This window comes from Mobula hypostoma (assembly GCF_963921235.1).
Source record: "Mobula hypostoma chromosome 8 unlocalized genomic scaffold, sMobHyp1.1 SUPER_8_unloc_3, whole genome shotgun sequence".
In the NCBI taxonomy this organism is placed as follows: Eukaryota; Metazoa; Chordata; class Chondrichthyes; order Myliobatiformes; family Myliobatidae; genus Mobula; species Mobula hypostoma.
In genome coordinates, this window is record NW_026948126.1 from 230906 (window position 1) to 302994 (window position 72089).

At 45.4% G+C, this 72089-nt stretch overlaps 2 protein-coding genes across 8 annotated transcripts; one reads left to right on the forward strand and one right to left on the reverse strand.

Annotated features, from left to right (window-relative positions):
- Nucleotides 1-900: 900 nt before the first annotated feature.
- On the forward strand, nucleotides 901-44130 carry LOC134341188 (uncharacterized). 3 transcript variants are annotated; one of them, XM_063039004.1, is made up of 4 exons: nucleotides 906-1131; nucleotides 1564-1710; nucleotides 38819-38927; nucleotides 43585-44130. In XM_063039004.1, the coding sequence occupies exons 1-4, from the start codon at nucleotides 942-944 to the stop codon at nucleotides 43670-43672; spliced, it is 534 nt and encodes a 177-aa protein (XP_062895074.1). In that variant the 5' UTR covers nucleotides 906-941; the 3' UTR covers nucleotides 43673-44130. The 3 variants fall into 3 exon arrangements, with proteins under 3 accessions (XP_062895072.1, XP_062895074.1, XP_062895073.1); XM_063039002.1 differs by lacking the exons at nucleotides 38819-38927; nucleotides 43585-44130 and adding an exon at nucleotides 15555-22778 and having other exon boundaries at nucleotides 901-1131; XM_063039003.1 differs by lacking the exons at nucleotides 38819-38927; nucleotides 43585-44130 and adding an exon at nucleotides 15555-19245 and having other exon boundaries at nucleotides 915-1131.
- On the reverse strand, nucleotides 12075-57696 carry LOC134341187 (keratin-associated protein 9-1-like). 5 transcript variants are annotated; one of them, XR_010016724.1, is made up of 4 exons: nucleotides 52667-57696; nucleotides 44179-44303; nucleotides 13445-13533; nucleotides 12075-12404 (listed from the first exon to the last, which is right to left on the reverse strand). XR_010016724.1 is itself a non-coding variant. In XM_063039001.1 (3 exons), the coding sequence occupies exon 3, from the start codon at nucleotides 35150-35152 to the stop codon at nucleotides 33959-33961; it is 1194 nt and encodes a 397-aa protein (XP_062895071.1). In that variant the 5' UTR covers nucleotides 35153-37138; nucleotides 44179-44303; nucleotides 52798-57696; the 3' UTR covers nucleotides 33466-33958. The 5 variants fall into 5 exon arrangements, 3 of the variants coding, with proteins under 3 accessions (XP_062895071.1, XP_062895070.1, XP_062895069.1); XR_010016723.1 differs by lacking the exon at nucleotides 13445-13533 and having other exon boundaries at nucleotides 52667-57691; XM_063039001.1 differs by lacking the exons at nucleotides 12075-12404; nucleotides 13445-13533 and adding an exon at nucleotides 33466-37138 and having other exon boundaries at nucleotides 52798-57696.
- Between the last annotated feature and the right edge of the window lie 14393 nt (nucleotides 57697-72089).

Here is a 72089-nt window from a genome sequence, read left to right on the forward strand (position 1 = left end):
CTCCTCCCCTTCCCCCTTAACCCCTCCTCCATCCACCTTCTCTCTCCCCTCTTTCCCCTCACCCTCCTCCCTCCTTCCCCCTCCCCCTCTTCCCCCACCCTCACCCTCCTCCCCTTCCCCCCTCCTCCTCCCTCTCCTCCCCCTCACCCTCCTCCCTCTCCTCCTCTCCCCTCCACCCTCTCCCTCTCCTTCTCCTCCCCCTCTCCCCTCCCCTCCCCACCTCCTCATCCCCTGCCCTTCCCCTCTCCCCCTCCTCCTCTCCCTCCCCCTCACTCCCTCCTCCCTCTCCTCCTCTCCCACCTCTCCCCCTCCCCTCCCCTCCTCCCGCCACCCTCCTTCTCACCCTCCTCCCTCTCTCCCTCCTCCCCCTCACCGTCCTCCCTCTCCTCACCCACCTCTCCCCTCCACCCTCGCCCTCTCCCCTCCCTCTCCTTCCTCCCCTCTCTCTTCTTCCTCTCCCTCTCCCCCACTCCCCACCCCTCTCCCCCTCCACCCACCCTCACCCCTCTTCCTCTCCCTCACCCTCTCCCGCTCCCCACCCCTTCCACTCCCCCACCCTCTCCTCCTCTTTCCCTCCCTCTTCGACCTTTCCCCTCTCAGCCTTCTTTCCATCCCCTTCCCACTCTCTTCTCACCCCTCTCTCATTCCCCTCCCTCCCCTTAACTACCTTACCCTCCTTTTTCCCCTCCCCTTCCTTCCCACCTTCCACCTCTCCCCTCCCCACAACCCTTCTCCCCTCCCTCATCCCCTACCCCTTCTTTCCTTCCCCCGCTCTCTGTTTCCCCTTCCGTTCTTCTCCCCCCCCCCCATTTCGAATACGGGTTTTGATGACGCCAACACCTGTTCAGTCTGAGTGACAGGTGGACGATCCAATCGAGCTCAATGACGGGGAAACGCCTGTGTTTGTCGGTGCAGTGGTTCAGTTTGCGGAAGCTGAGAGGATGGAGCCGAGCGAGTCGCCTGTGTCCCTCGACTGGTCCTGGTTCTGGATCGTCCCGCTGTTAGGGGCCATTCTTTTGATCGCACTCTGCATCTGGTGTTGTTGTAAGAGTAGTTTCCGTCTCCAAGACATCCCCGGAGTTCGGTCCGTTCTATCTTACGGGACGCTCCCGCGGACTCTCCTTTGCCAAGGTGGGACACGACACTGAACTTGGGGTATCAGAGGAATGGAGGGAGATCTTACTGGAACATCTTAGACCCCGGCACAGGACAGGGGAGATGTGGAGATGTTTCTCCCAGCGGGATTGTCTCGATCCAAGGGACAGAATTATGGTATCGAAAGGGAGGGTATCATTTAATACTGAGGTTCGTGGAAAATTCCGGCAGAGGGCGGGGGATCGCGGGAATTCTCCCCCTGGACAATCGGGGGATCACTGGGACAGATGGAGATCTGTGGTGATGAGGTGAGGTGGCATTGTTTTGAGGGATTGACTGGGCGGCCGGTCAAGGGAAGGGAGAGGCACAGGAGGAGCTGAGCGGGGTCCGGTCAGGGTGGAGGGATTGTGATGGGGGAACTGTGGATGTGAAAGAAGGTGACGATGGACATGTTGTGTTTTGTACCAGTGAAGTGTTACGGTCAGGGGAAAGTCCACCACGAAATTGTGAAAAAACTGAACATGATTGAAGGACCAGGAGCTCCACTTGTTCTCTTTGTCTACAAAGTGTCCCGTGAAACTGAGGATCTCCGCAACGCTCTGCAGTGGATTGAAGGTAGGATATTTATTTGAGCCTCTGGAGATGTCAGTGTACTTTTACAGCTGTTGTAACAATCATGTACAAAGAACATTCCCAGTTCAGCGCTGGGATTACCCTGTTCTGTTCTGGGATTGTCTGCTCTTGGTGGGACTGAAGGCCCCATTGTTTCCGGGTAGTTATTCTAGATCTCCCAAGCCGTTGTTTATCCCTGAGCCAACATTACACTGAGTTATTGAACTGATGATCCGGGTCAGACATCTAGATTCAACTGGAAGGACCTTTACTGGAGGCACAGTCACACAGACCGAATGTCTCCATCTGTAATGGAAAGTCGTTTGAACACAGAACAGTACAGAACATGAACAGACCCCTCAGCTCATGATGTCTGGGTCATGTATGATGCAAATTAAACTCTCTGTATAAAACCTTGCCTCACCCACACATCCACTTTAAACTTTACCTCTCTCTCTTCAGCATGGTAGCATGGTGGTTACAATGTTTACAACACCAGTGAGCCAGATTCAATTCCACTGTCGTCTGTAGGGAGTTTGTACGTTCTCTCAGTGACCACATGGGTTTCCTCTGGGTGCTCTGCTTTCCTCCCACATTCTAAAGACATATGGGTCAGTAAACATTAGTAATTTGTGGAATCAGAATCAGAATCAAAACTTCAGAGTTCATTGTAAATTTATTATCATAGTACATACATGCTGCCATAGACAACCCTAACGCTGGTGGGAGTTGTGTACAGGCCACCTAACAGTAGTAGTGAGGTCGGGGATGGTATTAAACAGGAAATTAGAAATGTGTTCAATAAAGGAACAGCAGTTATAATGGGTGACTTCAACCTACATGTAGATTGGGTGAACCAAATTGGTAAAGGTGCTGAGGAAGAGGATTTCTTGGAATGTATGTGGGATGGTTTTTTGAACCAACATGTCGAGGAACCAACTAGAGAGCAGGCTATTCTAGATTGGGTTTTGAGCAATGAGGAAGGGTTAATTAGCAATCTTGTTGTGAGAGGCCCCTTGGGTAAGAGTGACCATAATATGGTGGAATTCTTCATTAAGATGGAGAGTGACATAGTTAATTCAGAAACAAAGGTTCTGAACTTAAAGAGGGGTAACTTTGAAGGTATGAGACGTGAATTAGCTAAGATAGACTGGCAAATGACACTTAAAGGATTGACGGTGGATATGCAATGGCAAGCATTTAAAGATTGCATGGATGAACTACAACAATTGTTCATCCCAGTTTGGCAAAAGAATAAATCAAGGAAGGTAGTGCACCCGTGGCTGACAAGAGAAATTAGGGATAGTATCAATTCCAAAGAAGAAACATACAAATTAGCCAGAAAAAGTGGCTCACCTGAGGACTGGGAGAAATTCAGAGTTCAGCAGAGGAGGACAAAGGGCTTAATTAGGAAGGGGAAAAAAGATTATGAGAGAAAACTGGCAGGGAACATAAAAACTGACTGTAAAAGCTTTTATAGATATGTAAAAAGGAAAAGACTGGCAAAGACAAATGTAGGTCCCCTACAGACAGAAACAGGTGAATTGATTATGGGGAGCAAGGACATGGCAGACCAATTGAATAATTACTTTGGTTCTGTCTTCACTAAGGAGGACATAAATAATCTTCCAGAAATAGTAGGGGACAGAGGGTCCAATGAGATGGAGGAACTGAGTGAAATACATGTTAGTAGGGAAGTGGTGTTAGGTAAATTGAAGGGATTAAAGGCAGATAAATCCCCAGGGCCAGACGGTCTGCATCCCAGAGTGCTTAAGGAAGTAGCCCAAGAAATAGTGGATGCATTAGTGATAATTTTTCAAAACTCGTTAGATTCTGGACTAGTTCCTGAGGATTGGAGTGTGGCTAATGTAACCCCACTTTTTAAAAAAGGAGGGAGAGAGAAGCCGGGGAATTATAGACCGGTTAGCCTAACGTCGGTGGTGGGGAAACTGCTGGAGTCAGTTATCAAAGATGTGATAACAGCACATTTGGAAAGCGGTGAAATCATCGGACAAAGTCAGCACGGATTTGTGAAAGGAAAATCATGTCTGACGAATCTCATAGAATTTTTTGAGGATGTAACTAGTAGAGTGGATAGGGGAGAACCAGTGGATGTGGTATATTTGGATTTTCAAAAGGCTTTTGACAAGGTCCCACACAGGAGATTAGTGTGCAAACTTAAAGCACATGGTATTGGGGGTAAGGTATTGATGTGGATAGAGAATTGGTTAGCAGACAGGAAGCAAAGAGTGGGAATAAACGGGACCTTTTCAGAATGGCAGGCAGTGACTAGTGGGGTACCGCAAGGCTCAGTGCTGGGACCCCAGTTGTTTGCAATATATGTTGTGACAAGAATACACATAGATTAAGATGTAGCTGGCCTGGGCTGGCACCAGTGGAATCAACAGTTGGTCTGCCACCTGTCTTCAGGAGAGAGAGAGATAAGGAAAACAATGGAGCAGCATTTGGAGATGTTAATGAAGGAAGGAGAGCTGTCAAGATCGGCTCCCCCTTTGAACCCTGAACTGTTTGAAGTGATGGACAGGCGATACCCCAGCAGGGGGATAAAAAGGGACAGGTTCGCTAAGGCAGGACACACACGACACCCGAGGTAACAAGACCCTGGAAGCGGTGCGTCTCTCACAAGTCGGTGGGAAGTATCGGGCCATAGACGCACAGGGTGAAAAGGCACGATCGGCGGGAACCTGGTGTGTGTCCACCCTTGCCTGGGTGCCGGGTTCACCGCAGGGAAACGATCGTATCTGGAAACGGAGGGGTCACGGTCGGTGACCTCAGATGACATCACAAAGGACTCGCCCGAAAGCTGACTGCGAAGGTCTGTGTGTGGAAGCCGTTTGAATATTCATTCGTTTTGCTCTCTCTCTCCTTCCCCCCACTGTCCATCTCCCACGGCGGCGATTACTGTGAACTGAACTGAACTAAATTGAACTGAACTTTGCGTCACTTTGAAACTGGTCATTTACCCCTAGACAACGATAGAGCTTGATTGATCCTGTTATCTTAATTCTGTGTACATGTATGTTTATCATTGCTGAACTGTTGCATTCATTATCCTTTTGATTAGAGTACTGTGTTGCTTGTTTCTTTAATAAAACTTTCTGAGTTCTAGTAATCCAGACTCCAACTGAGTGATCCATTTCTGCTGGTTTGGCAACCCAGTTACAGGGTACGTAACATAAGTGGGGTTCTCGTCCGCGATTTTGAATGCTAAATTTGGGACGGAGTAAATTGATTGGGTCAAAATTCCCGAAAGAAAGAAAAGACAAACAGCAGAAATGGAGGCTGAGGAATTTATAAAGGCGCCGACCTTGGAGGCATTAGAGGATGCCAGGAAATTGGAATTGGTAGCTGTGGCCAAACGGTTGAATCTTGCTAAGGGGAAGTCGACAATGAGGAGAGAGGAGATACACAGAGCTATTGTAGAGCACTATGTATCTAAAGGTGTGTTTCCCCAAGGTGAGCTGGGGGTGGTGTCTATTGAAAAACCTGCTGGAGACGCAGTACAGGTACAGCTTGAAAAACTGAGACTCGAGCACGAGTTCCGGGTACGGCAGTTAGAACACGAAGAGAAGCAGTTAGAAAGGCAGAAGAAAGAGAGACAGTTAGAAAGGCAGGAGAGAGAGAGAGAGCGAGAGGAGAAACAGAGGGAAAGGGAATTCGAGCTGGAGAAGTTAAAGATAAGGGCAGAGCAGAGGCCCATGCCGAACCAAGGTGGAGGGTTCCGGGCGACCCAGGAGGTTAGGCTGGTTCCCCCATTTGACGATACCGACGTGGATCGGTACTTTCTCCATTTCGAAAAAGTTGCTATAAGTCAGGACTGGCCGAGGGATAAGTGGGCTGTTTTGCTTCAGAGTGTATTGAAAGGGAAGGCCCAACAAGCTTGCTCAGCTTTGTCCGCAGAAGATGCCCAGAGGTATGAGGTGGTGAAAGAGGCCATCCTCAGGATTTATGAGTTGGTCCCGGAGGCATACCGGCAGAGGTTCCGGAATGCGAGGAAGCAGTGGGACTGCACGTATTTAGAGTTTGCCCGTGAGATGCAGACATATTGTGAGCATTGGTGTGCCTCAAAGGGGGTAGAGGGGGATTATGACAGACTGCTACAGCTGATCCTGATTGAGCAGTTTAAAGGTTGTGTCCCTGAGGGTATGAGACCCTACCTAGATGAGAAAGAGGCAGCCACGTTAGCCGCAACTGCTAAGTTAGTGGATGAGTACGCGTTGACGCATAAAATGAAGTTTGCCCCGAGTAAAGGCTACCAGAAGGGACGTCAGGACGGCGGGGAGAGTCTGCCAGAAAAGTCAGTAAGTAAGCCGGGGACTAGTGAGAAGGATAAGGTAGACCGGGAGCAGTCTGGTATTGAGCCGGCAAACCAACCTCCAGGAGAGGGGAGGTCGGATAAAGTTCAGGAAGGGCGCAAGAGGTTTATCTCGGCCGGATTGGTGTTGGTGAAGGAGGGGTTAAACCCAGTTCCAGTCCGGATCTGGAGAGACACGGGAGCTTGTCAGTCACTGATCTTGAGGAGTGTTTTAGACTTTAGTTCAGAGACCGAGACTGGGGAGGTCAGCGTGATCAAAGGCGTTGGAAAAGGGACAGAAGCCGTGCCTTTGCACCAGATACACTTACAAAGCAACCTGGTCTCTGGACTAGTCACGATCGGGGTGAGGCCCGAATTACCGATGAAAGGCATGGAAGTCTTGCTTGGTAATGACCTCACCGGGGGAATCGTGTTCCCAGCCGTGAGATTGACAAGTCAGCCTGCCAGCATTGAGGCCCCGCCCATGGACTCGCAGGTTTATCCCGTTTGCGCAGTAACTCGACGGATGTCGAGGAAGGCTGCAAAGGCTGAGATACAGCTAGCTGAGACGTTTCTGCCAGCCTTGTACGAGGAGGGGGTAGAAAGTGAAAAGGAGGAGCGTTGTGGAACAAGAAGAGGTGAGGGGGCTGAGGCAGACTTAGCATTAGCCAGGAAGGACTTTATACAGGCACAAGAGCGAGACGAGGAGCTGATGGGTTTGGCAGAGACAGCTCTCTCTGTACTAATGAGGAAATGGAGACCACGTACTGTGCCCGCAGATGAGGAGTGGGGAGTTGTACACCAGGTGGTAGAGCCGAAAATTTATAGGGGCGAGATTTTTAACCTGGCCCACAAAGTACCCCTCGGTGGACATTTTGGGGTGAGGAAGACAGTCGACAGAATTATGAAAGAGTTTTACTGGCCGAATATGAGGAAAGATATTATTGAATATTGTAGGCGATGTCATTTATGTCAGGTGGTAGGAAAGCCGAACCAGGTTCTGCCTAAAGCGCCCCTTCGACCGATACCCGCTTTCGGGGAACCTTTTTCCCGAGTAATTGTGGATTTTGTCGGTCCCCTGCCCAGAACTGCGAGTGGGCGGGAGTACGTGATGACTATCATGTGCGCCGTCACCAGGTTTCCGGAGGCGGTGCCCCTGGCCAGCGTCAGGGCTCCCGCAGTGGTAAAGGCACTTGTGAAATGTTTCGCTACGGTGGGGCTGCCCAGAGAAATCCAGTCAGATCAGGGGAGTGTCTTCACATCTCACACATTCCGACGGATGTTGGATGAGATGGGAGCAAAGCAGATTTTGGCCTCCGCATACCACCCTGAGTCACAAGGGGCGTTGGAACGATTCCACGCCACATTAAAGACCATGATTAAAATTTACTGTCAAGAAAACGCTAGGAGCTGGGATGATGCTTTGCCCCTCCTCTTATTTGCTGTGAGGGACACGGTTCAAGAGTCATTGGGGTTCAGCCCATTCGAGCTCGTCTTTGGTCATCGGCCCAGAGGATCCCTGACCTTACTAAAAGAGCAATGGTCCAGTCCGGCCGTCCAGGTTAATGTGATTGATTATGTTTTAAAATTTCGTGAGAGGCTTGAAAGGATCTGTGACCTTGCAAAAGAAAATCTGTGACACTCCCAGACTAAAATGAAAAAATGGTATGATAGGCGTGCCCGCGAAAAAGTGTTCCAAGTGGGCCATCGGGTCTTAGTTCTGTTCCCAGTGGTAGCCAACCCCTCCAGGCGAGATTCCACGTTTCCGTACAAGGTAATTAAAAAGATAGACCCTTTGAATTATGTTATCGAAACGCCGGACAGGCGTAAACCCACACAGTTGGTACACATTAACATGTTAAAAGCCTACCACGATCAGAAAGAAAACCCAGTTGGTGTTATCACGGAAATTAATGAGGCTGGGGTGTCGAATGAGATGGGGAAAACCCATCTCGAGAAGATGACTATGGTGCTGACCCGATTGGAGAACTCTATTGTTCTGGCTAAGTTTGCTGATAAGGTCTCTCACTTAACCTCCGAACAAAGCGGGCCATTGATAAAGCTAATTCACCGGCACGCAGATGTATGTCCCGATGCCCCGAGGCGATGCAAAGGGGCGGTGCATGATGTTGTGGTCACCTCAGACCGGCCTATTAAACAACACCCCTATAGGATGAACTTGGAGAAGGGCAAGCTAGTGGAGAAAGAAATTGAACACATGCCAGCCACAGATATTATTAGGCCATCCAAGTCGGAATGGGCCTCCCCCTGTGTGGTTGTCCCGAAAGCCGATGGGAGCATCCGATTCTGTACAGATTACCGAAAACCGATGCTTACCCCATCCTCAGGGTAGACGATTGCATCGATAAAGTGGGGAGAGCTACGTACATCACCAAGATCGATTTGCTGAAAGGGTACTGGTGTGTGCCTTTAACCGACCGGGCTAGAGAAATCTCGGCATTTGTCACTCCATCCGGGTTATGCGAGTATAATGTTCTACCTTTTGGCATGAAAAACGCCCCAGGGACCTTCCAGAGGATGATTAATTCAGTAATAAAGGGACTAAGGAACACAGAAGCATATATTGATGATTTGGTGGTCTGGAGTGACACGTGGGAGGAGCACATTGTAGCGGTAGAGGAGCTATTTAAACGGCTGTCCGAAGCCACCCTGACAGTGAACCTCGCAAAAAGTGAGTTCGGCCACGCGAAAGTCACTTATCTGGGACTTGTGGTAGGACAGGGGCAGCTGGCTCCGATGCAGGCTAAGGTGCGGGCTATCTCGGAGGTCCCCAACCCAACAGACAAGAGAGCCCTGAGAAGGTTCTTGGGGATGGTGGGATACTATAGGAAATTTTGCAAAAACTTTGCGGATATTTCCCTCCCTCTCACTAAGCTCTTGCCAAAGAATGCGAAGTTTGTGTGGAATGACCTTTGTCAACAAGCCTTCTGTGAAGGCGATTCTGTGTCATCATCCTGTGCTAAATGCGCCTGATTTTTCAAAACCCTTCTCGCTAGCAACAGATGCTGGCGATGAAGCTGCCAGGGTGGTGCTGTTGCTGACAGACAAAGAGGGGGTTGAGCACCCAGTCGCTTACTTTTCTAAGAAATTTAATACCCACCAGAGGAACTATTCCACTGTGGAAAAGGAGCTACTGGCCATCATACTGGCATTACAACATTTTGAAGTTTATATTTGCCCCGCACGGAAACCACTGGTAATTTACACCGACCACCACCCATTAGTGTTTTTGGCCACTATGAAAGATAAAAACAAAAGATTGCTAAGTTGGAGTCTGGTGCTACAGGAATTTGATATCAAAATTACACATATAAAAGGGATGGAAAATGTGATTGCTGACTGTCTGTCAAGGTGTTGACAACTTCAAATTCGCTGTATTAGCCAAATAGCTGATAAAGATGTATATTTGTGTGTATCAAATAATGTATTCATGTTTGTAATTTTTACCCCCGGTAAAAATCCTTAAAGGGGGGAAGTGTGACAAGAATACACATAGATTAAGATGTAGCTGGCCTGGGCTGGCACCAGTGGAATCAGCAGTTGGTCTGCCACCTGTCTTCAGGAGAGAGAGAGATAAGGAAAACAATGGAGCAGCATTTGGAGATGTTAATGAAGGAAGGAGAGCTGTCAAGATCGGCTCCACCTTTGAACCCTAAACTGTTTGAAGTGATGGACAGGCGATACCCCAGCAGGGGGATAAAAAGGGACAGGTTCGCTAAGGCAAGACACACACGACACCCCGAGGTAATGAGACCCTGGAAGCGGTGCGTCTCCCACAAGTCGATGGGAAGTACCGGGCCATAGACGCACAGGGTGGAAAGGCACGATCGGCGGGAACCTGGTGTGTGTCCACCCTTGCCTGGGTGCCAGGCTCACCGCAGGGAAATGATCGTATCTGGAAACGGAAGGGTCACGGTCGGTGACCTCAGATGACATCACAAAGGACTCGCCCGAAAGCTGACTGCGAAGGTCTGTCTGGAAGCCTTGAACATTCATTCGTTTTTTTGCTCTCTCTCTCCTTCCCCCCACTGTCCATTGCCACAGCAGCGATTACTGCGAACTGAACTGAACTGAACTTTGCGTCACTTTGAAACTGGTCATTTACCCCTAGACAACGATAGAGCTTGATTGATCCTGTTATCTTAATTCTGTGTACATGTGTGTTTATCATTGCTGAACTGTTGCATTCATCATCCTTTTGATTAGAGTACTGTGTTGCTTGTTTCTTTAATAAAACTTTCTGAGTTCTAGTAATCCAGACCCCAACTGAGTGATCCATTTCTGCTGGTTTGGCAACCCAGTTACGGGGTACGTAACAATGTTAATGACTTGGATGAGGGAATTAAATGCAGCATCTCCAAGTTTGTGGATGACACGAAGCTGGGCGGCAGTGTTAGCTGTGAGGAGGATGCTAAGAGGATGCAGGGTGACTTGGATAGGTTGGGTGAGTGGGCAAATTCATGGCAGATGCAATTTAATGTGGATAAATGTGAAGTTATGAACTTTGGTGGCAAAAATAGGAAAACAGATTATTATCTGAATGGTGGCTGATTAGGAAAAGGGGAAGTGCAACGAGACCTGGGTGTCATTATACACCAGTCATTGAAAGTGGGCATGCAGGTACAGCAGGCGGTGAAAAAGGCTAATGGTATGCTGGCACTTATAGCAAGAGGATTCGAGTACAGGAGCAGGGAGGTACTACTGCAGTTGTACAAGGCCTTGGTGAGACCACACCTGGAGTATTGTGTGCAGTTTTGGTCCCCTAATCTGAGGAAAGACATCCTTGCCATAGAGGGAGTACAAAGAAAGTTCACCAGATTGATTCCTGGGATGGCAGGACTTTAATATGAAGAAAGACTGGATGAACTAGGCTTGTACTCGTTGGAATTTAGAAGATTGAGTGGGGATCTGATTGAAACGTATAAAATCCTAAAGGGATTGGACAGGCTAGATGCAGGAAGATTGTTCCCGATGTTGGGGAAGTCCAGAATGAGGGGTCACGGTTTGAGGATAAAGGCGAAGCCTTTTAGGACTGAGATTAGGAAAAACTTCTTCACACAGAGAGTGGTGAATCTGTGGAATTCTCTGCCACAGGAAACAGTTGAGGCCAGTTCATTGGCTATATTTAAGAGGGAGTTAGATATGGCCCTTGTGGCTACGGGGATCAGGGGATATGGAGAGAAGGCTGGTGCAGGGTTCTGAGTTGGATGATCAGCCATGATTATAATAAATGGCGGTGCAGGCTTGAAGGGCCGAATGGCCTACTCCTGCACCTATTTTCTATGTTTCTATATTTCTATTCATTTCCTTGCAGGCAATCAGGTTTATTACCACTGATCTATGTTGTGAAATTTGTTTGCAGTACAGTGCGGGTACGGTCTCGACCTGAAATATTGACTGTACTCTTTTCCATGCATTTTGTCTGACCTGCTGAGTTCCTCCAGCATTTTGTGTGAGTTACTCACCTAATGTGCTTTCTTTCTGTTTTCTGCACCATTCTCTGTAAACTCCAGAGACTGCTGTACATGAAAATTCGAGGATATTTGCAGTTTCTGAGATACTCAAACCAACCTGACTGGCAATGACAATTATTTCACAGTCAAAGTCACTTTTCTTCCCCATTCTGATATATGGTCTGAACAACAACAAAAACTCTGTTTGCTTTTATGCATTGAGCTGCTGCCACAATTGACTGATTAGGTATTTGCATTAACAAGCCGGTGTATCTAATAAAGAGGTCACCAAGTCTACCTTCTGTGTGACCTTCTGTTACAGTCAAGTTGACTGTCCTTATCTGGTCTCCAGTCTCAGCGTAGTGTATCCACTTTGATAACAAATTTGCTGTGAACTTTGAATGTTCTTTCCAAATGTGAGTAAGTCCTGTGCTTAATATTCCAACAGCATCCATGCTGTTGATGTGAGGCTCACCAGCCTACAAATCCTGCATTATCCCTGCTCTTCTTACTGATCAAAGGGACAATGTTGGCCACCATCCATCCTAAAAGAAAGGATAAAAAGATTATTCATTATTATTCTTGTTATTTTTATATTTTATTGTCATACGTACCAAGGCACAGTGAAAAGCTGGTCTTGTGTACTGTACATACACATGAATTTATTATACAGTGCACTGACAGAGTACAGGATAAAAACAATAACAGAGTGCAGAATGAAGTGTCACAGCTCTGGAGTTCAGTGCAAAAGGTAACAATAATGTGCACGGTCATACTGAAGTAGATTGTGAGGTAAAGAGTCCAACGTCGTACCAGAGAACCATTTCAGTGACCAGATCAGAACCAGACAGCAAGCTAGAAGCTGTCCTTCAGCCTCGGACATGCTTTCAGGCTTTTGTATCTTCTGCCTGTTGGGAGAATGAGATCGTTGTCAAAGCCCCAGGAATTGTCTTTTCCTCGTCACGGTAACCTAGGATGGATCCCATCAGGTCCTTGGGATTTATCCACCTTAATGCTCTTCAAGACTCAGTACCATCTACTTCTTGATCTCAACATTCACTAACATATTAAAAATACCCCACACTGATTCACTGTTCCCCTCTTCCCTCTCCTCAGTGAATACTGATGTGAGATACTTCAGCAACAGTATTTGAATTCAACCATAAATTCACTCCTTTGTCCTTGAGTGGGTCCTATGTGCTGACTAGTTATTAACTCACTCTAAATGTGAATACTAATGTTTTCAGATTCTCTTTAATGCCACTTCCCAAAGACTTTGTACGTGTCCTTTTTGCACTTCCAATTCCTTGTTTAAATTCCCTCCTGCTTTCTTTATGTTCCAGAAAGGCCTTATCCAATTTCAGCTTCTGAAACGTGAAACATACTTCCCTTTTTGACTTAAATTTACAACAGCCAAGTTCCCTTACCATTAGTCTTTCTTCGGTACTGAAACACGCCTACCTCGAACTCTGATAAGCTGGTGTTTAAGTGACTCCCACATGTCAGATGTAGATTTATCCAATAGCAACTGTTCCAATTTACTCTCTGAGGCTCCTGCTAAATAATGCAATAATTTGCCTATCCCGGTTTAATACCTCCCCTTATTGATAACTATCTTTCAACTTTAGAGTTGAACCTTAACTTGAGGAGGGATTGATTCTTGGCCACCAGGAAGGACAGTGGAAGCAGACTGAACAAAACCTGACAATAACAAAGTGCAAATGTTGATCTCATGGAGGCAGAGGGAAGAGACAGTCCAAAGTCTAATGGGCTGGGTGATCAGACCCAAACTATTTGAGTGTCCAGGACATGTGGTAATAAGTGTACAAGCACAACAAAGTGACTTCAGCCTAATTTTTTTTTTACCATCAAAAATAAAGTACAAATAAACCACACAAAATATGACACAGCTAATCACAAAGATTTCCACAAAGATTCTGGGGCTCACAATTCTTAGTTGCTACTTGATATCATTGTTGGAGGAACTCTGATTTCCAACTCGTGAAACAACCCTGGGTCCAAGGCACCGATCGCAACCTCCAGGCCAAGTGGAAGTCCAAAGAAAATTCAAAGAACAAGTCAGTATATCAACAGGTCAATTGTGCAATATTTCTATTTTAATATCTGGGAATATATATGATGTACAACCTGAAATTCCTGTTTCTGCAGATATCCATGAAAACAGAAAAGTGCCTCAAACAACAATTGACAGTAACAACATTGAAAAGCCAAAGCCCTCTACTCCCCACTCCCACACACAAGCAGCAGCAAATGACTCTCTCCATCCCTCCCCCCACTCATTCAACAAAAAAGCATCAGCCCCTTCCACCTACCAAGCAAGCAAGCACCACCCCCAAGAAGGGCCATGATCTGCAATACAACAAAATCTAATCATTCTCCTGAGAATTCGACATATCACAGGTTCTCTCTCTTCCTAATAAAGGGACAGAGTTCCACAAGCTTCACAAGGCAGAGACACCCAGATACAGACAAACACTTTGTTATTACATTAACTTAGCCTGTTTACATCAGTGGTCAGTATACCCTCATAAATCAATTAGATATTTTAATGGTTACTCATCGTTATCTGATAGCACACAATATTCCTTGGACTTACAAAAGTACTTTAATGGAGATACATATGTATACATAAACAATAAGCCTGAATGCCGATACTAAGGAAGAATCCATTCATCTCACTCTCAAAGTGACATTCTACATACAACAATGCACTTCACATGCTACAAGCTCAGAAAGAGCTAAATTGTCATTTTGATCCTCCAGACATTCATCCAATTTTTAAAAAAAATTATTATGACACACAATCAAAGACAAAGTGTTGACTAAATGGAGTCATGCTGTAAATGAGTGAAGATCAGAACGAGAGGACAAAGTCTGCAGATGCTAGAAATCCTTGGTGTTCCAGTATATAAATCACAAAATATTAGCAGATATGTCCAGCAAACAGATAAAAAGGAAGATTGCATTCTGGACTTTATTGCAAAGTTTGAGGTTACAGAGGTGTTGCACAGTTGCAAAGAGAAGGCCTGGGCATTTCCTTGCAGTTAAGGAGGAATGAAGGGTGACCTTATTCAGGCATAATATCCTGAGAGGCGTTAGAGGATGGAAAATGGGATGTTTTCGCTATTTTGAAAGTCTCCAATGAGGAAACATAGTTACAAAATAAGTGGCCAGTCATTTAGGACAAAGATGTGTAGGACTGAGTTCTCCCATAATGAGGTGAATCTCTAGATGTCTCTGTACAGGGGACAGTGGAGAGAGATAGATATTTGAAAGGATGATGAATTGAGGAGTACAGGAAACTAAAATAGAATTGGAGTTCAGATCAAATGATATTGTCATGGGTGAGAGGGCCAAGTGGCCTTTTTGTTGTCCAGTGTTCAATACAAGTCTTAAAAATGGCTGGGGGATTAAACAAACGGTTTGCATACTTTTTTTGTGGAAGACAGGAATGTAGCAGAAGAATTGGGGCCAGAGATCTAACAACAGTGAGAAACTTGGGAGAGAGCAGCATCACCAAAGAGATGTCTCGTGATCAGGCTGAAAGCAGACAAAAGCACTGGACTTTAACAATTTGTAGGAATCATTATTGCAGAGGGATCACATCTAGGAGTGGTTTTCAAATATTTAACTATTCTGAATAGACCCTGCGGATTGTAAACCAGAATGAAACATAATGCTGTTTACGGTGGCAGAGATGTGGGAAATGGGGAAGAGCTGGATGATTTCTGATTGGTCGGCTATTGCAAGTGGAATAAAATGTGGATTATTCCAAAACCCTGGCCTGGTCACCTTCCAATGATCTGGATGACAGAGGCTGGAGATCCACAGAGAATGCAGGGTGGAGAGAGCTAGAGGAGAGGGGGATGATATAAGGTGTGGAAAGACAGGAAGAATTGGGGAGCTCATTCATACAGTCACAAATACCAGGTTAGTTTCCTTCTGTGGTATTGTGCTTTTGTAGGAACGTGGGAGGTGCAGGATAAAATGAAATATTTCAAGGTCAAACAACTTAATATGGTTTATCTACACATCAGGGAATGAAGAGAGGAACAGAGGTGACATCCGTGCTGTGATCCTTCTGGAGAAGTCTTTGGATAAACAGAAGAAGCCGGTGGAAGTTGCTCACGAGGGAATGTTTGGCACTAATGCTGTGGTTGTGCGAATTCTGTGGCAACAACAGTGGAATTCACCTGATAAGATTCTTGATGGTCTTAGTAACGAGGAGGCGATGGAGAAAGTCAAACAGAGTATTCTCCAGTGTCAATAGGAAGAAAGGTTTTAAAGTAACGCTTAGAGCATTACTGATCCCCGAGTGTGATGTATAGGTGATGATGATGCCCTTTTCCTCACTATCCTTCCCTTGTCCCTCTGGGCAATTGAGTTGTGGGTTTGGTGGGGATGTGCTTGATGTTGAAGAATCCTTGCTGAATTGCTGCAGATTAGCACAGGGGCTGGTCATGTGACCTGGCACCTCTCTGCCTGTGGCATTGTGGGTAGCCCAGCCCTCCTCCATCTCATTGGTCTAACAGTAACCATGGAAGTACTGATTGGTTCAGTGATGTCCTTTGGAAAGTACAAGTACTGACCTCACCTTGTCTGGTCCATAGGTTAATCCACACCCACACATTGATCACTGAAAGTTTACTGCTGTTTATGTTGCTACACTCTATTTATTTTCCCAATTGCAAACTGAGCAATGAATCACAGAAATGTTACCTGCCAAACCTCACTGGTTCATGGTTGAGGTTCCCAGTGTCAGACCGGACAACATCACTCCCACACTCAGTGTACAGTTCTACAAACACATGCTGCAGTCACTGTACATGGATGGGGGTTGGGCGCTGATAGAGCAAATCCCCTGGACCCAGATATTCTCCAGCTGCTCATTTACCTCCATCTTCAATGGCACAGTCCCACATCCTGCTTTGGACAGTGTTTCATGGAGAGTGTTTACAGCAGGGAATTGGGACACACTGGTTAATGCTGGTGTTTCTGTCAAATCCCAGATTCTTCCCTCCATCTCACCTTTAGGTATATCCTTCTTATCCTTTCCCTACTGTCTGATTGTTGAGCCTCTCCCAGTGGGAGGGTGTTCTTCTCTCCTCTCTCTGGGGGAAGGTTTCCCATGAGTTCTGTCTGATTTCTCAGTGACTGTCCTGTATGAATGTTCCTATCCAGTCCAGCCACAAGTGGAAGCATCTTCTCCTGTAACTGTTAGGTTCTCATTTAACAGTGGGAACCTCCCTCAGGACAATTCTCAGCCTTCCCTTTCCCAACCTGGTCAGTGTTGACCACACTTTGTAAACCTTAATGCATCTTCTCCAGCACCATGGTGACCTGAACATGTGCGATCTCCCAAGTGTGGTGTGATCAAGTCTCCTTTGAAGGTTAACATAACCCCTTCACTCTGCACTCAGTTTACAGTGTTCCAGTTACTTCTCTGTGAATTTATTAATCTCCATTGACACCGATGTCACTGAGCACCGGGGATCCAGTGAGAGTGAGGAAGTGTGCATCATCTCCCTGTTCTTACACACCACTGTTCATTTCAGAAGGCTGAGTACTATATCTTGAGTTCAGCTTGATTGTTTCTGATTCTGCTCATAACTTGATGTTTACCTTTCCTTCCAGAAGAATGTATATATTTCTTCAACTTACTGTTGCTAAACAAGTAGGACTAATGTTTTATTCAGATGAATTGCTTTACAATCTAAATGAAATATTTTGTTAGTGAAAGCTTCTCCTATATTTATTATTTTGAGAAAATACAACAGTCTGATTATCTTCGTGCTTTACACAATAAACGAGATTATAAACCCAGGAGTCTAGGGTAGATAAACAGCTGACCCTTGACTCCTGACATTGAGTGCAGATAGTTAAATCTTTAACTTTGATATTTGATATGTGTGCTACACCTGCCCATACACCTCCTCCCTCACCTCTGTTCAGGGCCCCAATCAGTCCTCCCAGGTGAGGCAAAACTTCACCTGCGAACCTGATGAGATTTATTATTGTCCCTATGCTCCCTATGTGGCCTCCTCTACATTGGCAAGACCCATTGTAAATTGGGGAGTCACCACAAGCATGAATTCCTGGTGGCCAAACATTTTAATTCTGCTTTCCATTCCATTTCTGACGTGTCAATTCATGGCCTCCTCTTGTGCCAAAATGAGGCCTGCCTCAGAGTGCTGGAGTAACACCTTCTATTCCATCTGGGTACCCTCCAACCTGATGACATTAATATCCATTCCCTCCCCCCCTTCTCCTCTATTCCCCCACTGGGACCTTTCGCTTCTTCTCATCTGCCTGTGTCCCCACCTCTTTCCCTTTCTCCTATCGTCCACTCTCCTCTCCTATCAGATTCCTTCTTCTCCAGCCCTCGACCTTTCCCACCTGCCTGGCTTCCTCAATCACCTACCAGCTAACCTCTTTCCTCTCCACCTACCTTTCCATCCTGCCATCTTCCCCTTTCCTTCTCAGTCCTGAAGAAAGGTCTCGGTCCAAGACGTTGGGTATTTACTCTTTTCCTTAGATGCTGTCTGACCCGCTGAGTTCCGTCCACATTTTGTGTGTGTTGTTGTTGAGTAGGTTCTGTGAGATAACTGCTCTAAGGAGCCTGTCACATGCCACACATTCCTCTACCACACCCTGGTGTGTCTGGTTTGTCCAGTCAGTATGTGGATTAAATCCTCCCATGATAATCACAGTCTCCTCAAACACACCTTTCATGTTTTCCTGATTTATGTTCTGGCTCATTGAGAGGCCGCACCTTGAGGGTCTGTGGACCCCTCCCATCTGTGTCTTCTCTCCCCATTCTTCATTATTTCCTCTACAACAGGTCCCCCATCGCTGACTGCTGTGTCTCTCTCTCCATTCGACCCAGCTCTGATACTTTCATTCATCGACAGATCTCCCTTCCTCCTTTCCCTTTTCACCTGTTCAGAGATCAACAGCTCTCCCCTGCCTCCTTTCCCTTTGGTCTGATCACGGATGAACAGATCTCCCCTGCCTCCTTTCCATTTGGTCTGATCACGGATGAACAGATCTCCCCTGCCTCCTTTCCATTTGGTCTGATCACGGATGAACAGATCTCCCCTACCTCCTTCCATTTTAGCCTGTTCATGATTCAACAGCTCTCTCCTGCCTCTTTTCCTTTTCAGCCTGTTCGGAGATCAGTAGCTCTCCCCTGCTCCTTTTCCTTTGCCCTGTTTTTCGGGAATGTTGATAAAATGAAATATTGAGCTGGTCAGCCAACAATCATGTCCTGTAACAGTATTTAGTTCATGCTGATACGTGGCTCTCTGTGCCATGAATTCATCTATTCTGTTGCGACTGTTTTGTGAATTCAAGTAAAGAACAGTAAACTTTTAATTTTTACATTTCTAATCAGTCTGAATTTAACTTGTGCTGTATTTTACCCGTCTCTACCTGTTCCTGTCACACTTGGTTTGCCAATTCCCACACCGCATTCCTCGCCCCCACCTCACCACTCTGTGCCACCCCTCTCTCACTTCCTCTCTCTACACCTATAACTGTGTGGCTCAGCACAGCTCCAGCACTGTGTTCAAGTTTGCATATGGCCCACAGCTCTGGGGCGTATCAAAGGGGTGATGAATCAGCAAACAGGAGGGAGACTGAAAATTTGACTGAATGGTGTAATAACAAGAGCCTCTCACTCTACGTCAGTAAAACCAAGGAACCGACTGCAGACTTCAGAAGAGGGAAACCAGAGGTCCATGAGCCAATACTCATCAGAGGAAGAGAAGGTCAGTAATTTTAAATTCCTGGATGTCACTATCTCAGAGGACCTGTCCTGGACCCATCATGTAAATATAATTGCAAAGAAAGCACGACAGTGCCTCTACTTCCTCAGGAGTCTGCAGAGATTCGGCATGACATCAAAAACCGTGACAAAGTTGGACAGATGTGTGGTGGGAAGTGTGCTGACTGGCTGCATTACAGCCTGGTATGGGAACACCAATGCCTTTGAGCAGAAAATCCTACAAAAGGTAATGGATTTGACCCAGTATATCATGGGTAGAGCCCTCCCAACCATTGAGCACATCTACATGAAACGTTGTTGTAGAAAATCAGCATCCATCATCAACACTGCTCACTACCCAGGCCATGCTCTTTTCTCACTGCTGTCATCAGGTGGAAGGTACAAGAGCCTCAGGACTCACACCACCAGATTCAAGAATAGTTACTACCCCTCAACCATCAGACTCTTGAACAAAAGAGGATAACTACACATCTATTGAGATGATCCTACAGCCAATGATCTTGCTTTAAGGACTCTTTATCTTGTTATTTCATATTCTCATTATTTATTGCTATTTGTTTTTATTTGGATTTTCACAGTTGTCTTCTGTGCTCTTGCTCTTTCATTGATCCTATTCGATAGATTCGCTGAATATACCCACAGGAAAAAGAATCTCAGGGTTGTATATGGTGACATGTATGTACTCTGACAGTACATTTTACTTTACTTTTCCTATTCATTTATTCTGAAATTGGACCCCATCCCCAAACGACTCATCATTTAGTTGGAAACTGTGTCTGCAGTATGAGTGAAAATTGGTTAAAGGGAACTTGAACAAATAAAAGCTGTCTTCGACCCCCCTCCCTCACCCCTCTATCCTCTCCACACCCTACCCCATCCTCAGCTTCCCCCTCCTCTCTAGCTCTACCACTCTACACCTCTCCACTCTTCTTTACCCTTCCCTCCTCCCACCTTCTTCCCCCTCTGACTCCTTCTTCCCTCACTCCTTTGCCTCTTAATTCTCTCCCTCTCCCCACTTTCTCCATTTCACCCTCCTCTAACTGCCCCTCTCTCCTTGCCTCGACCCCCCTCCTCCTTCCACTCTCTTCTGTCTCTTCACCTCTCTTCCCCTCTCTTTCCATCCATTCCCCCTCTCTCTCTGTCACACACTCCTCCTTTCATCCTCCCTCACCCTTCAGCCACTCCCTTTCCCTAATTCTTTCTCTCCCCCTCTACTTCTCCCCGTCTCATCTGCTCTTCCCATCTCCCTTCAACCCTTTCCCATCTGAAAGCTCTGCCTCTCCCCCTTTCTCATCTCACCTTCCTCCTCTTACACTCACCCCTCACCCTCAACATTTTCTCCACCATCTCCCCTCACTACTTTCCCTTCTCAATTTTCTCCCCTCTCCTCCCCCTGCCCTCTACATCCCTACTCTCACCCCTTCCAAACCCTTCCCCCTCTCCATCCACTCCTCCTCATTCTTCCATCTCCTCCTCTCCCCACCCTCTAGTCTCTCCCCATTGCATCCCCAGTTCCCACTATCCCCTTACCCTCTTTCTCCCTCCTCCCCATCACCATTTCTTACTAGCCCCTTTCCCCACTCTCTCACCCTCTCTATCCCCTCTATCTTCCCCTCACCTCACTCTCCCCACCCATACCATACTCCACCTCCGCTCACTCATTCCCCTCCATCTACCCCTGCCTCCTCCCCTTTCCCATGCCCTCTTTCCCATCTCTCCCTTTGCTGCCTCCCCTCCCCTCTCATTCCTTTTGCCCCCCTCCTCCCTCTCTCACCACTCTCTCCCCTCTCTCCTTCTCTGCCTCACTCTCTTCCCCTTACTCCATTCTCACCTTCCCCTTTCCTCCACTCTCCACATCCATCCCTTCTCACTCTTCTCCCTCTTCCCTTCTCACCCTTCACACGTTTCAGGTTTTCCCTCTACCCTCCCTCTTCCCCCTCCCTCCTATCTCCCCATGCCCTTCCTCCCTCCCCTTCCCCCCTCTACACTCCCTCTGCCCTCCCTCCCATCTCCCCCTCTTTCAACCCATTTCCCCTCATTCCCCTCTCTCTGTTCTCCTCCCTCCCCTCTCTCCCTCCTTCTTCTCCTTTCCCCTCTCCATTTCTCCTCCCTCTTCCCCTCTCTCTCTTCCCCGTAACCCTTCCACTCCCCCTCCCCCCCTCTCCACTCCCTATCTCCTCCCACCTCCTTTCCCCCTTCCTCCTCCCCTCTCCTACGCCCCATCCTATTCTCCCATCCTACTCTCCAATCCTACCGTCCCATCCTACCCTCCCATCCTACTCCCCCCTCATACTCCCCCCTTATTCTCCCCCTCCTACTCTCTCCCCTACTGTCCCCCAACTCTCCCCTACTCCTCCCCCCACTCTCTCCCCTCCTGCACTCCCCCTCCTGCTCTACCCCTCCTACTCCTACTCCCCACTTCCCCCTCCCCTTCCCCCACCCCCCTCACTCCCACAGTGTTGTGCAGAGTTGAGATTTGCAGTGTACAAATTAAGAACAGACAAGCAATATGCCTTATGACAGAAGAAAATCGCAATTTAATTAGAATGGAATTGGTTCAGCTGTTTCAGTCATTCCACAAAATGAATTTGAATGGCATTTTAAAGATACCAAACTGAAGTCTGCAGATATCCAATTGAAAACATATACTGGAGAAGAGGTAATTCCTGTGGGAATGAAATCCGTAACTGTGAAAGACAACAACCAACAAGCCACATTGAGCTTGTATGTGGTCAAAACAGGTGGACCAGCATTGTGGGGGCGTGATTGGCTGAGACAACCATAACTTATTTGGAGATCCCTCCACATTTACCAGCCACATTCCCTGCAATGAACCCAGCTGAAAATGAATAAAGGAAGGTGCTAAATGATGGCAATACTGTCTCCATGCTGAACAACATGAACCATTGCTCATCAGGGGATAAAGAGGTGTTGGTGCAATCTCTGTGCCTCAGGTTGGAAAACATTGGACCAAGGAAGGACAATGCCACTCAGAGGAAGCATGAAAATGGTGGTCTGCCTACAACAGTTTTGATAGGCAACGTATCTGAGAAAGCTTCTGATATGTTAATCAGGCTGTTAAATGTAAATTGTGACTTGGATTTAGGATAAGAGTTCAAGGTGCTTCAGGAAACTTGGAAGCATTCAGTATTTGAGAGTATAAAGAACCAGAATCTACTCTGCGTGCATTGAGGATATTGCATGAACTTCAAGTGGGAGACAAAAAGCTGCCTGTAAAAGTAGATGCAATGACCAAAACATAACAACAGGAATTCTGCAGATGCTGGAAATTCAAGCAACACACGGCCTCCTCCTCAACACATACAAAAGTTGCTGGTGAACGCAGCAGGCCAGGCAGCATCTCTAGGAAGAGGTACAGTCGACGTTTCGGGCCAAGACCCTTCGTCAGGACCAACTGAAGGAAGAGCTAGTAAGAGATTTGAAAGTGAGAGGGGGAGGGGGAGATCCAAAATGATAGGAGAAGACAGGAGGGGGAGGGATGGAGCCAAGAGCTGAACAGGTGATTGGCAAAGGGGATATGAGAGGATCATGGGACAGGAGGTCCGGGGAGAAAGACAAGGGGGGGAACCCAGAGGATGGGCAAGGGGTATAGTCAGAGGGACAGAGGGAGAAAAAGGAGAGTGAGAGAAAGAATGTGTGTATAAAATAAATAACGGATGGGGTATGAAGGGGAGGTGGGGCATTAGCGGAAATTAGAGAAGTCGATGTTCATGCCATCAGGTTGGAGGCTACCCAGATGGAATATAAGGTGTTGTTCCTCCAACCTGAGTGTGGCTTCATCTTTACAGTAGAGGAGGCCGTGGATAGACATGTCAGAATGGGAATGGGATGTGGAATTAAAATGTGTGGCCACTGGGAGATCCTGCTTTCTCTGGCAGACAGAGCGTAGGTGTTCAGCGAAGCGGTCTCCCAGACTGTGTCATTACCTTTATTATATGTCCTATCCAGCTGTCTTTGCAATCTCAACCCCACATCCTGGCTACTATTTAGAGGCCTATATATGACTCACATAATTTATTTTACTGTTGCAGTTTCTTAACTCCACCCACATAGATTCAACATTCTCTGACCCTAGGTCAACTCTTTCTAAAGATGTAATTCCATCTCTTACCAACAGAGACACACCACCGCCTGTGCCTTCCTGCCTGCCCTTTTGATACAAAGTATATCCTTTGATGTTAAGCTCCCATCTATGACCTTCTTTCAGGCACAACTCAGTAATGTCCACAAAGACATACTGACCAAGTTCTAATTACGCCACAAATTGGTTCACCTTATTCAGAATGCTTTGTGCTGCATTCTTCACCATTTTGAATTTTCCCTCTGCAGTATAATTTAACCATTAGCTCTTTCTGTATTTGTACCCAATCATTGGCTTGTCCTTCCCTACATTAATGTTACACCCATCATCTACTTGGAAACCTGCTGGCTCAGGCTCAGTTGTATCATTCTTGTTCCCATCCCCCTGCCGTATTAGTTTAAACCACTCCCAATAGCTCTAGTAAACTTGTCCACAAGAATATTGATCCCCATCGGATTCAAGTGCAACCCATCCCTTTTTTGCAGGTCACACTTGCCCCAGAAGAGGTCGCAATTATCCAGAAATCTGAATCCCCCGCTCCAATTTTTCAGCCACATATTTATCTGCCACCTCATTCTATTCCTATCTTCACTGTCATTTGGCACAGGCAGCAATCCTGAGATTATTACCCTTGAGGTCAGGCTTCTCAGCTTCCTTCCTAACTCCCTGTATTCTGTTTTCAGGATCTCCTCCCATTTTCTACCAATGTCATTGGTACCAATATGTATGATGACTTCTGGCTGCTCACCCTCCCTTTTCAGGATATTGTGGACACGTTCAGAAACATTACAGACCGTGGCACCTGGGAGGCAAACTACCATCTGTGTTTCTTTTGATAGTCATCCATTTATCTTTCACCTTCACAACCCAACACATCTGTCTATGTGTCCATGTTCACCTCTGCTACCAAGTTGAGAAGTATTTTGTATGAGATGCATGACTGTTGGTGTTCCATAGGGATCTGTTCTGGGACCCTTGCTCTTGCGATTTTTTAAATAAATAACTTGGATGACAAAGTGGAAAACTAGGTTGATAACTTGGAAATTCCAGAAAGGTTGGTAGTGTTGTGAATAGTATAGACCGTAGTTGCTGGTTAAAACGGAATATTGACAGGATGGGCTGTGAAGTGGCAGATGGAGTTCAATGACGGAAAGTGTGAAGTGATATATTGTGGAAGATTGATCGTGAAGGCAGTGTACAGGATTACTGGCAGGATTCTCAGCAGCTCGGAGGAACAGGGGGATCTTGGGCTTTACGTCCATAGATCCCTCAAAGTTGCTGCACATTGGTAGGGTGGTTAATAAGGCATATGTGTGTTGGCCTTAATCAGTCAAGGGAATGTGTTCAAGAGCTGTACGGTAATGTTGTAACTCCATCAAACTCTGTTTACACCAATACTTGGAGTTTTGTGTTCAGTTCTGATCGCCTCATTATAAGAAGGATGTGGAAGCTTTAGAGAAGGTACAAGGGAGATTTACCAGGATGCTGCCTGGAATGGAGAACATGTTTTATGAGGAAAGGATGAGTGAGCTAGGGTTTTTCTCTTCGGAAGGAATGAGGAATGGGAGATGAGTTGATTGAGGTGTATAAGACTGAGAGACACAGACAGAGTGAAGAGCCAGCACCTGTTTCGCAGGGTGGCACTATCAGAATTCAACATGTGACTGCCTTGGGGACTCCAGCTCCTCAGGGTTTACTCATAGAAACATAGAAACCTACAGCACAATACAGGCCCTTTGGCCCACAAATTTCTGCCGAAAATGTCCCTACCTTAGAAATTACTAGGGTTACCCATAGCCCTCTATTTTTCTAAGCTCCATGTACCTGTCCAAAAATCTGTTAAAAGACCCTATCGTATCCACCTCCACCACCGTTGCCGGCAGCCAAATCCACGCACCCACCACTGTGTAAAAAACGTACCCCTGACATCTCCTCTTTACCTATTCCCAAGCACCTTAAACCTGTGCCGTCTTGTGGCAGCCATTTCAGCCCTGGGAAAAAGCCTCTGACTATCCACACGATCAATGCCTCTCATCATCTTATACACCTCTATCAGGTCACCTCTCATCCTCCGTCGCTCCAAGGAGAAAAGGCTGAGTTCACTCAACCTGTTTTCATAAGGCATGCTCCCCATCCAGGCAGCATCCTCGTAAATCTCCTCTGCACCATTTCTATGGTTTCCACAACTGTGGGCATAGCTGTGAGCCAGCAGCCATTTGAAATCAATGGTTCCCTTCTCCCAGATGAGCTGCCAAACGCAGCTGATGCCTCATCTGCCCGGAGTCCATTACCAAGGATGTACTTTTGGGGTACTAGGAGGCACATGATAAAATGGGCCAAAGTCAGCATGGTTTCCTTAAGCTGAAATCTTGCCTAGAAATCTGTTGGAATTCATTAAGGAAATAACTGGCAAGATAGATAAAGGAATCAGTGTTTACTTGGATTTTCAGAAGGCTTGGCAAGATGCCATACATGATGCTGCTAAAAAGGTATCTTCGCATGATATTAGAGGTGCAATACATAGTCATAGTCATAGTCATACTTTATTGATCCCGGGGGAAATTGGTTTTTGTTACAGTTGCACCATAAATAATTAAATAGTAATAAAACCATAAATAGTTAAATAGTAATATGTAAATTATGCCAGGAAGTAAGTCCAGGACCAGCCTATTGGCTCAGGGTGTCTGACCGTCCAAGGGAGGAGTTGTAAGGTTTGATGGCCACAGGCAGGAATGACTTCCTATGACGCTCTGTGTTGCATCTCGGTGGAATGAGTCTCTGGCTGAATGTACTCCTGTGCCCAACCAGTACATTATGTAGTGGATGGGAGACATTGTCCGAGATGGCATGCAACTTGGACAGCATCCTCTTTTCAGACACCACCGTCAGAGAGTCCAGTTCCATCCCCACAACATCACTGGCCTCACGAATGAGTTTGTTGATTCTGTTGGTGTCTGCTACCCTCAGCCTGCTGCCCCAGCACACAACAGCAAACATGATTTCATTGGCCACCACAGACTCGTAGAACATCCTCAGCATCATCCGGCAGATGTTCAAGGATACCAGCATGGATATGTGGGGGTAAAGTGGGCCTTTTCTGATTGGCTGCCAGTGATTAGTGGTGTTTCACAGGGTCAGGTTGGGACCATTTCCTTTAAAGTTATATGATTTGGATGATGGAATTGATGGCTTTGTGGCCATGCTTGCGGATGATATGAAGATAGTTGAAGGGGCAGGGAGTATAGTGGAAGCAGGGACCATTCAGAAAGATTTAGACAGATTAGGAGAATGAACAATGAAATGGCTGATGGAATAGAGTGTAGGGAAGTGTATGGTCATACACTTTGGTAGAAGGGATAAAGCCATAGACTATTTTCTAAGAAAGGAGGAAATTCAAAAATCAGAGGTGCAGAGGGACTTGGGAGTCATCGTGTTGGCTTCCCTAAAGGTGAACTTGCAACTTGCAGGTGGTAAGAAGGCAAATGCAATGTTAGTATTTGTTTTGGAAGGACTGGAACATAAAAACGAGGATGCTTTATAAAGCACTGGTCAGACCGCACTGACGAATTGTGAGCAGTTTTATGTCCCGGATCTAAGAACGGATGTGCTGGCATTAGAGAGGGTCAAGAGGAGGATCATGAGAATGATTCCAGGAAGGAAAGTGTTAATGTACAAGGAGTGTTTGATGGCTCTGGGCCTGGACACACTGGAGTTTAGAGGCACGAGGTGGGTTGCATTTCAATCTACCAAATGCATGACCTCGGTAGAGTGGATGTGGAAAGGATGTTTCCTATAGTGAGTATGTCTAGGGCAAAAGCACACAGCCTCATAACAGAACAGAGATGAGGTTGAGCCAGAGGGTGGAGAATCTGTGGAATTCTTTGCTATAGAAGACTTGGCCTCCACAGCCAAGTGTATATTTTTCAGTTTGTCAGGTTCTTGATTAGTAACGGTGTCAAAGGTTATACGGAGAAGGTGGGAGAATGGAGCTGTGAGGGATAATGAATCAGCCGATGGAATGGCAGAACAGAATCAATGGGCCGAATGACCTCATTCTGCTCCTGTGTCTTATATTCTAATCTAAAAAAATATATCTGGTCTGTAAGAGTTCATATTTTCTGCCTTCCCCCACGTCTCCTCAACTGTACATATCTTTGTTGTGTATTTAATATTTCTGTTATATTTGAGTAATCTTGTATATACATATATTGGTTGATAAAGTATTTTTTATCATTTCAATAATCCATCATGGATTATATGTATAAATACATGAATTACATATGTCATCACGGTACCGTGTGATACGCACGTGCCTTGTTTAAAGTCAGCACAAAGTTAGACTACTGTGCCTTCCTTTGAATTAGTTTAATGTTTTGAAGTTACAAAAATTAACATTGGCCATGAGGTATTTTTTAAACAAACGTAAAACAGCTACTGACCTGTTGAACTGCACCAAGACATTCAAACTGTTGTGTTTTGTAATTTCAAAACATTCAACAAATTGAAAGAAAGACACAGTGTCTGGGGATGTAGGTCTAACTTCATGTTTTAGTTTAAGTGAAGCGCACATGTATCACGTGGCAGTGTGATAATGGATGTAATTCATGTATTTGTACATATAACCTGTCAGGGATTATTAAAATGAGCAAGTATGTTTAATCATCCAATATATATACTAGATCACTCAAATATAACTGAAATATTAAATGCACAATATTCCTCCCTACTTAGTGATAAATGCCAACTCAATAGAGAATGCATCTCAACTATATAAGACATATTCTATTTAATACAGATATTCACAGCCCAGTAAAGAGTAAATTGTCCCATTCAGATCAAAAGATTTCATTGCTGTGTAGGATCTCTTACTTTCTAGAAAGCCACCTTTCTTCTTCCTTTTTCATCTAGTTCGGGCATCTTGATTTTGGGAAAGTTCATTCAGTTCACTCAGTTAATTATTCTCTTATTAATCCTTCTATTGCTCCCTTCAGTGAGCGAGTCGGAGAAAATGCAGCGGCTGTGCAATGTGTTGCTGCCTGAGTCATAGTCCGGTTCGTGAAGTCCGCATTCCAGTTCACGGTCCGGTCCATTGATCCCTTTCCAGGTTTTCTGGTTTTCCGTAGTTCTGTTGGGTGCTCTAATTGAGGCACATGATTCTCGTTTGGGCAGACACGTAAATACTTCCTGAGACCAGGGCTTGGCAGCTGGATTGTTCCTGTCAAAATCCCCCGTCTGAATCGCTTCTCAGCCCCTTCCTCCTGAAGCCTTGCCCTGCAACCTGTGTCTGTAGCCTTGCCTCACCTGCAACCCTTTCCTTGCCTGAAGCCTCGCCTGCGACCTTTACCTGCACCACTGTCAAGTTCAACCGTTGGAGCAAGAATGGAGCCTTGCTGTGCCAGGATTAGAAACTGTCTGTTGTTGTTTGAAACTGTCTCTCTGTGTTCTGTGTACGAGTCCTGGCCCTATGTCCTGTTCCCAAGGAGGGGTCCCAGCTCTGTGTTCCATGTTCCTGTCTCCCTCGACCAAGTCAAGGCTTTGTGTTCTCATCCTGTCCATGTGCCTCGTCCTGTGGAGTTCCACGTCCTGTCCCTGGCAAGATCCTAGTCATGAGTCCTAGCCTAGACCCAGGTTCCGAGTCCCAACCAAGACCCAGGTTCTGGGTCCTTGTCCAGGCTCTGGTTCCGGAGTTCCGTGCCACTAGTCCAGGCTCTTTGTTCCTAGTTCCATGTCCAGGTCCCATGTCTCTTGTCCAAGTCCTAGCCCAGGCCCTGAATCCTTGTCTCATCCAGGGTCTGTGTCAATGTCCAGCGTCATTTCTTCCCCTCTTCCCTTGCTTCTTTGTCACGCCTTGTCCTGTTCCTGGTACTTCAGTGTCTGTGTCTTGCATTTGGGTCTGCTCCCAGTGGCCCCACACCCCCATGACAGCCTGAGTTGAAGGAGGTGTAGAGTCTAATAGAGGGTGACCATCTTCTTCACTTTCCTTGTGATCACAACACCCTTTTGGACATTGTTTTGCACCTTGGCCCTGAAGTAACACTGTCTCATTTAGCTGTATTCATATATGGCTGAATGACAATTTAACTTGAATTGAATTGATGGAGAAAATCAGGTTGGTTCTGGATACCAAGAGAGAGAATTCGTAGTGTGCCTCAAGATGGCTTTTTACAGCAGCTTGTGATTGAATCCACTCGGAGAAAGGCTGTTCTAGATTTGGTGTTGCATAATATTCTGGATTTGATTAGGGAGTTTAAGGTAAAGGAACGAATAAGAGTCAGTAATCATAAAATAATTGAATTCACCTTGCAATTTGTGAGGGAGAAGTTAACGTCAGATTTGCCTGTATTACAGTAGAGTAAAAGGAATTATAGAGACATGAGAGAGGAGCCGGCCTAAGTTGATTGGAAAGGGAAACTATCATGGATGATGGCAGAACCACGGTGGCTGGAGATTTTGGGAACATTTAGGAAGACACAGGGTAGATACTTCTCAAAGAAGAAGTATTATAGGATGAAGAAACTGTGGCAGACAAAGGAAGTCAAAGACAAAATAAAAGCAAAAGAGAGGACATATAAGAGAAATATTAGTGGGAAGATTAGTGGATTAGGATCTTCTTGCAGCCATGACTTAGTGAAGCCCAGAGCGTCATACCTAACAATCTCTAACTATGCTACAAATTCATTCACCTTTCAGATCTTGATCTCCATTCAAACAGAACAACAGTAGGGGTCTTATTGTGTCCATGGGGACAAAACTGTACTTCTGGAAGACCGGAATGGTAAATCTTGTGTGGAACTAAATCAGACAAGAGAGATCTTAAATTCCTTGCATCTGTTTTAATCAGGAGACAATACACAAGCTATAAAGTGAGGCAAGGTGGCATCAACTTCATGAACCCTACAGATTTGACAAGGTCCCACATGGGAACAAGAAGGTTCAGTTGCCTGGCATTCAGGGTGAGGTAGTAAATTGGATTGGACATTGGATTTGTGGGAGAAGCCAGAACATGGTAGCAGCTGAATGCCTCTCTGGTGGCCTGTGACCTGTGGTGTGTGTGCTGCAGGGATCGGTGCTGGGTTCTTTGTCAATGATCTGGATGGTAATGTGGTAACTGGATCAGCAAATTTGCAGATGACACTGAGATTGGATGTGTAGTGGACAATGAGGAAGGCTAACATGGCTTACAGAGCAATGAGCTGAAAAATGTCAGATGGAATTTAAAGCAGACAAGTGTGAGCTTTTCCACTTCAGTAGGACCTACCAGGGTACGTCTGACACAGTGAATGGTAGGGCACTGAGGAGTGTGGTAGAACAAAGTGATCTGGGAATACAGGTACGTACATAAGTCGTTGAAAGTGGTTTCACAGGTAGATAGGGTCATAAAGAAAACTTTTGGCACATTGACCTTCATAAATCAATGTTTTGGGGTACAGGAGATAAGGTTAAAGTTCTGTAAGGTGTTGGTGAGGCCTAATTTGGAGTATTGTTTGTAGTTTTATTCACCTACCTTCAGGGAAATATGTAATCAAGTCTGAAAGAGTACAGAAACATTTACAAGGACATTGCTGGGTCTGGAGGACCTGAGTTATAAAGACAATTGAATAGGTTAGAACAGAACTCTGTTTTTAGAATTGAGAGGAGATTTGATGGAAGTATACAAGATTATGAGGGGTGTAGATAGGGTTTTCCACTGAGGTTGGGTGGGACAACAATCAGAGGTCATGGGTTAAGGGTGAAACGCGAGAATATTAAGGGGAGCATGAAGGGAAACTTACTCACTCCTAGGGTTGTGTGAGTGTGGACTGAGCTGCCAGCACAAGTGATGCACGCTGCAAACTTAATTTCAAGGTTTAAGAGAAGTTTGGATGGGTACGTGGATAGCAGAGATTTGGAGGGCTATAGACCTGGTGCAGATCACTGGGATTAGACAACTTAAATGGTTTCAGCCTGGACTAGATGGGCTGAAGGGCCCGTTTCTGTGCTGTACCTCTCTTAGACTCCATGTATTCCTGAGAAAAAGCTGCTCACAAGATGGTTCACAAAATGTATGTTGGAGAACAATCTCACATTCCTTCAGTAAAAGGCAAGAACAAGGTCATTGGGGTTGTCCATTTCCACAGTCCTCACCCACTTCTTATTTGAATTGACACACTGCCGTCAATTTAAAATACGTAAACGCACAGGCAGTATAGGTTGCTCTATTTAGGTCCTATTTATACTTCTGCGTCGAATCTATGCCGTAGTTACGGCGTAGCCGTGTACCCTACGCCATAGCCTGCCACGCACTTCCCCAAAAATGTAACTACGTGTCACGGCGACGCAGACCGCAACAACTGTGATTGGTCTGCTTGGTATCATCGCATTTCCTCCTACGCATTTCCGGTTGCTGCTTCTCATCAAATCGTCAAATCTACCTGCTGACATCAGAAAATATTTGAAATGCATTTCCTCCTCCATATCTCTCAGTGACCAGACAAGCACAGAAAATTCACCCTCCTTCTGCCTCAATCTGTTCAATGGTCGTACACACCATCTCCTCCCACGTCTTCTCTCCTTTCTGCATTGCAGTAATTTCAATAAAAGTAACTCTTGTTCAACATTTATTAGCTCCAACTCCAACATGATGCGCTCAGTTTCAGTCGCCATTGTTTGAAAAGAAACAAAGAAACTCAACACAGTGGCATAGAAACCCCACCACCAACTAGCAGTTTGGCAGTGAACTGCAGAGCAATGCAGACACACCAACACACAAGTATACGTGCTCACAATGGTGTAGGCCACTTGTGTAGTCTACGGCGGAGAGCCTACGCAGAAGTATAAATCAGCCTTCACTGTGAATTCACCGCCCTTTCTCTGTCTCCCTGATATCCACATCAGAGGTAGTGAAAGGTCATCTCACTTCAATCTGTCGGCTGGGAAACACCTCGGGAGGTACCGAGGCTGGGACAGGTGCTTTAAGATCCAAGTCCCTGGTATCAGTGAACAATTTGCTGAGATTTAAGAAGGGAAGGACAAAAAAGAAATTAAAGGCCAATTGACCCATGACCAGTGGTTGGGAAAATGCTGGACTCCATTATTTCTGATAAGGTTTCAATACATTTGAGGTACATGACAAAAGGAGTGATATTGAACATAGGAAAAAGGTACAGGAGTAGGCCATCTGGCCTGTCAAGCCTGCTTCACCATTCAATAAGATCATGGCTGATCTGGCCATGGACTTATCTCCACCTACCTGCATTTCCCCATAACCCTTAATTCCCTGACTATGCAAAGATCTATCCAACCTTTTCCTAAATATATTTACTGGGATAGCCTCCACTGCTTCATTAGGCAGAGAAATTCACAGATTCACCACTCTCTGGGAAAAGCTGTTCCTTCTCATCTCCGTTCTAAATCTACTCCCCCGAATCTTGAGGCTTCAAGCCCTAGTTCTGGTCTCACCTACCAGTGGAAATAACTTTCCTGCCTCTATCTTATCTATCCTTTTCAATTTTTAAAAATGTTATTACAAGATCTCCTCTCATCTTTCTGAATTCCAAGGAGTACAATCCCAGACAACTCAATCTCTCCCCATAGTCTAACACCCTCTTCTCTGGAATCAATCTGGTGGACCCCCACTGCACCTCCTCTAATGCCAGTATATCCTTCCTCAAGCAATGAGACTAGAAGTGCATGCAGTAGTCCAGATGTGGCCTCACCAGTACCATGTAGAGTTGCACCATAATCTCCCTGCTCTTAAATTCAATCCCTCTGGTGATGAAGGCCAACATTCCAGTTACCTTCATGATAGCCTGCTGCTCCTGCTGCTCCTGCAAACCAACCTTTTGAGATTGGGACTGCTTATTTTCATGTTATATGTCAAAGATTTGGAATTGATGGCTTTTTGGTCAATTTTGCAGATGATACGAAGATAGGGTGTTCTCTCACACACTGGGATGTCCTGTCACTGAGGGAAGAGCAAGTTCTCCCACGGATTGGAATGTCCCATCACTGAGGGAAAATAAATTTCTCATGTGTCCCTGTGTACATTTTTAGCCATCAGCCAGCACAAAGCAGGTATTCTGTTGATCACCATTCTACTGCTCATGAGATCTTGCTTTGTCTGCCCTGTGTTCTACATTACACAGAACTTCACTCTCCATGAAAGATGCCATTACAAATGTATATCTTTTTTGAAAATTTAGCGCTCAGGTCCTACAGAGCAGGGAGTTTAAAGTTTTGGGATTCAATTGGATGGAATGCTCTGGAGAACCTGATCAAACAAAGAGTGTTACAAATGATCCTGGAAGGGAGAATTCCCAAAGGAACAAAGCTAACTTTTCTCAGTTACTTCACACGTCTGATTTCCACCTCCTGTTAAACACAGAACAGCCTCAGAGAGAGAAGGGAGAAATGGCCCCAGGAAAAGTTTCCGACAAAAGAGCCAGGGTTCCGAAGACTGGGTCCACAATCCGATCGGAATGAAGCTATAACCTAGGCTGAGGGAGGCACTTTGTAAAAGAAGTTACTCAGAAATACCAAAGAAAGAGTAACACTCGAGAACAAAGTGACAGAGATTAGTCCAGGAGTAACACACAGGACAAATTGACAGAGATTAGTCCTGCAGTAACACTCGAGAACAAAGTGACAGAGATTAGTCCTGCAGTAACACACGGGGACACGGTGACAGAGATTAGTCCTGGAGTAACACACGGGACAAATTGACAGAGATTAGTCCTGGAGTAACACACAGGAACGCAGTGACAGAGATTAGTCCTGGAGTAACACACTGGGACACAGTGACAGAGATTAGTCCTGGAGTAACACACTAGGACACATTGACAGAGATTAGTCCTGCAGTAACACACAGGGACATGGTGACAGAGATTAGTCCAGGAGTAACACACAGGGACACGGTGACAGAGATTAGTCCTGGAGTAACACACAGGGACACGGTGACAGAGATTAGTCCAGGAGTAACACACGGGGTCACACTGATAGAGATTAGTCCTGGAGTAACACACAGGGACACAGTGACAGAGATTAGTCCTGGAGTAACACACAGGGACACGGTGACAGAGATTAGTCTGGGAATAACACACGGGGACACACTGACAGAGATTAGTCCTGGAGTAACACACAGGGACACAGTGACAGAGATTAGTCCTGGAGTAACACACCGGGACACCGTGACAGAGATTAGTCCTGTAGTAACTCACAGGGACACAGTGACAGAGATTAGTCCTGGAGTAACACACGGGGACACAGTGACAGAGATTAGTCCTGTAGTAACTCACAGGGACACAGTGACAGAGATTAGTCCTGGAGTAACACACGGGGACACAGTGACAGAGATTAGTCCTGTAGTAACTCACAGGGACACAGTGACAGAGATTAGTCTGGGAATAACACACGGGGACACACTGACAGAGATTAGTCCTGCAGAAACACACGGGGACATGGTGATAGTGATTAGTCCTGGAGTAACTCACTGGGACACGGTGATAGTGATTAATCCTGGAGTAACTCACTGGGACACGGTGATAGTGATTAATCCTGGAGTAACAAACAGAGGCACCGTGACAGAGATTAGTCCCGGAGTAACACACAGGGACAGAGTGACAGATATTGGTCAGGGAGTTCTGGACCACTCTCCCTGGTGTCTCACTGTCAGCTGTCCCCACCTCACCTGCCCTCTGCACAATGTTGGGACACGTTGAGCTCTTGTCCACGTGATGGAGGACTGAGTGTTGTCCTGACATCCTCCACATGGTACAGGTCAGGAGACGGAGCAGTGATGGGGAAATGGATCAATCCCAGCAACACATGACCCCAGCATCCGCTCCACTGCTCGTGAAGGTCACAGGGTCACCTGCCCCGATGATGGTCCGACCCCTGCTCCAACTCACCTGGAGCAGCTCCTCCTTGTCTCCCATGTTGCCTTCTGCTGGCGTCCATTATGGTCCAACCTCTCCACCGCGTGGGGTTTGATGCTGGGATTCTGTGTGTGTCCATGAGATCATGTCTTACTTCCAAACTGATGTGAGAACAGACACTCAGGAGTCAATGGCCAAGGGCCAACAGAAGAAGGGTGTTGAGGTCCAGACTAGATCAGTTCTGCTTACTGAATTGGAGGAGAAGGCTGGGGTTCGTGGTTGAATGGATGGGGTGGGGTGTGTTTGCCTCGAAGGATTTTGTGAGTAAAATATTCAAGAGTCATTTTACGTGCTTAACAAAATCTGCTGACCTTTATTTCCATTACCGAAAAACCAGAAGCAGTCACCTTAAACTGATATCATTACGTCAGACAGCGTCTCTGAAATTGAACATAACAATTCATGTAGAACAGTTTCTATGATGAACAATATGTGCTATCTGTCACCCATTACATTCCCCTACACTCTGTTCCTGTTCCTGTTCTTATCTCTCTTCATTCGTCAAAGCCACCATCCCCGGATCAGTCTGGTCAGCCATTGCTGCAATTCTTCCTTGGGTAAGGAATCCTGAACTGTGCACAAGCCTCACCAGGTCCCGATAGAATTGGAGCGAGTCGTCTGTACTACTGTGTGACACAGTGATGGAGTAGTTAGTAGTGCTGCCTCACAGATCCAGTGATTCCAATTCCATCCCAGCCTCTGGAGCTGTCTGTGTGGTGTTTGCACATTCTTCCTGTGATGATGTAGGTTTCCCCCCGCTGATCCTGGTTTCCGGCTCCCACATCCCAATGACGTGCAGGTCATTGGGTCAGTCTGCTGCTGTCATTTCCAGTGGGTTGTGTTACGTACCCCGTAACTGGGTTGCCAAACCAGCAGAAATGGATCACTCAATCGGAGTCTGGATTACTAGAACTAAGAAAGTTTTATTAAAGAAACAAGCAACACAGTACTCTAATCAAAAGGATAATAAATGCAACAGTTCAGCATTGATAAACACACATGTGCACAGAATTAAGATAACAGTATCAATCAAGCTCTATCGTTGTCTAGGGGTAAATGACCAGTTTCAAAGTGACGCAAAGTTCAGTTCAATTTAGTTCAGTTCAGTTCGCAGTAATTGCTGCCGTGGGAGATGGACAGTGGGGGGAAGGAGAGAGAAAGCAAAACGAATGAATATTCAAACGGCTTCCACACAGACCTTCGCAGTCAGCTTTCGTGCGAGCCCTTTGTGATGTCATCTGAGGTCACCGACTGTGACCCCTCCGTTTCCAGATACGATCGTTTCTCTGCAGTGAACCTGGCACCCAGGCAAGGGTGGACACACACCAGGTTCCCACCGATCGTGCCTTTCCACCCTGTGCATCTATGGCTTGATCCTGCGACCAGCCGTCCAAAAGCTTTCCACCGGCTTGTGGGAGACGTACCGCTTCCAGGGTCTCATTACCTCGGGGTGTCGTGTGTGTCTTGCCTTAGCGAACCTGTCCCTTTTTATCCCCCTGCTGGGGTATCGCCTGTCCATCACTTCAAACAGTTCAGGGTTCAAAGGGGGAGCCGATCTTGACAGGTCTCCTTCTGTTACTCTCTCTCCCGTCCTTTTATTAACATCTCCAAATGCTGCTCCATTGTTTTCCTTATCTCTCTCTCTCTCCTGAAGACAGGTGGCAGACCAACTGCTGATCCCACTGGTGCCAGCACAGGCCAGCTAACATCTTAATCTATGTGTATTCTCGTCACAGTTGTCAGAATGGTGGGGAGTTGATGGGGAGATGAGAGAAGTGTGAACTGACAGAGAGCTAGCATAGACTAGACTGGCTGAATGGCCTAAGGAAACAAACATGAATAAAAGCTGCTGAAATCACTATTTACCTTCCTATCACCCAGTAACCTGGATACAATACACACAATTGTCTCTCCCACATTACTGATGGAGACTGAACAACTCACACTCCTCAGGATTAAATTTCCCATCAGTTTACACACTGACCAACCATCTGTATCATCCTGCAGTGTGAAGGACCAAACAGTTTCTGAATCATCTGAAAACTTTGTTATCACACCTGGACATCAGTATTCTTGCTGCTTCCTCTGTAACCAGTTCTCCATCGTCTCACTTAGTTACAGCATTTCAACCCTGACATGGATGTTTCCAACTATCCGGTTATTCCGTAAAATGTAATTCACGGAGTCACACTCATATTTGACATCAACACCATAGACTTGATCAGTGATGATAAAATGAAAGAGTTTCAGAAGTTACAATAACTTATCAAGAATACATTTTTTTAGATATTTACAAGTTAGAAATTTCCTAAGTACTATACTTTCTTCCTTTCCAATGCTTCCTCCTACATATATTTTAGATTCGATAATTAACCTCAATCCATGTCAGAAAGGTGCATCGGCTATGATTTATAATATTATTATGAAACTTAGGAAAGCTCCATTTGATAAGATTAGGGTTGATTGGGAACAGGAATTGGGGCTTACCATTTCTGTGGATGATTGGGGGCAGATTTTACAATTAGTTAATACTTCCTCTATTTGTGCTAAACATTCCCTAATTCAATTTAAAGTGGTTCATAGAGCACATATGTCCAAAGATAAGTTAGCGCGTTTTTACTCGCATATTAATCCTTTTTGTGATAGATGTTCGGGGCAGATAGCCTCTTTAACTCATATGTTTTGGTCTTGCCCTACTTTGGAAACTTTTTGGAGAGATATTTTTAATATTATTTCTAAGGTATTAAATATAGATATCTCTCCTCACCCTATTACTGCTATCTTTGGACTACCTAAAATTTCTAGTAATCTTTCCCCTTCAGCCCGTAGAATGATTGCATTTCTTACTTTAATGGCGAAAAGATGTATTTTACAACATTGGAAAGAGCTTAATGCTCCAACTACCTTTTTTTGGTTCTCTCAGACGATTTTATGTTTGAATCTGGAGAAAATTAGAAGTAACCTTTATGATTCTTCATTTAAATTTGAACAGATTTGGGGACCTTTTATTCGATATTTTCATTTAATGTAATATATACCCTTCTTGTTTTTTTTTCACTGTTTTTAATGGAGGTCGGGATTGAGGACGTGATTTTAAGTTTAACTCTGTTTGGTTTCAAGTTAGCCCATTGCTTTGCTTTGTTTTTAGTTAGTTGCACGGTGGTTTTTTTTGGGGTTTTTTTTTTCTTTTTTTCTATTGATATATATATAAAATTAGTATACTATTATGTTATCTTGGTTTCTTATGTTTAAATTACATTGTTTGTAGTATTTTTTTTTGGTATTGATACCTTCTGGAATTTTATTATATTTTAACATTGTATTAATGTTTATATGGCTTACCTTTTTGTATACTTATTCAATAAAAAGATTTAAAAAGAAAGAAAGAAGTTACAAACAATCGTGGCACAGAAATGTAAGTGCTTTCTTTTGGTCTGTGTAACTGTTGTCACCTCAGCATTGCAGCTTCATATTGATATCTGGATCATCTCTCTTTTCCAGATATTCACAGGGTTGTGATTGGGACCAAGTTTGAATTATTAGGGATACCAGAGAAACACAGAGAAACAGAGAAACATGGATTTATGAATACAAGCCACTGCAGAGGAAGGTAATAATCTGTAGAATCAGAGAAGTGATATCAATATGGTATTTTTACAGTGTAACGGTCCCACTTTGTGAGTGTGCAGACACATCCACCATCTATTGTCCATCCTTGATCAGACTTGGACAGGTAACAGTGAACCGTCATTTCCATGCCATTGTATTGATAACCACAGGAGAAACCTCAGTTCAAAGTAAATTGTGATCAAAGATTATAAATGTCACCATATACAACCTTGAGATTCATTTTCCTGTGGGCATATTCAATAATCCAGAGAATATTAACCATAACAGGATCAGTGATTGACAGCACCAATTTGGGTATTCAACCAGTTTATAAAAGTCAAGAAACTGTACAAATACAATAAGAAAGCAACAATAATTTTAAAAAAGACTAAGCAATAAATATCAAGATCATAAGACCATTTGACTTAAGGGCAGAATTAGGCCATTCAGCCCATTGAGTCTGCTCCACCATGCCATCATAGCTGATCCCGGATTCCACTCAACTCCATACACCTATTCTCTTGCCATAACTTCTGATGCCCTGACCAATCAGGAAACTATCAACTTTTGCTTTAAATATACCCACAGACTTGGCCTACAACTCTAACCACAGTTTCACTGCACTCTGGCTAAAAAATCATCCTTAACTCCATTTTTGCATGAGATAAAGAGTCTCTAAAAGTGAATCTGGAGGGTGTGGGAACATCCCAATGATGGGAGCAAGTGAAGTTGAGTGACGTTATCCACTTTGATTCAAAAGCCTGATGATTACAGGATAACAACTTCCTGAACCTGGTGGTGTGAGTCTTGGGGCTCCTGTACTTCTTTCTGACGGCAGCAGCAGAAAGAGAGCATGTCCCGGGTGGTACGAGTACCAGATGATGGATCCTGCTCTCCAGCAACACTCCATATCGATGTGCTCAGTGGTGGACAGGGCTTTACCCGTGATAGATTGAGCTATATTTGCACTTAACTTTTGGGTCTAGAACAGGTCCTCTGAAATAGTAATATTCAGTAATTTCAATTTGCTGATAATCTCCACCTCTGAACCCCAATGAAGACTGGCTCATGGACCTCTGGTTCCCTCCTCTTGAAGTTAGTAATCAGTTCCTTGTCACAAATGAGAGAATCTGCCGATGCTGGAAATCCAAGAAACCCGCTTGCCCAGGTAGACCCATTGTTTCAGCTTGTTCCTGCTCCACTGAGCTCATATCTGCATAGCTGGCGTCTGTCTTATCCCCCACTAGTTCAGTCCTTTCCTACCTACATCCATGACACCTCACACAGTCTGGATTTTTTCTATCATTTCAGGTTCCCTGGCCCTGAGCAACTTATTTTCACAATGGATGTCCGGTCCCTATACACCTCCACACCCCACCAGGAAGGCCTCAAAGCTCTCCATTTCTTTCTGGACACAAGACCGAACCTGTTCCCCTCCACCACCACTTTCCTCCATCTAGTGAAACTTGTCCTCACTCTTAGTTTCTCCTTCGGCTTCTCCCACTTCCTCTAAACAGAAGGTGTAGCCATGGGCACCTGTACAGGTCCCAGCTCTGCTTGCCTTTTTGTCAACTACATGGAACAGTCCATTTTCCAAGCCTACACTGGTGTTCATCCCCTACTTTTCCAATGCTACATCAACAACTGCATTGGTGCTGCTTCCTGAACCCATGCTGAGTTAGGTCAACTTTGCCTCCAACTTCCACACTGCCTTCAAATTTTCCTGGTCCATTTCAATTCCTCTCTCCCCTTTCTCAATCTCTGAAGACAGCTTATCTACTGATGTCTATTATAAACCCACGGACGTTCACAGCTACCTTGACTATACCTTTTCCCACCATGTTACTTTTAAAAATGCCATCCCCTTCTCTCAATTCCTCTGTCTCCGCTGCATCTGCTCTCAGGATGAGGCTTTTCATCGTAAAACGAAGGAAATGTTCTCCTTATTCAAAAAAAGGGACATTTCTTCCTTCACCAGCAATTCTGCCATCAACTGCATCTCTTCCATTTCAAGCACATCTGCTCTCACCCCATTTTCCCGTCACTCTACCAAGGATAGGGTTCCTCTTGTCCTCATCTACCACTCCACCAGCCTCTGCATCCAGCATGTAATTCTCTGGAATTTCCGCCATCTCCAATGGGATCCCACGACCAAGCACATCTTTCCCTGCCCCCCCCCCACTTTCTACTTTCCAGGGATCGCTCCCGACACGACTCTCTTGACCTTTCGTCCCTCCCCACTGATCTCTCTCCTGGTGCTTATCCTTGCAAGTGGAACAAGTGCTGCACCTTCCCCTACACCTCCTCTCTCACTACCATTCAGGGCCCAGAACAGTCCTTCCAGGTCAGGCGACACCACCTGCAAGTCTGTTGTGGTTGTCTACTGTATCTGGTGCTCCTGGTGTGACCTCCTGTATATTAGTGAGACCCGACGTGGATTGGGAGACCATTTCACCAAGCACCTACACTCCATCCGCCAGGAGAAGTGGGATCTCCCAGTGGCCACCCATTTTAATTCCACTTCCCATTCCCATTCCAATACATTAATACATGGTCTCCTGTACTGTCGCCATGAGGCTATACTCAGGTTGGAGGAACAACAGCTTATATTCCATTGAGGTAACCTGCAACCCTGCATAAATATCAATTTCTCCAACTTCTGTTAAAGGCCCCACCCCACCCCCACCCTCTCCTTCCCCGGTCCCCATCCCCTTTTCCTTCTTCCATCTTATCTCCTTGGCTGCCCATCACCTCCCTCTGGTGCTCCTCCCCCCTTTCCTTTCTTCCATGGCCTTCTATCCCACCTATCAGACACCCCCTTCTCCAGCCCCGTATCTCTTTCACCAATCAACTTCACAGCATTTTACTTCATCCCTCCCCCTCCCGGTTTCACCTATCACCTTGTGTTTCTCTCTCCCTCCCCCACCTTTTAAATCTATTCCTCATCATTGTTTCTCCAGTCCTTCTGAAGGGCCTCGGCCCAAAACGTCAACTGTACTTTTTTACATAGATGCTGCCTGGCCTGCTGAATTCCTCCAGCATTTTGTGAATCAGTTCCTTGTTGTTGCTGACATTGGTGTGGGAAACATAGCACCCATCTGTGCACAGGATGATCCCACTGACAGCAGAGAGGTAAACACAGGAGGTAGTAGGAGGACACGGGGCCCCTCTATCCTATCCCATTCATTATGATTTGGCTGATCTGCCTCAGACCTCATCTCCTTCTGTCCCAGTTACTGGCACCCTTCATCCCTCAACCTGTCGAACACTTGTCCAGTGGGTAGGTAGCCAAAACTTTGCACAATACAAGTCAGGCTTAGAGTGGCGTAGTCATAGAAAAGTACAGCACAGAAACAGACTCTTCAGCCCATCTGATCTGTGCTGAACCATTTAAACTGCCTTCTCCCATCGACCTGCACCTGAACCATGGCCCTCCAAACCCCCACCATGCGTGTACCGATCCAAACCTCTCTTCAATGTTGAAATCGAGCTTCCACGCACCATTTGTACTGACAGCTCGTCACACACTCTCACGACCCTCTGAGTGAAGACGTTTCCCTTCATATTCCCCTTAAACTTTTCACCTTTCACCCTGAACCTGTGAGACTGCTCCGGCTGCTTCGTGTTTCGTGTCTGCGAGCTTCACAGAGATTTGTCCCGCTCTATGATGAACTATGGGCCTTCTCCAGCTGCTCTGGGATTCGGGTCAATGGACTCAATTTGGTGCAGAATGCTGTTGCAGGCTTTTATTGTTTGCAGGATCTGTGTGTTTATCTCTGTGCATTGGGAGTTGGTCTTTTTTTTAATTGTTTATTCAGGTATGTTGCTTTGTGGCTGCAAACAGATAAATCTCAAGGTTATATAATTTATGCATACTTTGATAATAAATGTACTTTGAATCCTTTGAATGCCCCAAGCTCATCTGCCTTTCCTACAATACTCTCTGCATTGAAATATACAAACTCAGAACATTAGTCCATCCATGCTCAATCTTTTGATTCCTGACCTTGTGTGTTGGCTCAGCAACATCTTTCCCCACAACCACTCCACTATCTGTTCAGGGTCTCTGGTCCCCATCCTGCGTAGTTCTAGTTTAAACACCACCCCCACCATCCCCACCATCCCCACCCCCCTTGCAGCACGAGCAAACCTTCCTGCTAGGATATTTGTTCCCCTGCAGTTCAGGTGCAAACCATCCCATCTGTACAGGTCCCACCTTCCCTGGAAGAGAGCCCAATGATCCAATAATCTGAAGCCCTCCTCCTCCTGCACCATCTCCTTAGCCACATGTTAAACTCTATTACTCAGGCTTTACTTTGTGCTGCCTCATTTTACTGATATTTTCTGCTCCCTCCTGCCGCACTTTGTTTGTCAAATCTCCCCCCACCCTCAACTCCTCTGAGCCACCACTCTCTCACTTCCTCTTCAGTTATTAAGCATTCTGCCCTTGGAACCCTCCCCTTTCTGTCTAGTCTGAAGCCTGGCCTACACAGTATTCACGTGATTCCCCAGGACACTGGTCACAACACAGTTCAGCTGAAGCCCATCCCAATGGAACAGCTCTCTCCATCTCCGTTACTGCTACCATTGCCCGTGAATCTGAAGCCTGTGGAGTTTATAATTCCATTAATACCCTCTCTCTCCTTCCTTTCCCTCAGTTTGAGAAGTTGGCAGAACGTACTGGGATGGAGAGGCGTTCCATGTTTGTGGTTTCGAATCAGTGGAGAGGTGGTCAGATCGAGATGATAAGATGCATCCTGGCCCTGTATGTTCTGGATAATATGGTCAGAAACATTGGCTGATTTCTCAGAGCAGTGTAATGGTCACAGCTGACCTTGTCCAGTGCTGTGAATGCGATCCAGTTTCAGGAGCACAGACACTGCTGTGGGTTTGATGTTTTTATTGTTTTCCCTGTAGATTTAGCATTCTTTATGCTTGTTTATATATTTGTACAATCACCTGTTTGTCTGTAGACTTTTAGTAACTTGTTGGAAAATTGATTCCATTCTTCTGCAGTTTCTTTCCCTGCAAAGCTAAAGGGTGAATGAGTTCTCAAATAAACTGGCCCAGACCACTTGGCAGAATAAAAGCAAACCATGTTCTCATGGTTTTTTGTTACAGATGGTCACAGTTACTTCTAGTAACTGGTGCAGCCATTCACTGGTACAGCCAGTCACTGTTACAGCCATTCACAGTTACAGTCGGTCACAGGTTGTTACAGTTACTCATCCTTCGTACCGTCTCTGCCTTACCTGCTGAGGTAGACTGACTCTGTCTGACCCGCACCATGTTGAACAGCTCATGAAACTGTGGTAAACATAAGATTTGTGCCTCATTCTTGATTTCTGCAGAATTTGGCTGGTCATCACCTGCAGATCTAACAGAATAGACGGGAGCACAGTAAGGGAGCGAGAGACCATTGCTTTAAGCCACAAATTATTGCAGTGCAAGAAGCTTAATGGGTAAGGCGGATGAACTCAGGGTATAGATTGGCACTGGAAACTGGGATATCACAGCCAACAACAGAAACATGGCTGAGAGCAGCTCAGTGTTCAGATACAGATGTTACAGGTGTGACTGTGGTACAGGTAAGAGAGAATGAGGGGGTGCTGACTTTTTGGGGAAAGATTACATAAGGATGGTCCTTGCTCGGCAGATCATCCAGTGAGACTGTTAGACGTTTTGGAGGAGGATTCAACTGGTTCTCAGGTTCAGCTGTGGAACTGATCCAGCTTCAGACCACAGTCTCTGCCTTAGCCTGGTCCAATAGCTCCAACCTGTAAACCCTCCATTCTGATTGGATTGGAAGCGGATTGGAGCAGGAAAACTTCACAATGTGGACTCGAGGGAAGAAATGAAGGCGGAGGAATTAAGGATGCTGGAATGTGGAGCTATTCCTGACTCAGGGACTCAGCCTGAAATGTTCATAGGACCATAAAATATAGGATTAAAATTTGGCCATCTGGCCCATCAAGTCTGCTCTATTCATTTCATCATGGCTGATCAAGTTTCCCCCTCAGCTCCAATTTGCTTCCTTCTCCCTGTATTCCTTCATGCCTTGGCCAATCAGAATCTATCAACCTCTCTGCATTATTCATGCCAAGTGACTTGGCCACAGGCTCTAAAGCTGCCTGTGGCAACAAATTCAACAGATTCACCACTCTCTGGCTAAAAATATTCCTCCTTCTCCTCATTCTAAATGGATTTCCCTCTGTTCTGAGGCTGCATCCTCCAGTCTTAGACTTTCCCATCATAGGAAACATCCTCTCCACAACCAGTCGATCAAGGCCTTTCAACATTTGATAGGTTTCAATGAGACTCCACCTCATTTTCTGAATTCCAGTCAGTACAGGCCCAAAGACATCAAAGTTTCCTCAGAAGACAAGTCTTTCCATATCGGAATCATTTCTGTGAGCTTCCTTTGAATCCTCTCCAATGTCAGTGCATCCTTTCTTAAACGAGGGCCCAAAGCTGCTCGTAATGCTCCAAGTGAGACCTCACCAGTACCTTATAAAGCTTCAATATTATATCCTTGCTTTTATATACTAGACCTCTCAAAATGATTGCTAGCATTGCATTTGCCTTCCTCACTACTAACTCAACCTGCAAATTAACCTTTAGGGAATCCTGCACATGTATTTCCAAATCCCTTTGCACCTCTGTATTTGAATTTTCTCTCCATTTGGAAAAAATTCTACACTTTTATTTCTTCTACCAAAGTCTGTGCTAACACTATATTCCACCTGCTAATTTGTTGCCCATTCTCTGAAGTAGGTGCTTTTATAGCCTCTCTGCTTCCTAAAGACTACAAGCCCCTCCACCTATCTTCATATCAGCTGCAAACCAGGCACAAATCCAACAATTCCATCATCCAGATCATTGACATATAAGATAAAAAAGTTGTCCCAACACAGATCCCAGTGGAATACCACTAAACACCAGCAGCCAACCAGAAAAAGCTCCTTGTATTCCTACTCTCTGCCTCTGTCTAATCAGCCAATGCTCTATCCATGCTGGTATCTTGCCTGTAATACCATAGGCTCTTGTTAAGTAGCCTCATGTGTGGCACCTTGTCAAAGAACTTCTGAAAATTGAAATACGTCAATTCTCCTTTGTCTATCCTGTTTGTTATTTCTTCAAAGAATTCCAACAGATTTGCTAGGCAAGATTTTCCCAGAAAAGTACCATGCTGACTGTGACCTATTTTATCCCCTACCTTGAAGTACCCCAAAGCCATGTCCTTTAACAATTGAATCCAACACCTTCCAAACCAGTGAGGTCAGATTAATTGGCATATAGTTTCTACCACAACTTTTTGAACTTTCTCCCATTTAGAGAATAGTCTGTGCTTTTATTTCTTCTACCAAAGTGCATGGCCATACACTTCCCGACACTGTATTCCATTTGCCACTTCTGTGCTCATTCTCCCAATCCATCTACTTTTTCAGTTCATCTGCCATTTCCTTGTCTCCCATTACTACTACTGCAGCATCGTTTAACATCGAAATCTACTCTCACCTCTCTTTTACACTTCACATATTTAAAGAATCTTGGTATCTCCTTTAATAATATCAGTTAGCTTAACTTCGCATTCCATCATTTCTTTCTTCATGACTTATTTAGTTTCCTTATGCTGGTTTTTAAAAGCTTTCCAATCCTCTAACTTCCCATTAAGTTTTGCTCTATTACATGTCGTGTCGTTGGCTTTCACTTGTCAGCCACAGTTGTGTCATTTTCCCTTTAAAATACATCTTCCTTTTTGGGAGGTATATATCCTGTGCCTTCCAAATTGCTTCCAGAAATTCCAGCAACGCTGCTCTGCCAGCATCCCTGCCAGTGATCTTTTCCAATCAATTTTGGCCAGCTCCTCTCTCATACCTCTGTAATTCCCTTTACTCCACTGTAATACTAATGCATATAATTTCAGCTTCTGCTTCTCAAATTGCAGGGTGAATTCTATCATATTATGACCACTGTTTCCCAATTGTTCCTTTACCATAAGCTCTCTGATCAATTATGGTTCATTGCATAAACACCCAATACAGAATAGCTGATCCCCTCGTGGGATCAACCCAGGAGCTGCTCTAAAAATCCAACCCATAGACATTCTACAAAATTCCCTTCTTGGGATCCAGCACCAACCTGATTTTCCGAATCTACCTGCATACTGAAATCCCCCATGACTATCATAACATTACTTTTTTGACACATATTTTCTATTTCCTGTTGTAACTTGCAGACCGCATCTTTACTACTACTTGGAGGTCTATCGACAACTCTCGTTAGGATATTTTCACCTTTGCAGTTTCTTTGCTCTACCAACAACAGTTCTACACATCCTGCTACTACATCACCTCTTTATAATGATTTGATTACATTTTCTACAGACAGAGCCACCATCCTACCTCCCTGTCCTTTCAGTACAATGTGTATCCTTGGATGTTAAGCTCCCAGTTATAATCTTCTTTCGGCCATGATTCATTGAGGCCCACAATGTTACATATGCCAATCTGAAACTGCTGGAGGTTATCGACCATATTCTGTATACTGCGCACTTTCATATAAAACACCTTCATTGTGTATTCATCACTCTTTTTGATTTTGTCCCCCTTTTACATTGCAGCTCACCTCGTTGACTGCAATTTTGCCCTGTCATCAGCCTCTCCTTGTTAGCAGTCTCACTCTACACCGCCTCTGCTTGTACACCAACTGACCATCCTCAGTACTATCACCCTGGTACCCACGCCCTGACAAATTAGTTTAAACCCTCCCAAACAGCTCTCTCAAACTTCCCAGTAATTATATTTGTGCCCTTGAATTCAGGTGTATCTTGTGCCTTTTGTACATATCGTACCTTCCCGGAAGAGATCCCAATGATCCAGAAATCAGCACCTGCACCCCTTGCACCAGTTCCTCAGCCACGCACTCATGTGCCAAATCATCCTATTCTTACCCTCTCTGGTGCGTGGCACCAGGAACAATCCAGAGATTCCTACCCCAGATATCCTGCTTTTCAGCTTTGTACCTCACTCTCTCAAATCTCTCTTCAGGATCTCTGCACTTTTCCCACCTATGTCATGTGTGCCAATATGTACCAGGAGTTCCGGCTGCTCACCCTTCCCCTTTAGAATGTCGTGGACCTGATCCCAGACATCCTGACCCAGGCACCTGATCCAAGACATCCTGACCCAGGCACCTGATCCGAGACATCCTGACCCAGGCACCCGATCCGAGACATCCTGACCCAGGCACCTGATCCGAGACATCCTGACCCAGGCACCTGATCCCAGACATTCCTGACCCGGGCACCTGATCCCAGACATCCTCACCCAGGCACCTGATCCGAGACATCCTGACCCAGGCACCCGATCCGAGACATCCTGACCCAGGCACCTGATCCGAGACACCCTGACCCAGGCACCTGATCCCAGCCATCCTGACCAAGGCACGTGATCCGAGACATCCTGACCCAAGCACCTGAGCCGAGACATCCTGACCCAGGCACCTGATCCCAGACATCCTGACCCAGGCACCCGATCCGAGACATCCTGACCCAGGCACCTGATCCGAGACATCCTGACCCAGGCACCTGATCCAAGACATCCTGACCCAGGCACCCGATCCCAGACATCCTGACCCAGGCACCCGATCCGAGACATCCTGACCCAGGCACCTGATCCCAGACATCCCTGACCCAGGCACCTGATCCCAGACATCCTGACCCAGGCACCTGACCGGAGACATCCTGACCCAGGCACCTGATCCGAGATATCCTGACCCAGGCACCTGATCCGAGACATCCCTGACCCAGGCACCTGATCTGAGACATCCTGACCCAGGCACCTGACCTGAGACATCCTGACCCAGGCACCTGATCTGAGACATCCTGACCCAGGCACCTGACCTGAGACATCCTGACCCAGGCACCGGATCCGAGACATCCTGACCCAGGCACCCGATCCGAGACATCCTGACCCAGGCACCCGATCCCAGACATCCTGACCCAGGCACCTGATCCCAGACATCCCTGACCCAGGCACCTGATCCGAGACATCCTGACCCAGGCACCTGATCTGAGACATCCTGACCCAGGCACCCGATCGGAGACATCCTGACCCAGGCACCCGATCCGAGACATCCTGACCCAGGCACCTGATCCCAGACATCCCTGACCCAGGCACCTGATCCCAGACATCCTGACCCAGGCACCTGACCGGAGACATCCTGACCCAGGCACCTGATCCGAGATATCCTGACCCAGGCACCTGATCCGAGACATCCCTGACCCAGGCACCTGATCTGAGACATCCTGACCCAGGCACCTGACCTGAGACATCCTGACCCAGGCACCTGATCTGAGACATCCTGACCCAGGCACCTGACCTGAGACATCCTGACCCAGGCACCGGATCCGAGACATCCTGACCCAGGCACCCGATCCCAGACATCCTGACCCAGGCACCTGATCCCAGACATCCTGACCCAGGCACCTGATCCCAGACATCCCTGACCCAGGCACCTGATCCGAGACATCCTGACCCAGGCACCTGATCTGAGACATCCTGACCCAGGCACCCGATCTGAGACATCCTGACCCAGGCACCCGATCCCAGACATCCTGACCCAGGCACCCGATCCGAGACATCCCTGACCCAGGCACCTGATCCGAGACATCCTGACCCAGGCACCCGATCCGAGACATCCCTGACCCAGGCACCTGATCTGAGACATCCTGACCCAGGCACCCGATCCGAGACATCCTGACCCAGGCACCCGATCCGAGACATCCTGACCCAGGCACCTGATCCCAGACATCCCTGACCCAGGCACCTGATCCGAGACATCCTGACCCAGGCACCTGATCCGAGACATCCCTGACCCAGGCACCTGATCTGAGACATCCTGACCCAGGCACCTGACCTGAGACATCCTGACCCAGGCACCTGATCTGAGACATCCTGACCCAGGCACCTGACCTGAGACATCCTGACCCAGGCACCGGATCCGAGACATCCTGACCCAGGCACCCGATCCCAGACATCCTGACCCAGGCACCTGATCCCAGACATCCTGACCCAGGCACCTGATCCCAGACATCCCTGACCCAGGCACCTGATCCGAGACATCCTGACCCAGGCACCTGATCCCAGACATCCTGACCCAGGCACCTGATCTGAGACATCCTGACCCAGGCACCTGATCCCAGACATCCTGACCTAGGCACCTGATCCGAGACATCCCTGACCCAGGCACCTGATCCGAGACATCCTGACCCAGGCACCTGATCTGAGACATCCCTGACCCAGGCACCCAATCCGAGACATCCTGACCCAGGCACCTGATCCGAGATATCCTGACCCAGGCACCTGACCTGAGACATCCTGACCCAGGCACCTGATCCGAGATATCCTGACCCAGGCACCTGATCCCAGACATCCTGACACAGGCACCCGATCCGAGACATCCCGACCCAGGCACCTGATCCGAGACATCCTGACCCAGGCACCTGATCCCAGACATCCTGACCCAGGCACCTGATCTGAGACATCCTGACCCAGGCACCTGATCCCAGACATCCTGACACAGGCACCCGATCCGAGACTTCCTGACCCAGGCACCTGATCCGAGACATCCCGACCCAGGCACCTGATCCGAGACATCCTGACCCAGGCACCTGATCCCAGACATCCTGACCCAGGCACCTGATCCGAGACATTCCTGATCCGAGACATCCTGACCCAGGCACCCGATCCGAGACATCCTGACCCAGGCACCTGATCCGAAACATCCTGACCCAGGCACCTGATCCGAGACATCCCGACCCAGGCACCTGATCCGAGACATCCTGACCCAGGCACCTGTGAGGCAACATGCCATCTGGGTGTCCCTGTCATGCCCAGAGAATCTAGTCTCTATTCTTCTGACAATGGAATCTCCTATCACCACTACAGTCCTCTTCTGAGCCACAGTGCCAATTCCTTTCTGTTCAAATGCTGCCGGAGCCAGATCTGCTAGCACTGATCAAATCATTGAATGTGTTCAGCTGACTGAAGCTCCATGAACATCACCCAAAGGCCACAAGAACATCACAAACCAATGGAGATGCATGGGGTCTGGGGTCACAGATTTGAACCCAGTGTTGTTCCACTGTTGTTTAACAAGATACGTGACCACCCCCAGGGTGGAGGAGCAAATCTTCATATTCCGTCCAACCTCCAACCTGATGGCATGAACATCGATTTCTCCTTCCCCTTCCCTTTTATTTCTATTCCCCACTCTAGCCTCTTACCTCTTCTCCTCACCTGCTATGAACTCCCCCGGTACCCCTCCTCTTTCCCTTTCATCCAGGGCCCACTCTCCCCTCCTATCAGTTTCTTTCTTCTCCAGCCCTTTACCTTTTCCTCCCACCTGGTTTCACCTCTCACCTTCCAGCTATCCTCCTTCCCCTCCCTCCACATTTATATTCCAGCAACCTTTAGACTCCTTTCCAGTCTTGAAGAAAGGTCTTGGTCTGAAATGTTGACAATTTATTCATTTCCAAAGACTTTGTTTGACCTGCTCAGTTCCTCCAGCAATTTGTGTGTATTGCTCACAATTTCCAGAATATCTGCAGAATCTCCTGTGTGTGTGTGTGTGTGTGTGTGTGACCATAAGTTCAGATGAATATTAAAGTCAAGTAAGTTTCCATGTAAGATATCAACAGTCAGTCTTTGCTGAACTCATGAAATGTTGCATAAAAACAATCATTTCCAGGGGCTGGATGGTTTCTCAGCACTGAAAGTAGCTCCAGGTTTCCCCAACCATTCCCATTAAAGAAAAGGCAGAATGCTGGAAGAACTCTCGAGTCAGGCAGCATCTGTGGAGACAGAATACCTGTCAGTGTCATTGGGTTTGTACTGTTATCAAGCATTTTGTTAGATGTGTGTCTTCTCTGTAGTGATGAAGCAGGAGAGGAGGGACAAGGGAACGTGGGAGGGGGAAGGAGTAGTAAACTGAGAAGCAACTGGGAAGGGGTGAGGGGTCTCGAATCATGAGGAAATAAGGCAGGAAAACGAAAAACAGAGGATAGAGTACCAGAAATTAGAAGGTTCAAATTCAAGTGTAATTGTCATTCAGACTGGGTATATGAACACTCATGAATATAAAACAGTGTTACTCTGGGGTCAATGTGCAAAATACATTACCAACAGTGAAACACAGCACAAGGCACATACAGCACATATAAGATAGCCGTAAAATATAGTCACACAAGAAAAATACAGTCCAAGTCCATCTGTGTTGTAGCAGTCTGCAGTCGAACACAATACAGGTTTGTTATGTACCCGTGACGGTTTAAATAAATCAGCAGCAATAGACCACACCTGGAGTCTGGTTTTGATGTTAAAACCACTATCATTATTAGTATCTACCTAATATAACAACTTAAACAAGAATAATCAAAAGTTAACAGTGTTATGAGTATACATATGTGTAAATATAACTCCCAAAGCATTGAGCTCGGTTGGGGGGGGGGCGGGGACACCCAGCTTAAAATCTTGAGATGGTAAGGTATGAAAGGTCAGTTCATCCACAGATTAAATGATGTGAGAGAGATACTTGTAATCTAAGGTGAATATCGAGAGAAGGCATTTATGTCGTGTTCCACAGGTTCCATGGTGGTAAAACAGAATAACAACCACCGTAGTTTTTATCCGTCATCATTCCAAATCCACTTACGAATTATTACCAAAAGCAGCTTACCACAGTGGTACAGTCTTCAACCGGAACTACCACCCAGTCAAGGGTTAACACATAGGTAGATTTCACAAGGTTGCCCCAATCACACAACATGAGAGCCACTTATCGATGTGCTGGGTCGAAGTTCAACCCACCTTTGTGGGCACTCGAAAGTTCCAACCAGTGACCCCTTAGTCACTTGCTTCCTTCCATTGTCCGACTCCAGCTGCGACTGACTGTGTGTGAGTGAGTCTCCTTGCTTAAATCAAAACAAGCTGTGAGTCAAATATGTAAACACACTGGAAGGCAGGCTGATTCGCCCTTCCATCTCTCTCTCTCTCTTAAAGTAACAGTCCACAGCAACTGAAACTTAGGGGTTCATCACACTTCCCCCCCAGAAAAGAAAATTTTGATCATTGAGCAAAATTTTAACTACAAACTACAGAATATAAGACACTACACGTGATTATCGTGTAACACATTGCAGAAGTGTGTACAAATACCAATTAATTTTCATTCTTGAACTTAGCTTAGCATCTGGAGAGACAATTTGCAATGATATTGTCTGCGCCTTTCATATGCTTTATTACCATATCATATTCCTGCAAAATCAGACTCCAATTTAACAATCTTCTGCTCAGCCAATTTACTCTTTTCTACGTTCATGCGATAGGGGTGCTGCTTAACGTCATGCACAGCGACCGAAGTTTGTGGCTGCAAATGGACCAATTTGATATCAATATTTTCCAAAATAACTGAGTTCACAAGCCTCACGGAGACTATGTTTGGCTTGTTAAAATTCTCAGACGAGTCAGTTATCCCATTCTCAGGCCCTTTAGTTTCACATGTACCAACAACGCTCACAGATGGCGTCTCTGGGTCAAAATAACGTTTTATCATATTTACACCTGTGTAGGTTTTCTTCGATCTGGTGTTTTAATAACAAAAATCAAAGAATCAATTTTAGAGATTATTTCGTACAGCCCGCTAAACTTTGCTTGGAGCGGATTTGTCAACATTGGAAGTAACACCAATACCTTGTCTCCCACGTGATACGTCCGTTCTCGAGCTCGCTTATCATACCAGTGTTTCATGGTGTTTTGAGAATTCTGTAAGTTTTGTCTACAGACTTCGTGTAATTTATTTTTGAACTCCAAAACATAGCTTAACAAGCTAACATGCACTTTTTCATCAGTCCACTGTTCCCTCAGCAACGTCAAAGGTCCCCTCACTCTGTGACCAAATACAAATTCAAATGGACTAAAACCCAGTGTTCCTGCACCAATTCTCTTATGGCAAATAGGAGCAAATATTCCCCCTCATCCCATTCTTTTCCATTCTCAATACAGCATATCTTAATCATTATTTTGAGGGTAGAATGAAATCTTTCTAAGGCTCCTTGTGATTCTGGATGATACGCAAATGATGTAATTTGTTTAGCTCCCAGTTCACACCTGCTGGAATAATCCTGATGTAAAATTACTGCCTTGATCAGATTGAATTGCTTTAGGCAAACCAAACAAAGTCAAAAACTTGGTGAGAGCCTTCACCACAATTTTAGCTTTAATATTTTTGAGAGTGATCGCCTCGGGGAATATGGATGCAGTGCACATTATGGTTAACATATACTGATGGCCAGCTGTTGTCTTTGGCAACGGGCCAACACAATCCACTATAACTTTGGAAAAAGGTTCACTCAATGAAGGTATCAGCTGAAGTGGGGCCACTGGGATGGCTTGATTAGGTTTACCCACAACTTGACAAGTGTGACAGGTTTGCAAAAGGTCACAACATCCTTCCTCAGATGGGGCCAGTAAAATTCTTTCCTAATCCTGTTTACAGTTTTATTCACCCCAAAATAGCCACCTAAAGGCATACTGTGAGCCAAAGTTAAAATTTCAGTCCTAAAGACTTTAGGAACTACAACTTGGTGAACAATTGCCCATTCCTCTTTCACAGGTACAATGAGGAATGAGCTGGTCTCCACTTCCTCATCAATATTCCATCCTTGATATAATACCCTACTGGCACTTTCTTAATCTCATCATCTGAGAGAGCTATTTCTTTTAAAGCTTCAATCTCAGGATCTCGATTTTGTTCTACGACAAACTCCTCCTAGACAAAGATAAACCTTTCTCATCAAATTTACTCTGAATCCTATTGAAACAATGAAGACAGAAAAGTCCCTGCCAAGTCATCATCACCTAAATCCCAATTTTGGCTACGCTGGGCATGAAAATTATGCTGCACAGAATCGTCTGCGTTGGCAGACTTTTTAGTCATGCTTCATGTTACTCTGCAGGCAGGATAAATATCAACATTCATCTGCGGGTCATCAGTGGCAGGCTTATTTGTCAACTGCATGGCTGGACAAACATCCCCACCTACAATGTCATTCCCTAACAGCAAAGTAACATCTTCCATCGGGAAACGGGAGCATAGCCCTATCTTAATAGGTCCCGAAACCAACACTGACTTTAAAGTTACCTTGTGTAACGACACAGAAACCATGCCACTCCCAATGCCTTTAATAAGATTTACCTCGCCAGTACCTGTCTCAGCACTAAACTTTAGAACACTGTCTAATATAAGTGACTGAGAAGCCCCGGTGTCTTGAAGAATTTTCACTGGTACTGGGGTTGTCCCTTCCTTTACTGATACAAACCCATCTGACTTAAAATGATCGAATCCTTTCTTAACTCAGTCAGACCTCTTAGTCTTTAACTAAGCCTCATCAGAATGTGCAGAACCCTGTGGGTTTATAAGTGTTTCATCCTGCTGAATACAAGCATTTGGGACTGACTCCTTTTCCTTCTTCTTCTTCAGAACAGAACAATTAGCCATCAAATGACCAAGTTTCTTACAATAGTAACAAGTAAGACCAGAATATTTCTCCTTCGACTGCCTCCCTTCAAAAACTTACTTTTGTCACTAGTTCCCAATTTAATTTCTGGTTCACCCTGTGGGTTATCCCTGCTACTCTTTTGGGAGCTCTTATTCAGGGTAAACTTAACCTTGTGGGTTAAAGCATACTCATCCGCTAATCTAGCAGACTCCTGCAAAGTGGCAGCATCCATTTCATATAAATATGTCTTTATCTCATCTTTACCTTTTGAATGCTTCAATCAAAACCAACTCTTTTAAGCTATTAAACTCATCATTCACATTTTTAGATGTGCACCAGCAATCAAAATACACAAACTTTTCATAAGCAAATTCCACATAAGTCTGGTTCATAGACTTCTTCAAATTTCTAAGCCTTTGTCTATAAGCTTCTGGAACCAACTCATAAACTTTAAGTTAGTCCTGACGAAGGGTCTCGGCCTGAAACGTTGACTGCGCCTCTTCCTATAGATGCTGCTTGGCCTGCTGCGTTCACCAGCAACTTTGATGTGTGTTGCTCATAAACTTTAAGCATTGCCTGTTTCACAATATCATAGTTAGCTACATCTTCAAGTGATAGGGCTGAATAAGCTTGTTGGACTTTACCCTTAAATTCACTTTGTAACAAAACAGGCCAACTTCTTTACAGCCAATTTTTACTGAGCCACCTTTTCAAAATGCAAGAAGTATTTATCAATTTCTGCTTTGTCAAATGGAGGTACCAATTTAACCTCCCGACTGGCACTAAACCCATCGCCAGGGTCTAGCACTAGACCTCCTTGCTGCAATCTCTCTATCTTTTCCAGCTCAAACCGCCTCTGCCCTCTGTTTTTCTGCTTCCTTAGCCTCAAACTGCCTTCGTCTATCTTCAAACTCGCTTTGCCTTTCCTCAGCCTTTAACTTAAGTCAGACCCGCAAGTTCGGGGAGTCTTCCACACATGGATAGTCGCTCCCTGATGCCCGGAAATTATATACAATATCCCAGAAACAGATTTTTTTGAGAGGGAGAAGGAGCGGGAGAGCGAGTATCCTGATTGGTCTCTCTTCTTGCTAAGAGTGGTCCCCAACCACCGAGGAAACAATATGATTTGGTGATATGAAACAATATGAGTTAGCTGCACCTTTCCTCATTCCCTGTCATGCACTGTTGAATTTTAATGCATGCGAGGTCATCAGTGACCCAAGGTGTGCAAAGGAATGGGTCCGTGACCCAATTGTTAATGTCCTTGGTGAATCATCCATGTCAGTGCGGGAAGAAGATCAACTCCTCGAGCTTGCAAATGACGGTGGGCTGAAACGTATGTTTGACATAACATCTCTGCTGGCATTCTGGATCAAAGTCATGGCTAAATATCCTGAGATAGCCACGAAAGCACTGAAAACGTTGCTTCTATTTCCAACATCATATTGCTGCGAAGTGGAGTTTTCTGCAATGAATGCAATGAAAACTAAATTGCGGAATAGACTGGACATCAGGAACCCCCTTCGAGTATCGCTGTCTCCCATCACCCCTCGATCGGACCGTGTTGTTGCAGGGAAACAAGCTCAGGTTTCCCACTGATTCAGCGATATTGGTGTGCTGCAATGATTTTATATGTTCATACGGGGAAAATATGCGCTGTGTGTTTAATATCCAAATGTTACTTAAAATGTTATGATGCTATTGACTTATCAGTGGTCCCCAACCTCTGGGCCGCGAAGAATACAGCGGTGGCCAGAACACACCCAGCATATCTTTAAGTAAAAAGCCGAAATAAACAAGCTAATTAATTAGGTGCCGCCTGGCACGTAAATGTCGGCCCAGATCAGAGGCGACTGTGGATTGCGTTCTGGCTACCGCTGTACCGCTGCATTCTTCGCGGCCCGGAGGTCTGGGACCACTGTTACAATTGACTTATCACTACATTCATGCAAGGAAAATATGAGCTGTGTGTTTAACATTAAATTCATTAGATAAACCCCTTAAGAAACAAAATTCAGTGTATTAGCCACTTGCAAGTGACTTATAGTTGACTTATCACCTATATTCCGGTCGCGTTTAACACCCACCCACCCCCACCGAGGGACCCCTGATTTAAACTAACTGGCTTGCTGCCAAGGAGCTACGCTATTGATGTCCTACGTGATGAGGCCAAACTCCCTGTAGACTTGCTTAAAGTTGTAATAGAATAAATATGATAATATAAGTACATATTTTAATGTCATATTTGCTGCATATACCCAACTTGGTTTACAGATTAGACAAAATCACTAAACAAAGTATTACATACACCCTTGGAGGTCGACCGGGGGTGGGGGGATATGGGGTTGCGGGGGGCGGGGTGCTACCTCCCTGAAATGAGTTTTTGCAGGGTGGGATGACTGTTAAGTTGTTGTAACTTTACTTGTTCCAACTGTAACTGTTGCCCAGGGTTAACTGGTTTACTTTCAGGAAACACCTCCAACTCCTTCACTTTAAACACATCCGTGGATACTTTTAATACTCAGCTATTATCGTCTGAATCTGTGCCCTCCTCATTGTCGATTTCACCTTAGTAAGTCTTAACTTTTTAGCAATGCTCAACAACTCAAACCTTCTGGCGTCCTCTAATGCCTCAGAGGTTGGCGCTTCCAGAAATTTATCGACATCCATTCCTGCTGATTTTCCCTCACACAAGTAAATCAAATGGGATTTTTCCGGTTCCAGTGACATCATCATTCAGAATGGCAGCTTAAATCAACAGCTCCTCCGGAAAAACAGATATTTTGCCCCGTTAATGCAGAATATACAATTCATAGAATTAGCAATCCAAGAACAAAAGTGATAAAAAAAATAAGCTAAGTGAAATTCATGAAGCTTTTGAAATATTTTACAAAACTCTATATTCCAAAGTTCCAGGGGAAAACTTAACCCAAGTTGACACCTTCCTGAATTCTTTAGCGTTACCCACTTTAAGCAAAGAACAAAATAGAACGATGACTGCTGACATAACTGAAGCTGAACTAAAAACTGCAATTAGTAGGCTTAAATTAAGCAAGTTACCAGGATCAGATGGATATACGGCAGAGTGGTATGAAGAGTTTAGAAATGAGTTAATTCCTGTTTTACTCCCCACACTGAACTGGGCCCTGAGAAAGGCACAAATGCCACCCAGCTGGAAGGAGGTGATAATCTCAGCTATACCGAAAGAAGGCAAGGATAAAATGGAATGTGGGTCATTTAGACCAATATCTGTTCTTAATGTGGATTATAGAATATTTACCTCCATCATGGCCAAACAATTAAAAGAGTTTCTACCCACACTGATACATAATGATCAGACAGGTTTCATACAACAACGCCAAACACAAGACAATATACAAAGGACACTTCACATTATGGATCATATTTAAATAAAATGAAATTGAAACAATAGTGATAAGCATTAAAGCTGAAAAGGCATTTGATTGGGTTAATTGGAATTTTCTCTATAGAGTTTTACATAGATTTGGTCTACAAGACACAATTATTAAAACTATACAGGCACTATACGACAATCCTACTGCCAAGATTAAAATCAATGGATACTTAGCTAATAGTTTTACCCTAGAAAGGGGCACGAGACAGGGTTGTGCATGGTCACTGCTATTCTTCGTATTATATCTGGAACCATTAGTTCAATACATGAGACAAAATGAAGATATCAGGGGAATTACTATTAAAGGGATAGAGCATAAATTGGCCAGTTATACCGATGGCATTTTGATCTAACTAGGGCAACCAACAGACTCTTTACCTAAATTGATGCAATCCTTTGAACAATATGGCCAATTATCAGGATACAAGATCAACATAGATAAAACCCAACTACCTTCATATAACTATAACCCACCAAGAGAAATTGGAAGTAAGTATACTTCGGCATGGCGAATAGACTCGGTCAAATATTTGGGCATCATTATGCCAAAAGATTTGGCAAAATTATCAGAATGCAATTATCAGCTAATATATAAAAAAATTAATGAAGATATAACAAGGTGGAACCTAATCCCTTTTCTTGGTCTCAGTTCAAGGAATGAATCTATTAAAATGAATATACTGCCCAGACTACTATATCTCTTTCAGACCCTACCAATAGAGATGAACCAAAATCAATTCAAGGAATGGAGCAAGATGCTATCAAGATATATGTGGCAAGGTAAAAGGCCTAGGATTCATCTCAAAACTTTGCATTCAGCCAAAGTAAGGGAGGGATGGGGCCTACCTTCTCTTAGGGATTATTATTTTGCAGCACAGTTGAGAGCTGTGATATGCTGGTGCAACCCATCATATGATGCTCAATGGAAAAACATTGTGGAGAGGATACTTTCCATCCCCATACAGGCAATTTTCACTGATAACAACCTACAAAGTTACATAAATAGTATTGACAACCCGTGGGTGAAATGGATTCTTAAAACATGGAAAACTATTATAAAAGAATATAAACTGGAGAGAGACATTGCAATTATTAAATGGTGTGCATATGACTCGGATTTTATGCTGAATAAACTGGATGCTAGATTGAAGGACTGGACATCTAAAGCAGTGGTCCCCAACCATCGGGCCGCAGATCGGTACCGGACCACAAAGCATGCGCTACCGGGCTGCAAGGAAACAATATGAGTCAGCTGCACTTTTCCTCATTCCCTGTCAACGCCACTGTTGAGCCATTACGCATGCGAGGTCATTACCCGCGCGTCATCCATGTCTGCGCAGGAAGGAGCTTGCAAATGACGGCGGGCTGAAAAGCATGTTTGACATAACATCAAACAACAGGAATTCTGCAGATGCTGGAAATTCAAGCAACACACATAAAAGTTGCTGGTGAACGCAGCAGGCCAGGCAGCATCTCTAGGAAGAGGTGCAGTCGACGTTTCAGGCCGAGACCCTTCGTCAGGACTAACTGAAGGAAGAGTTAGTAAAAGATTTGAAAGTTGGAGGGGGAGGGGGAGATCCAAAATGATAGGAGAAGACAGGAGGGGGAGGGATGGAGTCAAGAGCTGGACAGGTGATCGGCAAAAGGGATACGAGAGGATCATGGGACAGGAGGTCCAGGAAGAAAGACAAGACGGCGGTGGGGGGGGGGGGACCCAGAGGATGGGCAAGGGGTATATTCAGAGGGACAGAGGGAGAAAAAGGAGAGTGAGAGAAAGAATGTGTGTATAAAAAAGTAACAGATGGGGTACGAGGGGGAGGTGGGACATTAGCGGAAGTTAGAGAAGTCGATGTTCATGCCATCAGGTTGGAGGCTACCCAGACGGAATATAAGGTGTTGTTCCTCCAACCTGAGTGTGGCTTCATCTTTACAGTAGAGGAGACCGTGGATAGACATGTCAGAATGGGAATGGGATGTGGAATTAAAATGTGTGGCCACTGGGAGATCCTGCTTTCTCTGGTGGACAGAGCGTAGATGTTCAGCAAAGCGGTCTCCCAGTCTGCGTCGGGTCTCGCCAATATATAAAAGGCCACATCGGGAGCACCGGACGCAGTATATCACCCCAGCTGACTCACAGGTGAAGTGTTGCCTCACCTGGAAGGACTGTTTGGGGCTCTGAGTGGTGGTAAGGGAGGAAGTGTAAGGGCATGTGTAGCACTTGTTCCGCTTACACGGATAAGTGCCAGGAGGGAGATTAGTGGGGAGGGATGGGGGTGACGAATGGACAAGGGAGTTGCGTAGGGAGCGATTCCTGCAGAATGCAGAGAGAGTGGGGGAGGGGAAGATGTGCTTAGTGGTGGGATCCCGTTGGAGGTGGCAGAAGTTACGGAGAATAATATGTTGGACCCAGAGGCTGGTGGGGTGGTAGGTGAGGACCAGGGGAACCCTATTCCTAGTGGGGTGGCGGGAGGGTGGAGTGAGAGCAGATGTACGTGAAATGGGAGAGATGGCATGCATGCAGAGCTCGTTGACTTTATTAACTTTGCCTCCAACTTTCACCCTGCCCTCAAATTTACCTGGTCCATTTCCGACACCTCCCTCCCCTTTCTAGATCTTTCTGTCTCTGTCTCTGGAGACAGCTTATCCACTGATGTCTACTATAAGCCTACTGACTCTCACAGCTATCTGGACTATTCCTCTTCTCACCCTGTCTCTTGCAAAAACGCCATCCCCTTCTCGCAATTCCTCCGTCTCCGCCGCATCTGCTCTCAGGATGAGGCTTTTCATTCTAGGACGAGGGAGATGTCTTCCTTTTTTAAAGAAAGGGGCTTCCCTTCCTCCCCTATCAACTCTGCTCTTAAACGCATCTCCCCCATTTCACGTACATCTGCTCTCACTCCATCCTCCCGCCACCCAACTAGGAATAGGGTTCCCCTGGTCCTCACCTACCACCCCACCAGCCTCCAGGTCCAACATATTATTCTCCGTAACTTCCGCCACCTCCAATGGGATCCCACCACTAAGCACATCTATCCCTCCCCACCTCTCTCTGCATTCCGTAGGGATCGCTCCCTACGCGACTCCCTTGTCCATTCGTCCCCCCCATCCCTCCCCACTGATCTCCCTCCTGGCACTTATCCGTGTAAGCGGAACAAGTGCTACACATGCCCTTACACTTCCTCCCTTATCACCATTCAGGGCCCCAAACAGTCCTTCCAGGTGAGGCAACGCTTCAGCTGTGAGTTAGCTGGGGTGATATACTGCGTCCGGTACTCCCAATGTGGCCTTTTATATATTGGCGAGACCCAACGCAGACTGGGAGACCGCTTTGCTGAACATCTATGCTCTGTCCGCCAGAGAAAGCAGGATCTCCCAGTGGCCACACGTTTTAATTCCACATCCCATTCCCATTCTGACATGTCTATCCACGGCCTCCTCTACTGTAAAGATGAAGCCACACTCAGGTTGGAGGAACAACACCTTATATTCTGTCTGGGTAGCCTCCAACCTGATGGCATGAACATCGACTTCTCTAACTTCCGCTAATGCCCCACCTCCCCCTCATACCCCATCTGTTACTTTTTTATACACACATTCTTTCTCTCACTCTCCTTTTTCTCCCTCTCTCCCTCTGAATATACCCCTTGCCCATCCTCTGGGTCCCCCCCCCCCCGCCGTCTTGTCTTTCTTCCCGGATCTCCTGTCCCATGATCCTCTCATATCCCTTTTGCCGATCACCTGTCCAGCTCTTGACTCCATCCCTCCCCCTCCTGTCTTCTCCTATCATTTTGGATCTCCCCCTCCCCCTCCCACTTTCAAATCTTTTACTAACTCTTCCTTCAGTTAGTCCTGACGAAGGGTCTCGGCCTGAAACGTCGACTGCACCTCTTCCTTTGACATAACATCTCTGCTGGCATTCTGGATCAAAGTCATGCCTAAATATACTGAGATAGCCACGAAAGCACTGAAAACGTTGCTTCCATTTCCAACATATCTCTGCAATGAATGCAACGAAAATTAAATTGCGGAATAGACTGGACATAAGGAACCGCCTTCGAGTATCGCTGTCTCCCATCACCCCTCGATAGGACCATCTCGTTGCAGGGAAACAAGCCCAGGACTCCCACTGATTCAGCGATATTGGTGTGTTGCAATGATTTTATATGTTCATACGGGGAAAATACGTGCTGTGTGTTTAATATCCAAACGTTACTTAAAATGTTATGATGCTATTGACTTATATAACCATATAACAATTACAGCAGGGAAATAGGCGATCTCTGCCCTTCTAGTCCGTGCCGAACGCTACTCTCACCTAGTCCCACCGACCTGCACTCAGCCCATAACCCTCCATTCCTTTCCTGTCCATATACCTATCCAATTTTTCGTTAAATAATATCGAACCTGCCTCTACCACTTCTACTGGAAGTTCGTTCAACACTTATTTCAAACTCCCCTGATAATTGACTTATCGCTATCTTCATGCGAGGAAAATATGCGCTGTGTGTTTAATATTAAATTCGTTAGATAAACCATTTTAGAAACGAAATTGAGTGTATTAGCCACTTATCACCGATATTGCGTCCGTGATTTACACGTCCCGACAGAATCGATTTGTCAAAAAAGTTGGCACGTACACGCTTGCGCAAAGTACGCATGCGCAATGGTGCCCGCGCAAGGCTTCATGGTCATTGTAGTCTTTCTCGGGGTAAACCCAACGTATTTGACGGCATCAAAGTTGCTGGTGAACGCAGCAGGCCAGGCAGCATCTATAGGAAGAGGCGCAGTCGACGTTTCAGGCCGAGACCTGGCCAGCTGCGTTCACCAGCAACTTTGATGTGTGTTGCTTGAATTTCCAGCATCTGCAGAATTCCTGGTATTTGACGGCAACCCTATCCCCCCCCCCCCCCACCGGCCGGTCCGCAAGAATATTGCTAATATGAAACCGGACCGCAGAGCGAGAAAGGTTGGGGACCCCTGATCTAAAGGGATAACAGCTATTTGCAATATAATGAAAGAATGAACACAGTTCAGTTTTGAAATGCTCAAAGAGAAACACTTGTTAGAAAAATAAGACTTTTACCGGTATTTACAGATGCGACAGTATATTAATAAGACGGTTAAAAATGTAACCAAGGCAAGTACATGTCTGATAGAGCTATTTAGAAAAGCATATAATTCAGACAACGGTAGTAAGATAATTTCAAGCGTGTATAAGGGTTTGTCAAAACTTAAAACACATTCAACTTCATACATTAAAACAAAATGGGAGAAGGAAGGAGGAATAATAATATCTGAGGAAGACAATAATATGGAGGTATCAATGGAAGTGTACCAGTTCACAGAAATGGAGGGAGTTCGTTTGGAAAAACTTGATAATATATTTTATTACACCCTCCCAGAAATACCATTATGATAACAACCCCCCTGTTTGCTGGAGAAATTGTGGAAATCAAAATGCAAACCATTATCATATTTTCTAGGAATGCCCCGTTATCAAAGACTATTGGAGTGGGATACATAATACCCTACAAGGCATCTTTAAATGTGAAATACCCTTAGAGAGTAAGACTATATACTTTGGGTATATACCTCAAGAATAGTTGAAAAGAGATAAATATTTAATGAATGTACTGCTGGTGGCTGGTAAAAAGATTCTTACCAGGAAATGGTTATCAGAGGAGAGCCCAACTCTGAATGTATGGATGGAAATTACGATGGACATTTGCAAAATGGACAAGATAACAGCATCTGTTAATCATAAGTTAGAACAATTTTATTCATGCTGGAAAAATGGTTTAACTACATAACACCGCATAGGCCTGATTTTATTCTCACAAATCAATGAATATGTTGTAAAAAAAAATCACTCCCTGCTATGTACTTCTTTCAATTGTTCTTTCTTTCCTCTCCTTTCTATAGATGTATACCTTAGATAAATATTATGTTGAGATTTGTGACAAATATGATTATGTGATATATATGTACAGTATCTCAAATACATCTTATAGGAAATGTTTGTTTGATGATGAAATTCAATAAAAAATAAATTACAAAAAATAAATGGGATATTCCCAATCAAATCAGTATTTGATCAATCAATAAGCCCCCAAATTTGTTCATATCCTGGACGAGCCCCCAATTTTGTTATGTACCCTTGCTCCTTGCTTAAATCAAAACAAGCTGTGAGTCAAATATGTAAACACACTGGAAGGCAGGCTGATTCGCCTTTCCATCTCTCACTCTCTCTCTCTCTCTCTCTCTCTCTTAAAGTAACAGTCCACAGCAACTGAAATTTAGGGGTTCATCACAGGTTCATCTTCTGCCGAGCATCGACTCCAGCATAGAAGCTGTACCAGGCTAACTCTGGCACATCAGTGATGCACTCGACTCTGACACCTCCCCCTGGGGCAGCTCTGAACACCACGGATCGAGCTCTCGTTATCACTACGACCGAGGCCATGCAGCTCCCCCGCTGTTGGCAAATAAACAAATGAATTGGACTTGCAATATTCCACACCACCAACGTCCAACAGGGTCTTGTGATCACAAGACGACATAAAGCGATGTCAGGGTGAAGGCTACTCCTGTGGAACATGAGGAGTCGCTCCTCCAATCTGCACTTGCCTCAATATCAGTAGAGGAGACCATGGACAGACTTATCGGTCTGGGAGCGGGTAATGGAATCAAAACCTGACCACTGGGACATTCCTGCTGTTATCATTGACAGAATAAAAGTTAGTGAAAAGCATCCCTATCAATCTCGAGTCTCATCGATGAAGATGTCACACGGTATCCAATAAATAACCCTGAGAGACTTGCAGGTGAAGCATTTCCTGATCTGGAATTAATAACTGGGGCTCTGTATGCCAGTGAGGGAGAAAGTGTAGGGGGAAGTTTAACAGTTGGCACAGTTACAGAAATCAGCTCCAGCAGGGGGATCAATGGTGGGGAATGGGTACACAATGGAGTGACAGGGGTGGGTGGGTGTGTGTGTGTGTGTGTGTGTGTGTGTGTGTGAGAGAGAGAGAGAGAGAGAGAGAGAAGAAACTGTGTCTGGAGTTGGAATCATTTTGTAGTTGGTAGAAGATGGTTGGATGAGGATGCTCATGGGTGGTAGCTGAGAATCCTGATCCTATTGTGTTGGGTGTCTGAGAGTGAGGGCTGATGTGTGAGAAATGGAGGAAATGTGGGTGAGGCAGCTTTGATAAAATCAGAAGGGAAACCCCATATTCAGGTCGAAGAACATTGTTTATTTCTTAGATTAGACTTAGATAATTGTTTTTTTCTTTGTAGTTTAACAATTAAATAGCTGTTTGTATTTTAAATAGTTTTATATACACATAACAGTTTAATGTGCCTCCAGTGGCTATACGAAATATAATTCTAGAAAGCTCTAGAATTTGTTCTTTATTCTGCAATACTTGAATAAGCGCTTTCTCATTGGTCAACTTGGTGGTGCAGTATTGAACAATAACTTTCTGTTTGGTTAATTCTTTTCCAGTGATTTGAATGGAATTTTCGTGTCAGTGAGGCCCTCCGTTGGTTGGGGTTGACTATGAACGCTGCATCCGAACTGTCTATGTGAACAATAACTTTCTATTTGATGAACTCTTATCTACAGATTTGAATGGAATTTTCCTTGTCAGTGAGGCCAGACCCTCTGTTGGTTGGGGTTGACCATGGACGCTGCACCCTAGCTGTCTACGTGATACACAAGCTCGGGCAGTATGATCTGGAGAGCAGGTTGTTGCCCATGCAACAGGCTCCCCCTCTCCACACAGCAGATGAATCCAAAGGAGCAACAGAAACTGATACAGTTTGGCACCAGTGGCATCACAGGAGTTGCATTCAGCATTGAGCTTAATGTTTGACTGCCTTAGGAACTCCAGCTCCAGATTTTTTCCTCTGGGTTAGAAGCCTTCCCATCAATGGCTGTACTGCAAGGCATCAGATGTTTTAGATCAGAGTTTTCTGTCTGTAGATGAGCTGGCAACCATGGCTGACGAGCCCCATCTGCCCAACGTGACTGGTTCTAAGGCACCAGTAATCTGGCTTTGTCCCTTCTCCTGTCAGTCATATATAGTCATAGAAAACAACAGCACAGAAACAGGCTCTTCAGCCCATCTAGTCTGTACTGAACCATTTAACCTGCCTAATCTCACCAATTTACACCCAGATCATAGCCCTCCCATTTATGTACCTATCCAAACTTCTCTTTAAAATCACAGTTACTTCAACCACTTGTGATGGCAGCTCATTCCACACTCTGAGTGAAGCAATTTCCTCTCACATTCCCTTTAAACATTTTACCTTTAACCCTTAACCTATGACCTCTAGTTATAGTCTCACCTAATCTCAGTAGAAAAAGCTTGCTTTTACCTCTCATAATTTTTCACATCTCTCACAAATCTCTCCTCAGTCTTTTACATTCTAGGAAATAAAGCTTGAGCCTATTCAATCTTTCCTTATAACTTAGGTCCTCCAGTCCTGGCAAAACCCTTGTAAATTTTCTCTGTACTCTTTCAACCTTACTTACATCTTTCCTGCAGGTAGGTGACCAAAACTGCACCAATACTCCAAATTAGGCCTCAATAACATCCTATACAATTTCAACATAACATTCCAACTCTTGTACTTGAAACATTATCTTTGAAGGCCAATGTGGCAAAAGCTTTCTTTATGACCATATCTCAACTATGACACTACTTTCAAAGAATTATGGACATGTTTTCTCAGATCCCTTTGTTCTGCTGCACCCCTCAGTGCCCTGTGTAAGACCTACCCTGGCTGGACCCCCAAAAGTACAACACCTCACACTCCTCTGCATTAAAATCCATCTGCCATTTTTCATCTAATTTTACCAGCTGGTCCAGATCCTGCTACAAGATTTGATGGTTTTCCACACTGTCCACTACACCCCCAATCTTGATGTCATCAGCAAATTTGCTGATCCATTTAACCACATCAATCTACAGACTGTTGATACAGATGATAAGCAACAATGGACCCATCACCGATCCCTGTGTCACTTCACTAGTCACAGGCCTGCAGTCAGAGTGGCAAACATCTACTACCACTCTCTATCTTCTCCCACAAAGCCAATGTCCAATCCAATTTACTACCTCATCTTGAATGCCAAGTGACTGAACCTTCTTGTCTGATCTTCCATGTGGAACCTTGTCAAATGTAGACAACATGCACTGCCTTGTCTTCATCATCTTTCCTGGTAACTTCCATGAAAAACTCTGTAAGTTTGATTAGACATGACCTACAATGCACAAAGTTATGCTGACTACCCCTAATTAGTCCCCGTCTATCCAAATACTCATATATTTGGTCTGTTAAAATGCCTAGAATACTTTCTCTACTACTGTGCCTGGTGCACAGGCCTGGTTTATTCTTAGAACCTTCTTTAAACAATATTATCGATCCACCAATCGTCAAATGCCTCACTTGTCACTAAGAATGATTTCAATATCTCTGCTAGGGCCCCTACAATTTCTGTAATTCCTCCCAAAGGGTCTGAGTGAACTCCCTGTCAGGCCCTGGGGATTTCTCCACCATAGTCTTCTTTAGTCAAGCTATTGTCCCCAGATGCTTCAAAACCTCCACAATCATCCCTGTAGCAAAGAAATCAGTTGTAGCCTGTCTGAATGATTACCGTCCCGTTGCCCTGACCCCCATAGTGATGAAATGTTTTGAACGGCTTATCAAGCCTCATATCACAGCCAGCCTCCCCTCATCACTGGATCCTCTACAGTTTGCTTATCGTCCAAATCGCTCTACGGTCGACGCAATATCCACCACACTGCACACAGTTCTCTCTCACTTGGACAACAGAGACACTTAAGCCAGAATCCTGTACATTGATTTCAGTTCAGCGTTCAATACCATCATCCCGCAGAGACTATTGGAGAAACTGTCACTGCTTGGCCTTAGCACTGCCATATGTCGCTGGATTCTGGATTTCTTGACAGAGAGATCACAGTCAGTCCGTGTTGGCAGGAACATCTCTGACTCCATCACACTGAGCACTGGATCCCCACAAGGCTGTGTACTTAGCCCATTGCTGTTTACACTGCTATCACATGACTGTGCAGCCAGATTCAAGGAGAACCTGATCATTAAATTTGCTGATGATACCTCAGTGGTGGGGCTCATCAGCAAAAATGATGAAGCTATGTACAGGGAGGAGGTCAAACACCTAGAGAGCTGGTGCAGGGATAAAAACTTGATGCTTAATACCAAAACCAAGGAGATGTTCATCGATTTCAGACTGTCTCAGCCTGAGCACACACCCCTCAGCATCAGCGGCTCCACGGTGGAGAGAGTGGAAAACATCAAGTTCCTTGGGCTGCAGATCTCGGACAGTCTGACTTGGTCCAGGAACACCACTGGGATTGTGAAACGGGCCCAGCAGAGATTGCACTTTCTGAGGAAGCTTAAACAAGCATCACTCCCCACTAACATCTTAACTACATTCTACAGAGGCGTGGTTGAGAGTGTGCTGACCTTTTGCATCACAACCTGGTACTCCAGCTGCAGTGCTGTCGACAAAAAAGCCTTGCAGAGTGTGGTTAGGGGAGTAGAGAAGGTTATTGGGGTCTCCCTACCTCCTGTCCAAGATCTCTCTCAGAGTCGATGCCTCCAGAAGACAAGGTACATCATTAAAGACCCCTCACACCCTCCCCATGAACTGTTTGTTCTTCTGCCATCGGGCAAACGTTACAGGAGCATCAAAACTAAAACCACAAGGCTACTAAACAGCTTCCTCCCACAGGCAGTCAGACTGCTAAATAGCTGCTCCACCTGACTCTGCTTTGGACACTTTTAACTTGCACTGAACACTTATAACTGATCTTAACTGAGATGTGGCTGTTGTGTTTTACTATTTATTGTTGTTTATTATTTAGTGTTGCGTTTGTTATTGCACTGCCCCTGAGAAACGCTGTCTCATTCTGCCCTGCAGAGCTGATGTATGGTTAGAATGACAATAAAGTTTTTTGAATCTTGAATCTTTGAATAATTTGCTTCGAGATAGCAACCACCTCCTCTTCTGTTGTCTGTATACAGTCTATGACCTTACTGCTGCTTTACCTTACTTTTATAGACTCTTCAACCATCTCCTGAGTAAATACAAATACAAAAAATCCAATTAAAATTTCTCCCATCTCTTTCAGCTCCACGCATAGATTACAATTCTGATCTTCCAGAGGACAAATTTTGTCCTTTGCTATCCATTTGTTCTTAACATTTCTGTAGAAGCCCTTAGATTTCTCCTTCATTTTGTCTGCCAAAGCAATATCATGTCTCCTTAGAGCCTCCTGATCTTTTTTCCTTTAGTGTTCTCTTGCACTTCTTATACTCAAGTACCTGAATCAGAATCAGGTTTATTATCACTGACATGTGACGTCACCTGTCCTGACTCATTCCCTAATAGAAGATCAAGTATTGCACATGTTCTTCTTGGGATTTCTATGTACTGATTAAGTAAACTTTCCTGAGCACATTTGACAAACTCTATTCCATCCATCTTTTTATAGTACGGGAGTACCAGTCAACATGTAGAAAGTTAAAATAATCTACCACCCACAACATTATATTTTAGATTTTTTTAGATTAGATTAGATTCCTTTAATATCACAGAATGTATACAGTATGCAATCTGAAATTCGTACCCTTCACAGGCATCCACAAAACAGGAGAACCCATAAAATGAGTGGTAGAACATTGAAGCCCCGAAGCCCCCTCCCCCACCCTTTGCAGAGCTGCAGCAAAAGCATCAATCCCCCCACCCCCTACTCATGTCAGCAAAAGCACCAACGCCCCCCACCCGCTACTCCTGTCAGCAAAAGCACCAACCCCACCCCCCATCCACCCCCACTGTGCAAGCAACAGCAAAACCAGATGGAAATCTGCAGGTGCTGGAAATTCAAGCAACACACACAAAAAATGCTGGTGAACGCAGCAGGCCAGGCAGCATCTACTGAAAGAAGAGATAGTAAGAGATTTGAAAGTGAGAGGGGGAGGAGGAGATCCGAAATGATGGGAGAAGACAGGAGGGGAGATTTGGATCTAAGAGCTGGAGAAGGGAGAAGATCATGGGACGGGAAGCCAAGGGAGAAAGAGAAGCAGGGAGGGGAGTCCAGAGGGTGGAGAGCAGGCAAGGAGTTATAGTGAGAGGGAAAGAGGGAGAAAAAGAGAGAAAAAAAGGGGGGAAAAATATATTTAAAATATATTAAATAAATAAATAAGGGATGGGTTAAGAAGTGGAGGGAGGGACATTAACGGAAGTTAGAGAAGTCAATATTCATGCCCTCAGGTTGGAGGCTACCCAGATAGAATATAAGGTAACACACATCAAAGTTGCTGGTGAACGCAGCAGGCCAGGCAGCATCTATTGGAAGAGTTTCAGTCGACGTTTCAGGCCGAGACCCTTCATCAGGACTAACTGAAGGAAGAGTTAGTAAGAGATTTGAAAATGGGAGGGGGAGGGGGAGATCCGAAATGATAGGAGAAGACAGGAGGGGGAGGGATGGAGCCAAGAGCTGGACAGGTGATTGGCAAAAGGGATATGAGAGGATCATGGGACAGGAGATCCGGGGAGAAAGACGGGGGGGGGTGAGAAACAGAGGATAGGCAAGGGGTATAGTCAGAGGGTCAGAGGGAGAAAAAGAGAAAGAATGTATGTATAAAAATAAATAACGGATGGGGTACTAGGGGGAGGTGGGACATTAGCGGAAGTTAGAGAAGTCGATGTTCATGCCATCAGGTTGGAGGCTATCCAGACGGAATATAAGGTGTTGTTCCTCCAACCTGAGTGTGGTTTCATCTTTACAGTAGAGGAGGCCATGGATGGACATGTCAGAATGGGAATGGTATGTTGAATTAAAATGTGTGGCCACTGGGAGATCCTGCTTTCTCTGGCGGACAGAGCGTAGGTGTTCAGCAAAGCGGTCTCCCAGTCTGCGTCGGGTCTCGCCAATATATAGAAGGCCACATTGGGAGCACCGGACGCAGTATATCACCCCAGCCGACTCACAGGTGAAGTGTTGCCTCACCTGGAAGGACTGTCTGGGGCCCTGAATGGTGGTAAGGGAGGAAGTGTAAGGGCATGTGTAGCACTTGTTCCGCTTACAAGGATAAGTGCCAGGAGGGAGATCAGTGGGGAGGGATGGGGGGTA

What these genes read in the sequence shown, in the direction of transcription:
- LOC134341187 (XM_063039001.1), bottom strand. Translation starts at nt 35,152, where the DNA reads ATGTGGAGGATGTCAGGACAACACTCAGTCCTCCATCACGTGGACAAG.
- LOC134341188 (XM_063039002.1), top strand. Translation starts at nt 21,001, where the DNA reads ATGCCCTCTTTCCCATCTCTCCCTTTGCTGCCTCCCCTCCCCTCTCAT.